The sequence below is a fragment of the Heteronotia binoei genome, chromosome 11 (genome assembly GCF_032191835.1).
Source record: "Heteronotia binoei isolate CCM8104 ecotype False Entrance Well chromosome 11, APGP_CSIRO_Hbin_v1, whole genome shotgun sequence".
Classification (NCBI taxonomy): domain Eukaryota; kingdom Metazoa; phylum Chordata; class Lepidosauria; order Squamata; family Gekkonidae; genus Heteronotia; species Heteronotia binoei.
In genome coordinates, this window is record NC_083233.1 from 56905789 (window position 1) to 56976919 (window position 71131).

The window sequence follows — 71131 nt, forward strand, 5'->3', positions numbered from 1 at the left end:
ATGCACGCGCGCGCGCGCACACACACACACAAAGCACATATACATATGAAAGAAGAGAGCTCTTCCTTGATGAAAGAAATTCAGACCATCAAAGCTGTGAGAGAAACCAGCGGTGGCAATCCTGCCCTCACCTCCTTTGGGACTACTTCAAGACCTGTGACCCCCCCCGCCCCCAAGCATCTTGAAGTAGCCCCAACAAAGAGCAAGAGACATACTTGAGCCAGATATGGTGTTGACAACTCCAGGTTGGGAAATTCCTGGACATTTGGGGGTGGGGCTTGGGGAAGGTAGGACCTCAGTGGGGCCATGGAATCCTACCCCAGTGAGGCTATAGAATCCTATAATGCCATAGAGTGCACCATCCAGAGCAGCCATTTTCTCCAGGGGAACTGATCTTTGTAGTCTGGACATCAATTATTATTCCTGGAGAGCATCAGGTCCCACCTGGAGGCTGGTGACCCTAGCAGAGAGTTTATGCCATCACCTCCCAAGAAGACAACCTTTTGCCATATACATTGCCTTATACATTGTTTATTGCTGTGGCTTCTCAGATCTTGCATGGCAAACCACCTTGGATGCTGTAACAGAAGGGCAATAAATAAAGACATCAAATAAACAAGACACACAGAGTTCAGCTCATTGCTTTTCAAAGTTGTGTGTGGAATTTGCCTCTGGGGGTCTTATGGGAATCTCATGAAGCTTGGGATGATGAGCAGCCCCGCTCCGCCATACCATGACCTGATATTTCTGGGCTTTTAAAGAAGTCCTCAGTAGATGTGTGCTGTCGAGAGACATAAGAATATCAGAGGAAAAGCCAAAGAAAAACAAGGCATGTAGACCAACTGGAATTCACAGTGTCCAAAAAGAGCAAGCTGCAAATGTTTGAGGGCTGCCAACCTCCAGGTGGCAACAACACTAGGAGAGTTGTCATAACAAAGCTAATAGAAAGAAAATAACACTGTGACAGTATTATTCTCTTTCTACAAACCTCCAGGTGGCACCTGGAAATCTCCCACTATTACAATTGATCTCCAGATGACCCAGATCAGTTCCCCTGGGTGGAAATGGCTGCTTTGTAGGGTAAACTCTATGGCCTTACACCCTGCTGTGGTCCCTCTCCTCTTCCAACCCTGCCCTCTTCGGGCTCCACCCCCCCAAATATCCAGGTATTTCCCAACCCAGAGCTGGCAACCCTAGCTAAAGCATCATGTGTACAAGCAGGGCTAACTTTAGACTGTCTGGCATCCTAGGCATAAGAACATAAGAGAAGCCATGTTAGATCAGGTCAATGGCCCATCCAGTCCAACACTCTGTGTCACACAGTGGCAAAATTTAAATGTTAATCACCCTTTGGGTGAAGAAGTACTTCCTTTTATCAGTTTTAACCTGTCTGCTCAGCAATTTCATCAGATGCCCACGAGTTCTTGTATTGTGAGAAAGGGAGAAAAGTACTTCTTTCTCTACTTTCTCCATCCCATGCATTATCTTGTAAACCTCTATCATGTCACCCCGCAGTCGACATTTCTCCAAGCTAAAGAGTCCCAAGCGTTTTAACCTTTCTTCATAGGGAAAGTGTTCCAGCCCTTTAATCATTCTAGTTGCCCTTTTCTGGACTTTCTCCAATGCTATAATATCCTTTTTGAGGTGCGGCGACCAGAACTGCACACAGTACTCCAAATGAGACCGCACCATCGATTTATACAGGGGCATCATGATACTGCCTATCTACGGGACCGCCTATCTACGGGACCGCCTTTCCCCATATATTCCCCAGAGAGCACTGCGATCAGGGACAAAAAATCTTCTGTCTGCCCCTGGCCCAAAAGAAGCCAAGCTATGCATAACAAGATCTAGGGCTTTCTCGGTGGCAGTACCAGAACTCTGGAACACCCTCCCAGAAGCTATAAGGGCCCTGCGGGATTTGTCGGCGTTCCGCAGGGCCTGTAAGACCGAACTGTTTAAACAGGCTTTTGTGGTTGATTGAAAATGGGCTGCCACCGGACATCCCACAGAATGCTGGTGAACATAGGCAGAAGTCAATACCGCCTAGATTGGACTGAGACAGCGCTAATAGTTTTAAATTGATAAGTAAATTATGGTTTTATATGTTTTATTGAATTGATTGTTTTTATGATGTTGTGAGCCGCCCTGAGTCCGCTTGCGGAGAGGGCGGGATATAAATGTAAAGTAATAAATAAATAAATAAATAAATAAATAAATACTGGCTGATTTGTTTTCAATTCCCTTCCTAATAATTCCCAGCATGGCGTTGGCCTTTTTTATTGCAATCGCACACTGTCTTGACATTTTCAGTGAGTTATCTACCACAACCCCAAGATCTCTCTCTTGGTCAGTCTCTGCCAGTTCACACCCCATCAACTTGTATTTGTAGCTGGGATTCTTGGCCCCAATGTGCATTACTTCGCACTTGGCCACACTGAACTGCATCTGCCACGTTGACGCCCACTCACCCAGCCTCAACAGATCCCTTTGGAGTTCCTCACAATCCTCTCTGGTTCTCACCACCCTGAACAATTCAGTGTCATCTGCAAATTTGGCCACTTCACTGCTCACTTCCAACTCTAAATCATTTATGAACAAGTTAAAGAGCATGGGACCCAGTACCGAGCCCTGCGGCACCCCACTGCTTACCGTCATCCACTGCGAAGACTGCCCATTTATACTCACTCTCTGCTTCCTATTACTCAGCCAGTTTTTGATCCACAAGAGGACCTGTCCTTTTACTCCATGACTCTCAAGCTTTCTAAGGAGCCTTAGATGAGGAACTTTATCAAAAGCTTTCTGGAAGTCAAGGTAAACAACATCTATCGGGTCTCCTTTGTCCACATGTTTGTTCACCCCCTCAAAGAAATGTAACAGGTTAGTGAGGCAAGATCTTCCCTTACAGAACCCATGCTGAGTCTTCCTCAATAACCCGTGTTCATCAATGTGCCTACTCATTCTGTCCTTGATAATGCTTTCTACCAATTTTCCCGGTATTGAAGTCAGACTGACTGGCCTGTAATTTCCTGGATCTCCTCTGGAACCCTTTTTAAAGATGGGGGTGACATTTGCTACCTTCCAGTCCTCAGGAACGGAGGCAGATTTCAATGAAAGATTACAGATTTTTGTTAGAAGATCCGCAAGTTCAACTTTGAGTTCTTTCAGAACTCTCGGATGTATGCCATCCGGACCCGGTGACTTATTAGTTTTTAATTCGTCCATCAGTTGTAGGACCTCCTCTTTTGTCACCTTAATCTGACTCAGGTCTTTCAACACCCCTTCCAAAATTAGTGGTTCTGGGGCGGGCAAAAAGTTCTCATCTTCCACAGTGAAGACGGAGGCAAAAAATTCATTCAGCTTCTCAGCCATTTCCCTATCCTCCTTCAGTAATCCCTTTACCCCATGGTCATCCAAGGGCCCCACTGCCTCCCTGGCTGGTTTCCTACTTCAAGGCAAGGCTTACTTCTGGAACCCCACCCCCTGAGAATGTCACTGAGTCACATGGGAAGAAGCCAATTTGGTGCCGCCAGAAGGAAAGCGCCTTAGGCAATTGCCTAGTGGCAGAGCCAGCCCTGTGTACAAGCACAGGCAGGTGATGTTGTCCTGGGCCAGATCTTTAGTCTGCTTAACCTATGTTTTGCTTTGACTGGAAACTGTTTTCTAAGGCCTTGGACAAAAGGTCTCCCCCCAGGCCTGTTACCTGCAGAAACTGTTAACTGCTGGGGACTAGAAAAGACCTTTGTCTGCAAAGCATGTGCTCTCCTTTTGAGCAATGGCCTCTCTTCTAAATTGCTATTTGCAGGGTGCTCCTGCCCTGTCCTACTGTTCTGCAGGGGACTGTGTTTTGGGATGAGTTTAAATGTTTTGTCCTCGCTGATCTAAAACCCTCCCCCCCACCACCAAAAAAACCCCCTCTCAGTTTCAATTTTGCGTCTCCCTTGTGTGAGTTAACACGTGATTCTTTGGGGTGTGACATTATCTGTTTTCTTGCACTGAATTTTTCTTGCAAAATGTATGCCTTTTAATGTTATTTGTGAACCAATAAATCAGCATTGTAGTAGCTGTACACACCCATAAGGTATGTATATTGTACATATAATTTACATATTAAAACCATGCAACTTGCAAAGATAGTGGGTTGGATCCTTGTGGATCTGTGCCCCTCAGTTTCCTGTCTGATTTGAGAATTTATTCATCTCCAGAAGTGGTTTTTACATCTCTAATTCTCCCCCCCCCCCCTTTGTGGCATTAGATGATAATATGGCATACTTGATGGGTGGTAATCACTTTCTGAGCCCATTATCTTCAAGTGATGGATCCCCATCCACAATCACATTGCAGCCTCACCATAAATACACCAGCAACACTACAACCTTGGAGATAGTAAGAGAGATGAGTGGAGAATAGCTGACACACAGCAAAAGAGATCTAGTTAGCTACAGTAAGAGTTTTTAAAAAGCTAACGATTCAGAGGAAGGAGTTAAAATGTAGGAATGGATACTGAAAGGGATGAAGACCACTGGACAGGCAGTGCTGGATCTACAGCGCAATTCAAACTGCTCATTTAAAAAATATAAAACAAGTTTCTAGTCCATATACAGGGCTGGATCTTGGGGGGGGGGGCAGAGGGGGGTGCTTGCCCTGGGCGCCGACAGAGGGTGGGCGACAAATTGGGTATGGAGTCCATTGTATTTTATGGGACCATAAGACAGAATGGCCCAAAAAGGGGGATCATTTTTTAATTTTGCCACCCCCCCTCAAAAAACATGTAGATCCGGTCCTGTCCATATAGTTGTAAAGAAATATAGTGTGTAAGAAATACCTGCAACAATCTCAGAAACCTGACAGGTGGCTGAATAAGATTTCCGGTGATGGGGTTGGGGGGCTTCAGTGCTGTGCTCAGCTCTTACCCCATGCTTAGCAAAACCAAAACCAAATGGTGCAAATTCATTCAACTTGCAAAACATATACTGGGCTTAGAATTTAGCTTTCCATAGCACAGAGTTTCAATTGCCTGGGTGCAAGGTTTAATTTTTTTTTAACTGTGCAGAGGGCATACAACCTTGCAAGGTAGTATACTTGAACTGCTATGCTTGCTGCTAGTGATTTGCTTTATGTGTTCCTTGCAGTGATACCTCAGTCTTTCCCTTTAGCTATGTGCGCCTCTAACAGCAAAATACCCCTTCCATGACCATGGGGTAAAGGGATTACTGAAGGAGGATAGGGAAATGGCTGAGAAGCTGAATACATTTTTTGCCTCCATCTTCACTGTGGAAGATGAGAACTTTTTGCCCGCCCCAGAACCACTTTCTCCTCACAGGAACTTGCTTTTTATGCCCTCTTTACACTGGCACCCCAATCCTTTATTCCCACTGTCTGCGTCTCCATCTTAACCCTTCTTTCTTTGACCCCAGGCTTTTCATGCAAATGCAGCATCTTACAATGAGATGAGGGTTCCTGCCAAACTCATTAGCCTACATTTTGGCTGGGCAGCTGGGACAAAAGGCTGCACTGGTTTCAAGGGGCTCATAAAAACCATTGATGTGCACAATTTTTCCCTTCTCATCAGAATTCCCCATCTGCTAATGAGACTGGGAGTGAAATGGACAACAGGCGGAAAGGTGGATGGATAGATGGAGGCAGCTAAGCCTGAGACGCCGTGGAGCTCATGGGAAAACACTCTTGGAGAAAGGCCGTATCACCTGTATGGTTAACATTGCCAAGCTGCAGCTGTTTACCCTACTTAGGTTGTGGACACCCAGAGCCCCGCACACTACAGTTGGTGGGGAGGGACAAGCAGCCAAAGCAGTGGTTGCCAAATCTCCCAGTGGGCTTCCCAAATTCAGGTGGGTTCCTAGATTCATCAAGGGCATTAGTGTTCAACTTAGTGGACCTGAGATTCATTTTCAACCCCAACCTAGAACTCACCAGAGCAGCCCACTCATATGCATGTTCATTTAGAAGTAAGTTCAACAGCGTTCACTGGGATTTCCTCCCATTTAAGTAGGCTCAGGATGGTAGCCTTAATTTTGCTATGCTATTATACCCAGTGCTTCTCTTCCATTGGCTTACTTCTCCTTTTATCTTTGTCTGCCTCTGTTGTCCAAACAAATAACAGGCCTTTGAAAGGAAAATGGTGGTGGGTAGTACCATAGTTGAATGTATAAAGTTGCCAACTGCCTGGAGAAAAATGTTCTTCACCTCTAATAGAGGTTTATCAGGCTGTTTCATGCCATGAAAAATTTCAGCTGCCTATCTCTACACATTAACCCTTTGTTAAAAGTGCAGGACATTTTTCTCCAAGCCTGTTGGCAACCCTAGGCTTCCAAGTCCTACTTGAAGGTCTGGACCCATTGGCTGAAGGCCAGTGAGCCATGGATTACTACAGGCATGCAAAATCAGCCGTCTGTTCAGAGACCCCCCTTGCTGCAGGCACATGTAAAAGAGTGTTGTGCACACAATCCCCATTGCTGATCGAATAGCTGGAGCTTTACACATGCAAGGCATAGCCCATTAAACAAAGCTAAAATCCTGCCTCTCAGCTGTTTGGGGAGAGGGAACAGAGAGCTAGATTCCCACCAGCCTAATCAAACAGCTGATTGGTGGGGTTTCAGGGTTTTTTTCCTAAAACCAGAGAGAGACAGAGAGAGAGATTTGAGTCCAATAGTACTTAAGAGACCAACTCGATTTTTGGAGTATAAACTTTTGAGAGTCCAAGCTCCTTTCACTGGAACTCATATCTGACAAAAGGAGCTTAAAGTTTATCGTATTGGTCTCTAAGATGTTCTAGGGTTGCCAATCCCCAGTTAAGGGGCAGGGGATCCCTTGGTTTGGAGGCCCTCCCCCCACTTCAGGGTTATTGGAAGGCTGGGGGGGGGTGCTGAATGTCTGCTGGGCACTCCATTATACCCTATGAAGACTGGTCCCCATAGAGTATAATGGAAAATCGATCTACGGGTGCCTGGGGCTCTGGATGGGGGCTGTTTTTTGAGGCAGAAGCACCAGATTTTCAGCATAGCATCTGGTGGTGCCTCTCCTCGAATCCCTCCCCACAAGTTTCAAAAAGATTGGACCAGGGAGTCTAATTCTATGAACCCCAAAAGAAGGTGCCCCCATTATTTCCAACGAAAGGAAGGCATTTAAAAGGAGTGTGGTCCATTTAAATGCGATGGTCACAACTCCCTTCAGAGTTCAATTGTGCTTGTCACAACCTTGCTCCTGGCTCCACCCTCAAAGTCCCCAGATATTTCCTGAGCTGGACACGGCAACCCTGTAATGGACTCAATTCTAGCTTTCTACTTCAGATCAACACAGCTGCCCTATGAAATAAGAGAAAGGCAGTGCACTCTAACTGCTCTGTGTATGCTTTTTTTGCAGTCAGAGTCAGCATTAATTTCTGGGTTCCAATTCAATACAGTGGGAGACTGCCAGCAAAGACTATGCATGCCAGTAGTAGAAGAAATTTGGATTTATATCCCACCCTATACTCTGAATCTCAGAGTGGTCACAATCTGCTTTACCTTTCCCCCTCCCCCTGCCCCACAACAGACACCCTGTGAGGTGGGTGGGGCTGAGAGAGCTCTTGCAGCAGCTGCCCTTTCAAGGACAACTCCCATGAGAGCTTCTATGGCTGACTCAAGGCCATTCCAGCAGGTGTAAGTGGACGAGTGGGGAATCAAACCCGGATCTCCCAGATGAGAGTCCGTGCACTTAACCACTACACTACTGGTTCTTACTGAATTGTTCCCTCACTACCCCCGCCGTAAGGACGAGATGTCCCTAGCTCACAGACCTGTGCAGGTCTGACTTTTCTTATTATCGCTATTCTCTTCCAAATGCTATTCTTGAATGACAAGTCTATCGGTGTCTGCTATTGTAACTAAAGCAGAACTTCCATATTTTTTTCCTTGTGGCTAAGGGACGAGCAACAGGGGGCAGCTGTCTCCTTGGAAGCTTCCTACAGGTGGCCACTGCTGGAAGACAGCATCCTTAATTAGATCCTTGCACAGATCCAGAAATGTCAGTTTCATTATCAGTCTGGAAGACTAGGCAGAGCTATTCCTGTAGAATTCCTGGCAACATCCACCACATATCCAGAGGGAGTCTGTGCTGGAATTTGACATCAGACCTGGGAATTCCTGGTCGGTGTCTCCAGCAGTTTTAAAAGGATCTTGCATAGCAAGTATCAGAAAGACATCTGCCTGGAACTTTGAACAGCCAATGCTAGTCTGTTTAGGCAGAACTGGGCAGGATGGACCACTGGGGATTTGACACAGTAGATAGCAGTTGTACATATCACATCCAGAGTCTTCTCAAACAAAAGTATTCCTGCTGGTTAATAATTCAGAGGCAGTCAAACCCCCTTTATCTGAACCTTGGTTATCTGAATTTCCTGATTATCTGAGTTTACCTGTAATTCTGCTGATAGAAAACAGGGAAGATGTACTGTATGATGCTAACAGGATAGCTTTCCACAAGATACTGAAAAATGCACACTTACCTTTGAAAGTTGGAACGCAGACTGTAGAAGCTGGCTAGCCAAGTGGGCTGTGCGGTTCTCTGGTGCTATAGAACTTAACTTGGGGGGTGGGGGGAAGGCAAGCTAATCTTTGGGATCACTGTCTCCTTGGTAGATGCTGTCCTCTGGGACCAGGCTTTATAGGCCACTGGTCTTGGCTTCGTGGCCAGTTGGGGGTAGGGAGCAGGACACGCCCTGCCATGACCCCCCTAGCTCTGATGTCATCCTCCTTTTCTGGCTCCTACGAAAGATTCCAGCTCAAGGGAAAGCGGCAGCATCAATACCAAAAGGGAAGGGGGTCTACAAGAGGGAGGGGGGAGAAAAAGCACTGCAAAAGGAAAAGGACCTATTTCAGTCCCTGTGATACCAAAAGGAGAGATGGGCAGGCAGGCTGGAGGGAGGCAGGGGCAACAGCCTCAGACAAAGGGCCTTTCACTCCAACGCTCCAGAACTGGCTCAAACCAGGTTGGAGAGCTGAGTCTGGAATGATGATGAGGCAAGGAAGCAAGGGAGGGTTGGATGGGAAAGCACATACCCACCCCAGCTAGATAAAGAGATTAGCAGGTGGGGGTTGCCTCTTCCCTTCCCCCAGGCCTGTCTCTTTCAGTTTTTTTTATTTTAATATTTCTTCCACTATCCAAATTTCTTTTTAAGAATCATGCAGCAACTTCAGTGGGAAAGGAGTTTTCACACAAAAAAACATACTGTCTAGGTTTTGAAAATGGCCTACTCCTTTCTGTTTTATTTTTTAACCATCAAGTCACCTGTATGGTTTTCAAGGCAAGAGACATTAAGAGGTGGCTTGCCATTGCCTGCCACTATGACATAACACTGATCTTCCTTGGTGGTCTCCCATCCAAATACTAACCAAGGCTGACCCTGCTTAGTTTCTGAGATCAGATGAGATCGCGTTATCCTGGTCAGGGTGGTGCATTCCTAAGTCAGCATTCTTGCCTCCATAAGTGGCACCCAGATGCTTTTGGGGTGCTCAGAGATGACAACCCCTCTTGTTTGCCCCCAAAATTGGGTTTATTAACCCTGAAGATGGAGGTTCTGCATTTTATTAATCACAGCTAATAGCCATCAATAGAACTAACATCTATGAATAACACGTGGAGGGGAAATGGTGCAAAGTAAGTCTCTGATGCCCTGTTATTAGCCACTGGTGCCTAGAAAACAGGTATGCTGCCCTTGAACTTGAAGGTTCAGCTTAGGTATCATGGATGATATTAACTTATCTTTGGCACTTATATTTATCTAGACATGGCTCTACAAAATATTCTGCGTTACGTTCTGGGCTGCCAACATCATAATTTAAAAGCCACTGTAAGCAATACACTACCACACTGGCATGCTCCAGTGCAATGGGTGCCATACCAGTTCAACAGAGTGCCAACTTAGCATTTATTCCAAACATCAGTGAGCATGCACATGAAAGCTTATACCCACAATAAAACTTTGTTGGTCTTAAAGGTGCCGTAGGACTCATGTTTCTGAGCATGTACTTGCTTCCAGAATAGAATAAAATGGTGCTTCTGAATGAATGCACTGCAGAATGGCATTCTTTTAGAACCTACATTTTGTTAGGTACTTTCTATATGTTTTGCTCTTTCTCTCCAAAGCAGGCTTGCAAGGTAGGCTCAGACTACGTTTGCACCCCTGGTTTGGAGAAGCAATTCCAACCACAGTTTGCTGTTTCAGATTATGAGCCACTGAATTGGGAATCACTAACTCTGGGTGAGTACAAGGTTTGTTCATGTTACGTCTGAGCTGACCAGAAGACATCTGATGCTGGAGTTCCATGACTGCAACCCCCAGTGTGCAGTTTGACCCTAAAAACAGCTCTCTACGTGTATGTGGGTGTGTTTGTCCAGTATGGGTCAAATCCAGGGCTTTTTTTGAGCAGGAATGCACAGGAACGCAGTTCCAGTTGGCTTGGTGTCAGGGGTGTGTGGCCTAATATGCAAAAGAGTCCCTGCTGGTTTTTTTCCTACAAAAAAACCATGTGTGAAACAGTGGTGAGATCAAGGGGTGTGGCCTAATATGCAAATAAGTTCCTGCTGGACTTTTTCTCCAAAGAAAGCCCTGGTCAAGTCCATGATGTTGCATAAATGGGGTTAACTTTCTCTCATCTGCTGCTTCCTTGATTGAAAAGCCCCCTTTCTCCCCAAGTTTTAAAGCTGGTTGGGAAAGAAGACTAACACAAACAGGTTTCTGCCATTTTGCCTTACCAGAGCTTAAATAAATCTCATTTATTTAAACAAACATTTTCAGTTAGGGAGACAGTTCAAGAGGAAAGTAATCCCTTCTTCTCCAGCACAGTTACCCCAATCTATATCAGCTCACTCCCCCCACCCCCCGCTTGCAGGTCTTTCCTTAAGCCCCATCCCCCAGTATAGAACTTTAGTATTCTGTATTGTTTGGCTCTAAGGAGGACATTCTTCTACAATACCTGTGCAACATCCTTATACCTCCATGGCTGTTGTTTTACCTATGTGCCAATGTATGCAGATTTCACTAATTAATAAATTGATGAGTTTTACCCAACTAAAACTTGTACGGTTTTGAATGCGGGTGACAGTGTTGATATGGGCATCGAGCTCCCGGCTTTGGACGGTGCCACATTGGTGCCAGCCCAAAAGGTGAGGAGCTTGGGAGTGACCTTGGATGCCTCCCTCTCCATGGAGGCCAGATCATGATGGTTGCCAGGTCTGCCTTCTGTTATCTCCAGCAGATCAGGCAGCTAACACTCCAGGACCTGGCTAAGTGACCCATGCAATGATCACTTCCAGACTAGACTACTGTAACTCGCTCTATGCTGGCTTACTCTTGAAACTGATCCGGAAACTGCAGCGGGTGCAGAATGCAGCAGCCCGCCTGCTGACTGCACCACCTTTACGGGTGAGCATTCAGCCAGCACTCTGCGGTCTGCACTGGCTGCCCATCGAGTACCGGATTGGCTTCAAGGTTCTAGTGCTTACCTTTAAAGCCTTATGTGGCCTGGGACCAACATACCTGCGGGACCGTCTCTTTCTATATATGCCCAGGAGGTCGTTACGTTCAGCCTCCCAACAGCTGTTGGCTGTCCCCGGCCCAGGAGACGCCCGCCTCACCTAAACTAGGGCCAGGGCTTTTTCAGTCCTGGCCCCAACCTGGTGGAATCAGTTCCATATTGAGATCCGGGCCCTACCTGGCTTTTTAGCCTTCTGTAGGGCCTGTAAAATGGAGCTGTTCCGCCAGGCTTTTAGCTGAGGCTGAGGGCATCAATTCTTGATCTGGTTGGCCTCCCCGGCCAGCACTGTCATCTGTGCTAGGAATTGGAATAAAAACTGCCATCCCTATGAGATATCATGATATGAGATGGCTAGGCTGGGCAATATGTGATGTCATGGTAATCTGAGTGCTGTCTGTTTTAAAATGTTTTTATTGTTTTATTATATGTTGTACTCTGCCCTGAGCCCTATGGGGAACGGGCAGAATAGAAATTTACTGTAAAGTACTGGGGTCGACGCAGTAAGAGACCAGAGTCGGAGAGTGATTTCAGCAAGCTTTACTTCAGGAACACAAACACAGACTGAGCTCTATTCAAACCTCCCGCTCCTTTATACAATTCTTGCCCCCTTCTGATTGGTCCTTAACTATGTACATGGATTGGCTATTTACAGGGGCCTAAGGGCCTATCAGGGTACAGTATGAGCCTAGATGTTGATTGGCTACTTATGTTTCAATCCTTCCCCTGATTGGGCACGCTTAGGCCTTCTCTGGAACCCTGGTGTGGAGTACAAGCTTTGGCTTGTTCAGCTTCCCTCCAAAAGTAACAGTTCCCTCCAAAAGTAACAGTTCTCCCATTTGAGCCTAGGACACAACACCCCTCCCCCCATAGTTCCAGCTATCAGGTGACATAGTTCTGGAGATATGCCGGAGGGCGGCGGTCTCGTGTCGAGCGTTGGAGCTCTGAGGGGACTGGGCGTTCCGACTCGGTTGGTGGTTCCGCGGCTGCAGAGCTGGAGACATCTGGGATGGCGGCCCCGAGAGACCTGGGTTCAGCTGCGCTGTCGGGAGTCTCCTCCTGCTGGGCCGAAGCGGGCTCCACGGAACCCTGTTCTGTGTCAGGCTCACGGGGACTTACGTTGTCCGGATCTGGAGCCTCTGACCTTGGCTCCCCGGCAGGCAGGCGACCACGGAGTTGGTCGATGTGTCGCCTCAGGAGATGTCCACCCTCCAAGGTCACTGCATAGGAGACCGGTCCGGTGACGTGGTCCACCTTTCCAGGGAGCCAGGCGGGGCCAGTGGTGGCATAGTTCCGTGCCCACACTGTCTCACCTGGGTAGAACCCTCTGGAGGCTTTAAGGTGTTCCGGCGCCGGTTGCCTGTCTGGGGCTCGGTCAGGGTGCAGCTTGTCCAGCAGGGTGGTGATGCGGCAGCCCATGAGGAGTTCGGCTGGACTGCGACCTGTGGAGGCGGTGGGTGTGGTCCGGTAGGCCATTAGGAAACACGCCATGTCTTTTGGCCAGTCTGAGGGGCCCAGACGGTTCAAGGCCTCCTTTGCCGTGCGCACCATCCGCTCTGCCTGGCCGTTGGTGGCTGGATGAAATGGGGCAGAACGAATGTGCCTGATGAGGTTCCTGGCTAAGAAGTCCTGGAACACTGCGGACGTGAATGCTGTGCCGTTGTCGGTGACGATGGTCTCCGGCAACCCGTGGGTTGCAAAGATGGCCCTCAGAGCCGTGATGGTCGCCTGCGATGATGGCGAGGGCACCTGGACCACCTCCAACCACTTGGAGTATGAATCCACTAGTATGAGTAGAGTCCGCCCATGGAAGGGGCCAGCAAAGTCCATATGCAGTCTTGACCAGGGGTTTTTGGTGGATTCCCATGGTTGCATTGGGCCACGTGGGGGGTCAGGCCTTGACACCTGGCATGTCGGGCACCTTTTAACCCAAGCCTCAATTTCTGCATCGAGGCCGGGCCACCAGACATAGCTCCGTGCGAGAGCCTTCATGCGGACTATGCCCGGGTGTGCCTCGTGCAGGGCTCTAAGCACTTGGTCTTGCAAGGGTTTGGGGATGACGACTCTGTTGCCCCATAGTAGGCAGCCTTTGTGGGTGGATAGTTCATCTTTCCGGGCTGCAAACGGAGTAAATTCCGGCCCAGTCGAGCCCTTGGGCCACCCTTTCCCCACCCAGTCCAAGACACGGGAGAGGACTGGATCACGAGCGGAGCGGGTAGCAACGTTGCGGGCGAGCAATGGCCTGTCCGGAAGCATGTCCATCAGTAGGATCTGATGAGCCGGGGCTGGATCGGGATCCACGTCAGGCAAGGGCAAGCGGCTCAGGGCGTCAGCATGGCCCATTGCCTTGCCTGGGCGATGCACTAGGGTGTAAGTGTAGCCGGCTAGAAAAATGGACCAACGGAGGACCCGTGGGGACAACACCTGAGGGGTCTGCCGGTCCGATGCAAAGAGGCCCAAGAGGGGTTTGTGGTCCGTATAGAGGGTAAAGGGCCGGCCGTAGATGTAATCATGAAATTTTTTGACGCCGGCCACAACTGCCAACCCTTCTTTGTCGATTTGGGCGTAGTTCCGCTCCGCTGACGAGAGGGTCCGCGAGTAGTACGCGATAGGGACTTCGGTCCCATCGGGGAGTCGGTGGCCCAGAACTGCCCCCACGCCATAAGGGGATGCGTCGCATGCAAGGACCAAGGGCAGGGTCTCATCGAAATGGGCAAGGACGGAGTTGGACATCAGGAGGCCCTTGATATCCTGGAAGGCTTTAGCGTGCTGGTGGCCCCATGCCCAGGGTTGGTTCTTGTCTAGAAGCCAGTGCAGGGGTTCGGCCACTGCTGCCTTGTGGGGGAGAAAAGCATGATAAAAGTTTAGGAGGCCGAGGAAGGCCTGGAGTTCTTGCTTGTTGGTGGGCGCTGGAGCATCTCTGATGGCACGCAGCTTGGCGTCGGAGGGGTGGACCCCCTGGGCATCGATGGAGAACCCCAGGAATTCCACCCGATCCACGCCCAGGAGGCACTTCTCCCGTTTGTCCTTGAGGCCGGCTGTTTCAAAACGTTGTAGGACTCCTCTAAGGCGGGCGGCGAATTCTTAAGGCGAGGCTGCAGCGATCAGCACATCATTGAAGAATGGAGTGACTCCGGGAAGTCCTTTTAAAAGAGAGTCCATGAGTTCCTGGAACAACCCCGGAGCCACACTCACGCCAAATTGCAACCGCTTTACTCTAAAGGCCCCCCGGTGGGTCACAATTGTTTGGGCGTTGGCCGTGGCCTCATCCACCGGCAGCTGTTGGTAAGCTTGGGCCAAGTCCAACTTGCCAAAAATTTTTACGCCAGCTAGGGTGGCTAAAACGTGGCTGACGATGGGCACAGGGTATGCGTGGGCCTGAAGAGCCTTGTTGAGGGTGCACTTATAGTCTGCACAAATCCGCACTTCCCCACTGGGCTTGACTGGAGTCACGATGGGAGTTTCCCAGGTTGCGCGGGTGACAGGCTCTAGTATTCCCTGTGCAGTTTATCCAGTTCCTCCTCAATTTTAGGCTGAGACGTCCCTGAGACGAGGGTCCCTGAGACGAGGCCTCAGCCTGGTGGGGATTTTAAAAAATGTCTCTGCCGCTATAATAGATGATGCTGGCCCAGAGTCCACCTCCATTTGGCAGGGCACCCCCCCGATCCCTACATTGACCCGGATTTTGGAGGGCCTGACTGGCGAGGGTAGGTACTGTACCGGGTATGGGTGGGCGTGGAGAGCGTCGGTCTCGAAGTGTGGCTGGCCTTCGGAGTGCGCAGATCTTTGCGGGACGCGTGCTTGGGATGTGGATCTGCAGGCACAGGCGATGTGGCCTTCCTTGTTGCAGAGTCGACAGGTGGCATTCCGGAATCGGCAGGTCTTCCGCTCGTGCTGGCCCCCGCAACTTGCACATGCAGGTGGTGTCTTGTGTCTCATGCCCTGTGGGACATGGGTGGTCTTCCTTCCTGCTGAACGATAGCCGGTTTGTAGAGCTTTGTCCTCGTCTGAGTCCTCTGTAGATGGTTCAGGGTTGATCTGGTGTGTCGCAGCCTGTCTTGTCAGTCGTGGCTCTGCTGATCTGCCCTTCTCCCAGCTGGTGGCCACGTCGATTGCCTTTGTTAGGTTGCACTCGGAGAGGGACAGGAGTTTCTGTACTAGTTTTTCATCCCTCAAGCCCCATACAAACTGGTCGAGCAGGGCTTCATTGAGGTCTGCGAAACTGCATCGGCTTGCCACCCGGCGCAGGCTTGTCAAGAACGCCATGGTGGTTTCGCCTGCCTTCTGTGTCCTTTGTCGGAAGTCCCAGTGCCGGGTGAGCTTGGTTGGCTGGGGCTGGAAATACTTCTCCAGAGCGCTGATGATGTCGTCCACCAGCGTCTCTGAGAGCTTCCTGGGTTGGAGAAGAGCCCTGGCTAAGTCCACGGTCTCCGTGCCACACGTACTGATAAGCAGAGCTCTCTGCATGGTAGTCTCTGTAATCTTCCGGAAGGTCAGGTATGACTGGAAGCCTTCGACCCACGAGTCCCACAGCTCGGGGCGATCGATGCTAAAGGGCTGTAGGAGGTTGGCTGGAGCCTCCATTCTTGGCAGCGTGTCTGGGCGGCTTGCGAGCTGGGGTGTGTGCAGAGCGGAGGTGCGGACCCAGATGGCTTGGATTTAGCCACCTTTTCGTGTTCCTGGTTCTGTTGCTGGTTCTTACTGGCATCCCATCCTCGTCACCAGTGTAAAGTACTGGGGTCGACGCAGTAAGAGACCAGAGTCGGAGAGTGATTTCAGCAAGCTTTACTTCAGGAACACAAACACAGACTGAGCTCTATTCAAACCTCCCGCTCCTTTATACAATTCTTGCCCCCTTCTGATTGGTCCTTAACTATGTACATGGATTGGCTATTTACAGGGGCCTAAGGGCCTATCAGGGTACAGTATGAGCCTAGATGTTGATTGGCTACTTATGTTTCAATCCTTCCCCTGATTGGGCACGCTTAGGCCTTCTCTGGAACCCTGGTGTGGAGTACAAGCTTTGGCTTGTTCAGCTTCCCTCCAAAAGTAACAGTTCCCTCCAAAAGTAACAGTTCTCCCATTTGAGCCTAGGACACAACATTTACTAAAATAAATAACTAAAAAAATAATATAATGCCGGATGTGGTTACCTGAAACTTTGATTGCGTCAAAGTGGAAAGCATTGGGGCCCCTCTCTCTTGGCCAGGATAACCTTTGAAGGGCTGCTGTGCTGTGGAGATGGGAAGGTGGGGTGGGGGAGAAGCAGCAGGGGTTTCCATCCATGGGCACAGAGCAAATACTACTTCTGCTTGCCTGCCCAGGGAGAATTACCTCTTTGTTTCCCAAGTGCTGGAAACGGCTTTGCCTTCCAAGCCTCTCCTTCAGCTCATGCCCCTTTTACTGATTTGCAGACTGGTCCAGCCTGTTGGCAGGCTTTACCTCTCTTTTGGCACCACTGGCTTTCTTTACCCAGCTATTTCTAAATTTGCAAAATGTTTTTGCCACAAAAACATAGAGGAGGCTGGTATGAGGCTGACAGAGTACCTTGAGGGCACAAGAGAGTTAACCATTGCTTTCTACAAAAGAACTGCTTGTGTGCTTTGCGAACGAAATCAGTTACATAATAATTCAAAGTTCCATCGGCCCACAGAGGAGACTGCCTGCTGCATCTCTGCTTGAGTCATTGTTCCAGGGCAGCCTCCTTTCAAACAGTCTGTGCTAAGGGCAGGTAACTTTGTCCTTCCTCTGCATCAAACACTTCTGAGGCAGAGATGCAGCAGGATCATTCAGTCACATATTCCAGCTCGCCTCCTGCCAAGCAGCCACTCCTCACCCTCCTGTAGCTGTTTTGCCACCTGATAAGGCACGGAGTGGAGGGAGAGGACAAGAGCACCTCATCCCAGCACGCTGTTGGTCTGATCAGGACCAGGGCCTGCCCTAGACTGTCTGGCACCCCAGGAAAGGCTAACTTCTGGAGCCCCCCCCCCACTAATAACATCCCCAAGTCACATGGGGGCACCCAATTCAGCGCACCAAGAAGGCTGGCGTCCTAGGCAATTGCCTAGTTTGCTTAGCAGCAGGGCCAGCCCTGATCAGGATCGGGCCCTTGTGGTATTTTTCAATCACTTTAAAATGGCAGTGACATCTACCGGTTGAACCCATGGATACTATCACATCTAGTATGGCCCTTAGTCACAGTGCTGAGTAAGATATAATTGTCCTTCAAACGATCAGCCCTTTTAACAGGTCTGGAGCTCTCTGATCAAGCGCATCCAAAGTTTATTTATTTCAGGTGCAGAATGAAAACCTTGTATCCCCAGCCAAAAATCACTCAGTGGTTTAATTAAAACTTTATTTAAAATCAATCTAATTTTTATGATTATGGAAGCAAGAATCACTAGCGTACAGAAAACACTAGCATAGGTCAGTGAAATTAAAAGTAAATAAGCATACATGCCATTTGCTGTTCTACCTAAACTGAATTCAAAATGAATGGTAATTTCTATGATTTACCAGGTTCATTGTAGAAAAGACAAGATAGTCTCCCTAAATTCCAAATATGAGAAATCCAGGAGTTATAAAATGTAGCTAACACCAGACACAATTACATGGGTCAACACATAACTTTATCGAATCTCCTAATTCATACCCTCCAAAATTGTTATGTGATGTACTTCTGGATCTATAATGATACTCTCCCAACTGAATGCAGGTAGCAAACTTTGCCCTGACCATCCTGAGATTTTTTTTCTGGGCATAAATCCAGCTGTTAATTCAATGTAACCAATGTTCCCTCTAAGTTGTGGAGCAAAAATTCTACTTCATGTATGTGACATGAAACAATCATCTCTAACAAAGAACAGCAGATTCAGTTCTCGATGATCTGTGAGCTGCCTGTCATTAGGCTAAGACTCTGAATCTGCAGAACAGTGAGAAAAATACAAGCTTGTTATTTGGCACAAAAAATGAAAAGCATATTCTCTGGCCTACCTATGATAAGCATTTTAAATAACATACCTGACTAACTTCAAAGTCCATGGCTACACTTTCTCAGCCTAATTTACCTCACAGGGTTGTGATAAAGAAACAGTGGAGAACAGAACTGTGTATTGCTGCCCTGGTCTTAGCCAAGTTTGTCATATTGTTTTAATGTTGAATTAATTAGGATGGAAAGGCACTACATGCAAAACTGCTTTCCAGATTCACTGGTTGCTACTAGAATTGAGAACCAGACAAAGTAGCCATTCTCTTTTTAACATTAATTGTGTTTGCAAACTCTTATCTCTGAGTAGACCTGCAGCATAGAAAGTAACTTTAAACAATTGTACACAACTGATTTTGGGCATATACGAATCCGATTAAAAAAGACTAAATGAGAGTCAGCATACATACTAGCAGCCTTGCAGTGCACAGAAGGATAAGATAGTGAAAGGAAGAAGCCAGTTAAAGGAGAGAAACATTGGAAGAAGACAGCTATATTAGGGCAAGAGCTCCTCTGCACACAGACAACTAACCAATCAGGGACACATATACTCTAGCATTCTCCTTGATATATTTTCATGTGTGGTGACTTTTCATGAAGGAGCATTCCTAATGCCACCCCTCAACTAGGTACAGTCTGACCTAAAGCAGTGCACTCTAGGAAAAAAGCTTTGTAATGTACTGAGTTGCGAGACGGTTTGAAGGCAACATGCTTTATTCAGTGGTACATTACAAGAGAGAGAACACGGGGGCCAGGTCCCACTTATATACATTACCCAGAACTGCCCCCCAGTCTGACCAGTCAGACTTTCCGCCACAGATCTTGATGGGCGGAGCGTCTGGTGAGCTACATCCGGGGACCCGTGGGGTCGCCTCTATAGCAATCGCCATGCGGTACATCAGCTTATGTTTCAAGACATAACAAGCTTTCTGTTTTTTCTTTTCTGAATCTGGATTGAAACCTGTGTCCTGATTTACTCCCTGCTAAAAGCATACACTAGTATGCCAGAGAAGAGACACATGCTGGGCATCAACCATGACGGGTACCGTCGCTTCCGCATAGCAAAACCAGAGCGAAGTCTTCCGTGGCCTCAGATGCTGGGTTAAATCCTTTGTGTTGTCTCAGAAGATATGCCAGGAACAAACTGAAGGGAAAAAAAGATGAACGCCTTCTCTGCTTTGCCAATTTAATTTGGAGGCTGCTTGGATTCGCTTGGGAGTTTGAGGATATTCTTTGGACATTTTTCAGGGTACCTCTAGGGAGAGTGTTCCAGGGCTCTGTGCCATACAGCCTTGGAAATAACTTGTAAAATGGTGAGACCCTGTAATCAAGTTGCAACCCTAAGAAGTCGGGGACAGCATGCCAATGAACACAGCAGGTCTTTGGAAATCCTCCCTCTTCAGGGCCTAATGAGATGGCAACACTTACAAATGAAAAGCCCGCTTAATTGCTTTTTGATGGATTGCATAAACAAGCACATCATGTGGGCAACTGGGCTGGAACAGGATGTTGCACAACAGACCATCCTTTTGCTGACCCTGGGATAGGGGGATCCATGTCAAATGTTTCCTGAATGGCTGAGTAGCTAGGCTTGCCAACTTCCAGGTGAAACCTCGAGATCTCCTGAAATTACAACTGGTCTCCAGATGACAGAAATCAGCTTCCCTGAAGAAAATGGTCGGACATAATGGCATCCTACCCCTGCTGAATATTGCATGTGTTTGTGAGAAAGGGGGGGGGGGATTGCCTTTGTGATATTTTTAGAGTACTTTGTTTAGGTCCCCAAAATCCAGACCAGAACCGGTCCGTGGCCTGTTAGCCAATGGGCCGTGAGCTGTATAATTATTTCATTATATAGTACAATGTAATAATAGAAATAAAGTGCACAATTATATCATCCCAAAACCATCTTCCCCCTCCCCCTGTGCATGGAAAAATTGTCTTTCATGAAACTGGTCCCTGGTGCAAAAAAGGTTGGAGACCGCTGGTTTAGAAGAGTGGGGTTTTTTTTTTGTAACCTTGCTTATTTAGTGCTTAAAGCAGCTCACAACAAATAAAGCATTTCTCATTCAGTTGAAACACTGAAACTCTTTGTAGGCCTTTGCTGATCTTTGTGTACTCTGAAAACCTATATTAGTTTAATACCACTTGGACAATGATGTTCTCCTCTAAATGATCACGGGAGTTGTGGTTTGATGCAGTTTGCCTTTGTGACATTTTTAGAGTACTTTATTTGTTTAGAACAGGGGTTCCCAACTCCCAAACCGGTACCGGTCCGTGGTCTGTTAGCAACCATTTTGTCTCATGGGGGATTCCCTACCCTGGCCCTATAATTCCTAGGAATCCTTGAGAAGAGGAATTTGACCTTACACCATCTTAGTGTAAACAAAAGCCCTCAACAACAAACTAGGGATGCCACTGCCAGCTTCCAGGTGGGACCTGGGTATCCTCTGGGATTACAACTCATCTCCAGACTACAGAGATTGGTTCTCCTGGAGAAAACGGGTGCTTTGGAGGGTGAAATCTATAGCACTGTAACCCACTGAGGTCTCTGTCCTCCCCTGACTTCATCCCCAAATCTCCAGGAGTTTCTCCACCTGGAACTGGCAACCCTACCCCCCATCCCCCACCAGTGGCCTGGGGGGACCTGGCAACCCTAAAACAACCATACCTATGTTGGTGACACCCAGTTCTAAGTCTCTGAACTTTCTGTCTTCATCCAGTCCTGAATCTCTAATTGCCTGCCTGAAATTTCTACCTGGATAGCTCATGGAGATTTCAGTGTGCCCCAGTTTGAATCCAACTAGGATTTGAGAGATACAAATTCAAATCCCCATTCTGCAATGGAAGCTTGTTGGCTGACTTTGGGCCTGTCAGAATAACCTACCTTAAAAGGCTGTTGTTTTGACACCTCTGATTAGAGAAAGATGCGGCAAAAATATATAGATAGATAAAATCGTGCCATCTACAAACCCATGTTGCTTCTGCTACCATGTGGAAGAAGGATATGGTTATTATCTAGTTTGAGGCAAACTTGTTATTAAAATTTAAGACATTCTTTATTATTGCAGGAAAAATACTGTAAAAGTGTACAGATTTATCTAGTCTCAAAATTGCTTTTCCCTTTCATGTTTAGGAATGATTCACTAATTCCAGCAGAATTATGTGACTTCAGCAGAGACTAATTAGAAAGAGCAAAGGCAGAAAAAGCAAACTGCACAGAGGTCCATCCAGAGCACTGAATGCATTTCTTGTGGTACACAACCTGTACTTTTGTGGCACCCAGCTTGTGGGGGAGTAGCTGTTCATTTTAAAAACAAGTCCTGAATGGCTGCCATTTGGCACCATCTAGTGTCTCAAATGAATCCAACAGAATAGCTTTGAATCTACACAAAGGAATCAAAGGTTCTTTGGATCTCCATCCACCTGCATCAGCCAGCGTTAATCAAACCTTGAAGGGCATATCAATACTTCAATTGGTTTGGGTTGTTCAGTGTCAACAAATGTCACCAAGTTCAGCCTGACAAACTTTGCTGCCAGATGAACCACTGGCAATCATGGTTCTCTTTTTGCATTATAAATGTCAGGTATTTTCACTAGCTAAGCAGTCCTGGTTTGAAATTAATACTGCTAATGATTCCTGTGTTTTGCATCTGGTACCTATTGCGGTACATGCTTGATGCAGAAAATGAAATCTGAAATGCATCGTATTAGCTTCCAATCTCCTCAGCCAGAAAAGCTCTAAGCACCTTCAGCAATTACTGGCATTCAGGTTCTTTGAAGCCCCACACAGGTTAAAAACAGTGTTGTATGTACACAGACAGATCATGTGAAACCGATTGTGGTGCTGCGGCTTCAATAAGTCTGCTTCCAACCAAATGTCTGTAGTAAGCCCTACACCCAATTTCAGTGAAGATACCCCTACAGTCTCTTCAGTTAGACCAGGCCTCAGATTCAGCAGGAGTTCACAGGAACACAGCTCCTGAACCTTTCTGAGAGTTCCACCTCCTCCTTTCCACCTTGTCCATTGAATAGTAGATGCAGCTTCATAACAATCCCTGGATGAGCTCCAGCACCTATTTTTCTACAAAATGACCCCTGTTGTTGACTAATGTGCAGGTGATAATGAGCCCCTTTTGTGTGCATTTGGCATTTTCTCTGTTACAATAAATACACTTGTTTTTGTAACCTAGTTACTTGGCCAGCTCCAAGTATCTGAAGAAGTGAGCAGTGACTCATGAAACCTCATATATATATATATATATATATATATATATATATATATATATATATAGAGTTTAATTTCTGTCAAAACTCTAAAACCCTTACCTCTGACACCTGGCTCTCTAAGATCTGGGATCACCTGATCATGGACAAAATCACCTTGAATCTAGAACAAACAGACCCATATGAATCTTATCTACAATTCGTGGCCAAATGGTCCCCAATCCTAGAAAAAATTGATACAGAACCTTGGTATGTTAACTCCTTCAATAGGAATACAGTATACAAGGAAATTCTTGAACTGTAATCTCCCCCTCTTCCCGTAGCTTAGTAGTTATAAAGTGTGTCTTCATATACACGGAAACCAATGTACTTTTGTCAACTGTTTATTATTAATTAGTGTATTGTTTTATTGTTTAACTTTTTGTTGTTAGAATTAAGTTTGTACATTGAATTGATAACATCTCCATGACTATGTACTATTGCAAACTACAATAAAAGTTTGTTTATTAATAAAAAAAAGTCATATAGTAGATAAATAAGAAAAGCTAGCTTAATTTATCTAACACATTTCCAAGAACTGTGTTAGATGGCACACACCTTAAGTCCAAAAGTCAAAGGCTGAAGCTGATGCGTTCTCTATGTTGCTATCTATTGCAATACAAGCATATCATAGTCTGTATATCAGAATCCAAGCTAGCCTCATTTTCTAGGCACTTAGTCCAATTATAATTTTTTTTGTCTGAGCAGCATCAGGTGGTAACACCCAATCAGGAGACATTCTTGCTGGAACGCTCTAAAAAATAAACGTCACCATTCCTGATGGTGCTCCCATCCTGCTGGCTACAGTTTCTTATGTGAAGTTAATTACCACTTTTCCAGCTCTGGCCTTGAGGATGAGAAGGGCTATGTAGGCCAGGACACCAATTAGTAACACCTGCAAGTCTCTTACCATTCACATTAACCCTTGAGGGAGGGGGCCAGGGGTGCTTTGCCTCAAACCCTGCCACAAATGTTGTTAGTCTATAAGGGCAGGATTGCCAGCTTCCAGGTGGGGTCTGGAGATCTCCCACTTTTACAACTGATCTCCAGTTAGCAGAGATCAGCTCCCCAGGAGAAAACAACTCCTTTGAAGGGTGGACTCTATAGCATTGTAGCATGCTGAGGCTCCTCCCTTCCACAAACCCCACCCTCTCCCAGATCCACCCCCAAAGTCTCCAGGTATTTTCCAACACAGACCTGGCAACCCTACTCCAGGCCCCACTTGGAGGCTAGCAATCCTACCAGTTGCAGGATGTAAGGGCCAGTGCACAGTCTCCATTCTTAACCCTCCCCCTGTACTTTTCTTCCTTGGTCAAAGCAAAATGATAGGAATTGTAACAGAGGAACATACAACTTGCACAATCAGATAGGATGCTCCTCATCCCCCAAACACCTCTCCTTCTCCAAATGAAAAGTCTAGAAACTTGTGGAACATGCAGACATCTGAGACATGTATCTATTTTCTTCACTATGGCTTTTGTTTCTCTGTGACCTGTAGATTATCTACGTATCTGTCTGCAGCAAAACTAATGCTATTTTGATTCTAAAGTTGCTGCAACTAACATTAGTTGCTGACATGTAAGAAGGCTAGGAGACATGTGTTGCAGATGGAAACATACTGGGAAGACTGAAGCTATTGTTCTGTAGTAACCATCCTGAAGGAAACTGTAGACTACAATAACTTCTGCTTGCAAAAACAGAATGGTAGATAAGAGAACAATAAAAGCTTGTGAACGGAACAGCGTTAAACAAAACTGCATACGTGATGCTCTCGTCACTATGGAGTCAGAGTTGTAATATGCATGCTTGAAAGGAATTGTTTGTTTGCATACTATAAAAGCAAATCCATGATTATTTGGATGAACTGCTTGGCTGCTTTTGCTAAGTGCTCCCTTTATTTTGAACAAAGCTGGCTCCTGCTGTTTTAAACATTGCCTGTGTGCTTCTATGGGGCACACAAGTACCCGTATTTGGATTACAGTCTGAAGATGAATGATGCTGGGGTTGTCAGCTCCAGGTTAAGAAATACCTTAAGATTTGGGGTTACAACCTGAAGAGGGTGGGGTTTGGAGAGATATTGCATAACACCATACAGTCCAACTTCCAAAGTAGCCATTTTTTCCTAGTGAACTAATCTCTGTCACTTCAAGATCAGATGTAATAGTGGGAGATCTCCAGCCATCACCTGGAAGTTCAACTAGAAAGAGAATCATGAAAAAAAGGATATGGGCTAGAGCAGGGGTAGCCACACTTGTTTAACATAAGAGCCACATAGAATAAATATCAGGTGTTTGAGAGCCACAAGACATGAACATCAGATGTTTGAGGGCAGGCAGGAAGGAAGAAAGGCGAGAGGAGGGAAGGAGAGGTAGAAAGAAAGCAACTTCTTTAAATTCATTATCTAAGCCATCAGCTGGCTTGGCTTGGAGAAGTGATTTAAAGAGACAAATGCCTTCTTCAAGTCAGCTAACTGGGCAGCAGGAGCTTTGAGAGCCACAATACGTGTAAAAGAGCCATATGTGGCTCCTCAGCCACAGTTTGGCCACCCCTGGACTAGGCAGACACCATGATTAAAACGACCAGTAGCCTATTTATATCCAAAGCATTTATAACAAATTTCATCAATAATTTCATAAATAGAATTGTCACACAGCAGGGGACCAGGAAGGGTCTTCTACTGGCTGCCACCACTATGGTAAGGGTCTGTCTGGGAATACCCAGAGCACCCACCCAACCCCTGTGTCTTCCTTCTTAACAAAGCCTTTTCTTTCTGTGACCGAAGAGGCGTGCAGACCCAGGCTGTTTAACAATAAGAAGTTTATTATAAGTGCTCAAAAACAAACACATGTGTAATAAACCATTTAGCGCACAGTGAATATAGAAAAACAGTAAAGGTTGATACAAAGAAATAAAAGCCCTGACGCAACTAGCTAAACGTTCCCCTTTTCTAACCTCAATAGAGTCACTCACCCTCCTTGGATGAGGATTCGCTCCTGCTGCTTTCTGTCCTGCAGCCTCTTCCAGAGGAAACACACCTTGTCTGTGGCTTGGCCTTTTATGCTGTCCTCCCAGGTCCCACCTTTCGCTGGGCCAGTTTTCCCTCCAAAACTGCTTTCACCCAATAAGAGGGACAGAATGGATCCTGCGAGATGTAGCCCCACTAGCCACTCCTACATAGTCTTCTCTGGAGCCTGTAGGCCTCACTAGCCCTAGGATCATTACAGAATTAACAAAAAAACTAATAAAGAATACTTGATTATCACTTTGTGTACAATTTGCTCATTCGTTATTTGGTTCAAAGTTCCATTTGTTTGGTACTAATTTCAATGTGCAAAGTCACAAAAATCCAGGGCTTTTTTGTAGAACTCATTTATGCAGGAACTCATTTGCATATTAGGCCACCCCCCTGACATCACCATTGTTTTATAGAGGGTAGAAAAAACCCAGCAGGAACTGATTTGAATATTAGGTCACACCCCTGACCTCACCATTGTTTCACACAGTGCTTTTTGTAGGAATAGCCCAGCAGGAGTCTATTTGCATATTAGGCCACACCCCCTGATGCCAAGCCAGCTGGAACTGCGTTCCTGCTAAAAAAAAAAAAAGGCCCTGGGCCACACCCCCTGGTGCCAAGCCAGCCAGAACTGCATTCCTGTGCATTCCTGTCAAAAAAAGCCCTGCAAAAATCAATTCCAAGTAACCGGAATAGAGATTTTAGAGCAGAAATCTTCTTAGTTCAAAGCAGAGGGGTATGAAAGGCTAGTGAAGCTTCCACTTTGTGGCTTGAGTTTCAAAGGCTACAGAGTTCAAATCAAACACCACCTTGATCTCTGATCAATTCTACAGCTCTATTCTGAGATGAAATTCATCTGTGCCAATCCTTAATCAGCTCCGGCGCTATGGGTTCTGGCACTCCAGGCAGAACCCCGTGCCCCCACCCCCCCTCCAAGGACCAGAAGTGACATCATCGGGGCATGCGCAAAGCGCGAACGCTCAGCCCACCCTGTGCATGGCCCTCTCCCACTTCTTTCTTGCGAAGAATGAATGTGAAATTAAATTGTGAGAGTGAAGGTTCAGGAGATGAAGTGATCTGAGGAAAGGAAGGCTGAGACTAGAAGAAATTGTGATAGAAAAATTAAGAAGTCATAAAGAAGGCTGTGAATGAAAACTAAAGATTTTTATAGTTCCTACTGCTTCTCCAGCTGAAGTCTTTTAACTGTAAACCTCTGAAATCACTCCACTTTCCAATATATAGGACAGATGGGCTCACATTCTAGCTGTATCTAAAGGAGTGAGCAGCGACTCACAAAAGCTCATAAAAAGGGAATAGTAGTCCCCTGTGCAAGCACCAAGTTGTTACCAATCCATGGGATGATGTCACATCACATTTTCTTGGCAGATTTTTTGTTATGGGGAGGTTTACCATTGCCTTCCCCAGTCATTACGCTTTACCCCTAGCAAGCCGGGTACTCATATCCTGCCACAAATTTTGTTAGTCTAAGGTGCTACTGGATTCTCGCTCTTTTCTATTGGAACAAGTACAAGCATTTCTATAAACTCTTCCAATTCAGGAATGACATGGTCCACAGAACTCATCAAGATTACAATGACCAAACTGACTACATGTTCCTGCTAACATGTAGTTCAGGTGGGCAGCTGCGTTGGTCTGAAGCAGTAGAACAGAGGAGGAGTCAGAAGTAGCACCTTTAAGACCAACAAACTTGTATTCAGAATGTAAGCTTTTGTGTGCATGCACACTTCTTCAGGCGAGGAATGAGGTACAGTAAACAGAGTCACACATAGCTGGTGGGGTTTGGAATCCAAAGTGGTACAAAGTTAAAATCCAATAGCAGAATAGTAAAATTAACAAATTCAGAAAACCTTTGATCTGGGTTGCATTGGCTTGGGAAACCAATAAAACAGTAACATGTCAGAATGTGAGAATGTCTGTTAATTATTCTATTGTTAATAAGCTTGGGTCAAAATGAGGGCATTTCTTTTCCACAAGTATTTCCTGTCCAACTAATTTGCCTTTTAACATATAAATATATACAACATTCTAGTTTGCCATTAGAAAAAAATACATTAAAATATAGAAGATGGGTTTAGTACATGTAATGAGATAAACAGCCAATATCCCTTGTTTGAGTATTTCAGCATAAAAACATTATTATGATACACTATCCTAAAAGAGAAATACATTGGAATACTGTGGATATATAGCCATACTTGGTGAAAATGGGGTTAGCATATGTAATGAGATAAAAAACCAATATCCCTGTTCTGTCCTGGGGAGGTGTTTGATCCAAGTTTCATAATAATTATCTGAATAAAAGTTTGTTGGTCTTAAAGGTAATACTTGACTCCTGCTTTGTTCATGTAGTTGCTTTGTTCCTCTCATAGTCTCAAAACTCCGCTCTCACTATCCCACTATCCCAGTTCTCTAAAATCTAAAGAGGCTGTGTGGGTCTCCTTGGGTGATTTATAGCAGCCTGTTTTGTGCACCCGTCTGTTGTGCTCTGGGTTTGTAGTTATGTTCACATTCAACCTTACTTCCTTACTCCACTGGAAGAACGGGACTACCACTGATTATCCTTTTCCCCTTGGCTTTCATTTACAGTCTTCTGGAGGCCAACTTGAAATAGTGGCTGAGTTTTCGAGCACATTCAGATCTAAGAATGATTTCCTAAGTGGCAGCTCTTCCCTTCGTTTAACGTCATTCTTGGCAGCTTCCCTGCTCCCTCCTCCACTACGTCCGAACTTTGCTCAGCTGAGAACTACAGATGGCTTTGGAGGAGAGACGGATTGCGCGTCAGGCTGAAGGAGAGAAGGTAACCAGCTCTTGATGAGTTTGGAAACAGAAACTTAGAAGAGGTGCTTATGTGTGTCATTGACTTGATGGACGATGCTTCTGGGACCCTGCCAAGAGAGAGCTCTACTAGTAGGCTGGCTGTGTATTGCTCCAGAAGGGGCTTTGGTATTGTTCTTCGTTATATACAATGGCATGGCCTGATTTTTTTTTTAAGGCTGTCTCAGGAAAAGATGTTTTCCATTACAGGGCAAACATAAGGCAGACCAAACAGCCAGGAAGGCACTCTGATCTTCCAGTCTAGTGCAGATAATTTTGTATTTTGATTTTGTTTCAGTGTTGCTGTTGTTTTCTTCCCCAATAAGGCTTTGCATTGATTTTACATGGTGGTAGAAAGTGCTATCAAGTTGCAGCTGACTTATGGTGACTCTAGAGTTTCTAAGGCAAAAGACTAACAGAGGTGGCTTGCCATTACTTTCCTTTGCATAGCGACCCTGGACTTCCTTGGTGGTCTCCCATCCAAATACTAACAAGGGCCAACCCTACTTAGCTTCTGAGATCTGATAAGATCGGGCATGCCTGGGCCATCTGGATCAGGTTGATTTTGTATAGCAGAACTCAACATTTTGCTCATTCATGGGTAACTGAGGTAATCTTGTCACCTTTGGGAAAGCTCCAGCTATCTCCAGAGGTTGTACTTTTATATTGTCTCCTCATGGACACCCAAAGGGAAACATGGTTGGATGGAGTGTCTTAGGAAGTGAAAGGCAAACAGGAAAAAGGTCTTGAGAGGAGCTTCAGTAATGGAATTTCAAATCACAAGGCCTCTAGGTCAGATGGCCATAGCTTTGAAGATCACCTTTTAAAAGGTTTAGCTATATTGATAGACAATAGAGGAAGCAATGCAGACATAAAAAGAGCCACATTGGATCAGACCAAATGTCCATTCAGTGGCTTGTTTCCCTCAGTAGCTTCCAAGATGCCTCCAAGCAGCCCACTAGTAGGGCACAAAGGTAATAACTTTCCCCTGTGAATGCTCCTAACAATTGGTATTACTTTAGCAGCATACTGTCTGTGAAGATCCATAACAGCTAATGTCAAATCCTTTTTAAAGTCACATAAGCTACTGGCCATCAACACATCCTGTGGCAATCATCTCAAATGGATGTGTATGGGTGTGTGTGGAGGCATTATTACCCTCATGTTGTTTGTGAATAAAAGCAGGACTTTTTTTTTTTTTTAGCAGGAACACGCAGGAACACAGTTCTGGCTGGTTTAGTGTCAGGGGGTGTGGCCTAACATGCAAATGAGTTCCTGCTGAGCTTTTTCTGCAAAAGAGCCCTATGTGAAACAATGGTGACATTGGGGTGTGTGGCCTAATATGCAAATGAGTTCCTGCCGGACATTTTTTACAACAAAAGCCCTGCCTAAAAGCATTTGCCTAGCTGCTGCTGGATACATTTGAATGGACCACTGATCTATTCTTAGCTTCTGAATTTTGCTGCTTTTCAGGCAATCGCTGAAGTATCAATGGAGACAATATTTGCTAGCAATAAAAGACCCCTCTACGTTGTTACTCCTGTGTTGGAGAGCATCGCTTTGTCCCAGGCTGCTGGCAGTAAGGTCTACATGAAAATGGAAAATGTGCAACCCACAGGCTCTTTCAAGATCCGAGGCATTAGCTATTTCTGTCAGGAGGTGAGTGATTAAAGGTACACTGGTATCCACTGGATTGCCATAATGTTTATCTTGTGTTTACTAAGAAAGGGAAGCAATTAATTCTGTGGGCAGCCATACATGCAGAAATAATCATCTTGTTCATAAAATCCTAAAAGAAAGCTGACAATTCAGGAAAAGGACCTGGATTATCCTGGGGGACTTATTCGGCTCTAGATTTTGTGTGATTAATGGATCTCTAATTGATTAATGGATTAATGGATCTCTAATTGATGGATCTAATCCAGAGGCAAGGTGGAATTGGCAGCAGAAGCTGTTTGCAACATCAGAGCAGCATATCTCAGAGACACAGCAGGAAGACTCTCTGGCTTCGCAAAATCCAGCAAATCTTACAGAGATACAGCAGGAAGACTCTTTTGTAGTTGTGTTCTCTGGGCTCACAGAATCCATGAATATTATCTAATGGATTTGTTTCTTGCTTTAAGCTAACACTTCTCTTTTCAGGTTGCCAAGAGGGGCTGTCGGCACCTTGTTTGCTCATCAGGTAAATGCTCACCTTCTTTATGTCTCCATTGTTAACATCTGTGCAAATATATGTGATAAATATCCAGCAGTTCACAATCCCTTCCTGGACTAATGCCATTTGTGATGGGGTATGAGCTTTCGTGAGTCACTGCTCACTTCTTCAGATACAGCTAGAATGTGAGTCCTTGGAGAATGGAGTGATTGCAGATGCTGAATGGCAATAGCAGGCATGACTGGATTAGGTGTGATATGCAGAGGGCATGAGTAAGTATGTATTGGTAATAATAGCTACCCATCTTGATCCAATACAAGACACTGGGTGTTTTCGCACTTACCTTTTACTGGCGCGACCATCCTCCTGACGCCGGCGAATCTGCATGGATTTCGCACCAGAAGCGCCGGCGCACCCAGAAGCGCCGGCTACTTCCGTCGCTAAGCCAGCGCAAACGGAAATCGCAAAGATGCAGGAAAACGTTTGCGCTGGCTTAGCGACGGAAGTAGCCGGCGCTTCTGGGTGCGCCGGCGCTTCTGGTGCGAAATCCATGCAGATCCGCCGGCGTGAGGAGGGTCGTGGCGCCAGTAAAACGTGAGTGCGAAAACACCCACTGTAATTTTTTTTAATCAGCACTCAGGCTAAAACAGTTGCCAGGCCCTGGAGCAGAGCCCTCAGTAATGTGTAACAGAGGAGGGGGACAGAGCTTGGTCAGTATTTCTTGGTATGGAAACAGGAGACATTACAAACTGGACTCTATCTTCATGTGTGAAATGATAGAGAGTGGGAAATGCAGGGAACAGCACAGAGGCTAGATGGCCATCTGACAGCAATGCTGATTACGTGGGTTTAAGCAGATCATGAGAAGGAGGGCAGGAAGGGCTGCATCAGTGCTTAGTTCTTGTGGCCTTTTCTAACATGCCCAGGGAAATGCTGTTTGCCACTTTGGGGTCAGGCAGCAATTTTTTGCCAGGCCAATTTTACCAGGGATCCTGGAGGTTCCTTTCCAACTTCTGGGCATGGAATGGGGGTAACATGGGGGGAGGTATTTGTGAATTTCCTGCATTGCGCAGGGGTTGGACCCCGGAGTTTCCTTCCCACTCTATGATTCTATTCAAAATTCTCTCTCTCTCTCCACCCCCTACAGGTGGTAATGCTGGCCTTGCTGCGGCTTATTCTGCCCAAAAACTCGGTATCCCGGCTACCATTGTTGTGCCGGAATTTATTGCACCATCCACAGTGAAGATGCTGGAGAACTTGGGAGCAGAGGTGGAAATCTTTGGGAAGGTAAAAGGAAACTGAAGGAGAACAAAATCCTTCCCTTCCTCTCCTCACAGCAGTAGGTGGGGCTGAGATAGCCCTTGAGAGAACAGTTCTGAGAGAGCTGTGACATACCCAAGGTCACCCGGCTGGTTGCATGTGAAGGAGCGGGGAATTCTCCCAGATTAGAGTCTGCTGCTCTTAACAGCTACACCAAAATGGCTTAGCCAGGGCTAATCTGATTCCCTGTCCCAGAACCTGTTTCCGATGTAAACAGTACTGTCCCACCAATGTAGGATGTATCATGTATATTAAAAATATATCTCAGTTTTGTACAACTCTAACAGTCCAAGCATCTTCAAAAGAATCATGTATACTGTAGTTTGGCAAGGATACTGATTCTGTGGAGGCTCCTGTACAGAATGGTAGTTCCAAGGATTCCACTGCCCCTGAAACCAGCTCCCCCACCCCACCTCACCCCAGTGCCAGGAGGCCCAAGTGAGAACAGCTCTCAAGCTGAATTAACCTCCTCTGTAGTGAAGCAGAATGTCCGGCTGACCAAGGGAGTCCCCAGGAGTTTCTGTCTATCGACTAGGAAAAGCAAAGATCCACAGATGTTTTATGGTGTGACCCCATGATGAGAGATGATTTCATGTTTCTCATCACCCCCAGTTTGATTTTGTTTTCTGCCTCCTGTGAATCAGGTGGTGATTCCTTTTGCACCATTTCCTGTTTCCCTGATCCAAATTTCCCCATAAAACATATGCCTTGTCTTTTAAGTCAGTATTATACATTATACGTATCGCTGATGTACGCTGTGCATATAAATGCAAGCTACATTGCATATAAAAGCTGTGAATTTACAAAACTCAAGAAACAGAGAACTGTAACCATTAAATGGAAATGAATTTTTAAAAAGCAGTGAAATGGGAAGCATCTACACATCTTCAAGGCGTGACTGCCAGTGTGCCAGGTTCGCAGTGTACCAGCTGCCCTCCACTCCTTGAAAATATCACTGCTTCTTCTTTTGGCAGGTTTGGGATGATGCCAGTGACAGAGCCACACTGCTGGCCAAGGAAGATGGCTGGGTCAATGTCCACCCTTTCGATCATCCATCAATCTGGTGAGAGCCAGGGTTACATTTCCTTACATTTGTGCAAATATTTGTATAATGCATATTTCGAGTTGTTTTGCCCGCTTGGTGCTATTTGGCTTTGACGCTCCTGTGAGAAACTGCAGAATGACAAGGAATGCTGGGAAGTTAAAACAGTTCCTCTCCATTGAAACAAAGTTGGAAGGCAAACCTGGAGTGGATTTTCCATTCCAGTCTGCTCTGCCCATAGGCCTGAATGGGAAATCCATTCCACATTTTATTTGCAGTTTTGCCTCTGCTTCAGCTTCTGCAAAGAGAAGGCAAATGGAGCTGGGAAGGTCGGCAGCATGGGAGCTTTGCAGTGTGAGGACAGGAGGGGGGGGGAAGAGCCCCATGTGTCACGGGCTGGGGCCAGGCCAGGCGAAGTCCAGGGGCAGTCCAAGGTCTGAAGCTGGGTAGCAAGGAGGGTCCAAAGCGCCAAAACCGAATCACAGTCCAGGTATCATAGGTCAGAGGTTCAGAAGCCGAAGTCAGGGGGTCCAGAAGTCAATGCCAGAGTCAGGGGGTCCAGAAGCCGAAGTCAGAAGCCGAAGTGGATGCTAGAACGTCAGGTAAGTGACTAGTTGCTTCCACAAAGCCTCCTCCCAAAGCCCACAGCTATATAGCCCTCTGCTGGCTGTTGCCCATTTGGGCTAATTGCTGGCTCAGAGAGGCAGCCAGGATCCTGCTGAGACTCAAGCATCCTCACTCCTAGAAGGGCCAGAATCCTTTCAAAACTCAGGGCTCAGGGAGCATCTTGCTCGTGAGCGTGCCGCCCTCCTCCGATCCCTGAGGTCCTGACGAAGGCGGTCACGCACACGAGCCACCCGAGAGGGCGAGGCAGGGGGGCTTGGATCTTCTCCAGCAGGAGGCAGGGGCACTGGTGCAGGTGGCAGGGGCACAGTTTCTTCTGCAGGCTCGGCTTCTTCTGCAGGGCCCCCAGCACCCATGACACCATGGGCCTGATTGAAGCCCTTGAGGGACCGGTTTGGCCTGCAGGCTACACGTTTGACACCCCTGGCTTAAAGGGAACATTGATTGTGATTCTTTTCCTCCCTGTGACCAATGGGTTTCTTTACTATTTCAGTGTTTGTATTTTGTATACCACACCTGGAGTCCCTAGGAAAATACAGGCATTCAGGTGCATGACCTTCAGGGCTGAGCAAACCGGAAGCTTGAACAGCTGGAGGCTGGGTGTGGGCCCAGTGGACAGATCCTGCTCACTCCTCCCCCTGCCTAAATGTACCCAAATGAGGGCCAAGGGGTGGCTTTTGAAAAATTCAAGTTGCTTTCCACTCTCACAGGAAAGGTCACAGCAGCCTGGTCAAGGAGCTGAAGGACTCCCTGGACACCATGCCAGGAGCCATTGTCTTGTCAGTGGGAGGAGGCGGGCTGCTGGCCGGCGTGGTCGCAGGTCTGCAAGAGGTGGGATGGCTGGACGTGCCCATTGTGGCGGTGGAGACCAGAGGGGCGGACAGCTTCAACGCAGCCCTCCAGGCGGGCCAACTTGTCACTCTGCCTGATATAACCAGGTGGGTTGGTTGGGATGGAGCAGGCAGCTCGCTTGCATTGAGCCAGAGATCTTGGACATTGAGGAAGATCTTTCACAGACTTGCAAACCTGTTTGTCCCTGACGGTGTCTAGAACGCACTCAATGACAGGCCATGCCCAAAATACCCTTCCAAATGCAAAATAAGTGACAAAAGCAATGAAAGCCTGGAGGAAGAGAGAGAGAGAGTATCTGGAGATTAAAGCCACAGCAGTAGTCATAGGCTGACTGAGGCCTTTCCCTTGTGTTGGCATTACTCCTTCCTTTCTTGGAAGTCAGTCCACAAGCACTGGAATCAGTTTGGGCAGGGTTCTTCTGCACATCTGCATTCTCTGTGCATTTTTACATTTGTGGACTCGGTTTATTTTCTTCCACGCATGGCTTAAATAATGAGGATTTTCAAAGGAAGGTGCTGGCATAATTGGTGTGGTTATCATACCATACCATACCATACCATACCATACCATACCATACCATACCATACCATACCATACCATACCATACCAAACCTTTAATGGCATATTAGATTCAGATAAAAATACACAGAATATAAAAATTTAAACATTGGAGATAAAATCAAAATGAAACCGAGCTTACAGATGCATTCAAACATGGTCAGAATTAAATTTAAGGATGTCAGCCAGAAATTTTGTGGTTATCCAAACGGCTGCTTTGGAGGGTGGACTCTATGACAATATACACTCCTGAGCAGAGCTTTTTTTGTAGAAAAAGCCCAGCATGAACTCATTCGCATATTAGGCCACACCCTCTGATGCCAAGCCAGCCGGAATTGTGTTCCTGTGCATTCCTGCTTTTTGTTCAAAAAGCCCTGCTCCCTAAGGTCCCTCGTCTCCCCAAACCCCACCATCCCTAAATCTCCAGAGATTTCCCAACTCAAAGTTGGCAGCCCTGCCCTGAAACTAGAGAGTGTTTTAAAATATCCATTTAAAAATCACGATAGCAGTCAGACAGCCCTCCACTGCAAGACATACACTTCAAGTTTCTCTATTTATCAGAGACAGTCGGTATTTTCTAATATGTCCCTGGTAGGGATAACTCCAAAACTCATCCCTTTTGTTTTGGACGAGAAACTCCAGTCTGAATTTCACCAGATGGTAGTGGTAGAAAAGTGCCATCAAGTTGAAGCTAACTGATGGCAACCCCATGGGGTTTTCAAGGCAAGAGGCGTTCAGAGGTGGTTTGCCATTGCCAGCCTCTGTGTTGTGACCCTGGACTTCCTTACAGGTCTCCCATCCAAGTACTGGCCATAGCTTAGCTTCTGAGATATGACAAGATCTGGGCTATCTGGGTCAGGGCAAATTACACCTATGATTCTTTGTTTCAGGCCTCTCCTGCACCAGATGTTCCCCATAAAATGCATAGATTGCTTTATCAGGCATGCTTCATCAGATCCAAAACCTTTGCAAATCAGCTCATGCCTTTCCAAAGTTAATTCAAACAAGCCTAGCAGAGTCTGACTCTGACCCAGCTAGCCTACCAAGGAAGTCCATGGTTGCTTTGCAGAGGCAAGCAACGCCTAACCTCGGTCAGTCTCTTGCCTTAAGAACCCCATGGGGCTACCAGAAGTTGGCTGTGACTTGGACTGCAATCACACATGCTAAATAAGGCACTTCCAATCCACTTTCTGTGCACTTTCCAATTGGATTTTTGCCAGATCATACAGTAATATCTAGTTAAATGCATGGAAAGTGGATTGAAAGTGCATTTAGTGTGTGTGATTGCAGCCTTAATGGACTTTTTCCTACCACAACTAGCATCTGAGCTGCTAGATCGAATTGGAGCTCTTTGCAAGCTCATTGGCAAATGAATCAAGATAAACTTTGCTAAAACTGAGCTGATAGGTGGGCCTCAAAAGTAGTCTTTGCAGAACCTTAACCCCTTGGACAGCAAGTTATGCAAGATATGTTCACAGGCAGCCAATTAATAATATTCAGTAAACTATGCATCCTTAGAGGATAACAAGATTTTCCCTTCAGCATGGATTTGGGAATAGAAGATGAACAAGGTGTGTACATGCAGTTCACAAACTCACTCCATATCTGCCCAGCTTTTCAAGACCCTTAAGCTTACTTCTGAATTGATTCACACGTGCATCTATATCACGGGATGCCTCTGCTTATGCCTTTGAAGCACACTGGATTGAGCTGCTAAAAAAGTTCTCTGTGGTTCAAGATTTGTGACAGTTTATTCATGCATGCAAGTCATTACTCAGGTGCTTCAGTTGCCAGGTAATAAACAATGTCTGCATGACCCAAACCTACAGCACATGGTCCATCCATACCAGATTTTTCATTTCATCATGACTGAAGTGATGCCCGCTGCCTTCCTCTCAAGGCGAGGGTGCAAACATGCTTGTTCTTTGCTATCTGTGCAGTGTGGCCAAGTGCCTGGGGGCCAAGACAGTGGCACAACGAGCGTTGGATTGCGCTAGCGAGTGGCCAATCATCTCGCATGTGCTGGAGGATATTGAAGCTGTGAAAGCTGTGGAGCAGTTCCTGGGTAAGTTTTTTCCATCTCATAGCACTGTGGCCAATAGCTGTATGGGTGCTGACCATAGATACCATAGAATAATCTGGTGTGTTCTTTCTTTGGGCAAAAGAATTCTGTCCCAGTTCCAAAATACATCTACACTGCCAAAGGACCAGTTTTACGCTAATGTTACCATTATGGTTTTCCTCCCCACTCCCTAACCCTGGGAACTAGAGCTTCGTTAAGATGCCCGATACTTGTGAAATGACCCAGAATATGGGTGCGTCATCCTCAAAGGATCACACTTTTTATCACAGGTTGATCTGAATGTGTCCTCTGATTAGAAGATGGTCCAGAATTGTGTCCCAAGCAGAGATGCGAGGGTGAATGAGGCCCCTGCATCTTTGCTTTTGAGGTGACCTTGTCACATCTCTGCAGCCCTCTAGCCAGAGATTTTTAAGTCGGGGGTATTTAAATTCCTTAGGAGGCACTGGCTAGTTAAATTAAAGTTAATTTAAGTTCCTACAAAATGAGAACAGATTCTTCTTTTTTTATGCCTCTGCCATTTTTTTAAATTTAGAGGGTTTCCCTATCATTTCCTCAGGAAAAGGAATCTCCTTTCCCCTTTAAGTTACCAGCTCTGCCAATGATCATTGTCCTTGAAGGGGAAGCTTTCTTTGGAATCTGACTGAAGTAGGAAATGCACCTTAGGGAAAAAATGGGATTTCTTATCTCTTTTATGATCTCTGGATCCTCAAGTTCCCAAGGCTTGCAAGACAACACTTTTTTGGCTAGCCTTTAACAAAATTGCCGGCTACTCGGCTAGCCTCTAATTAAACTGCTGATATAGTAATGCAAAAGGATACCTAAGAGCATGAAATGCCATCGAAATTTGATACTAGCATCAAACTGTTTTATTGTTTTAATTGTTGTAATTGTTGAATTGATGTTTTATTGTAATTTACTGTTTTCATTGTTGTGAGCCTCCCTGAGCCTGCTTTGGCGGGGAGGGTGGGATATAAATCTAATCTAATCTAATCTAATCTAATCTAATCTAATCTAATCTAATCTAATCTAATCTAATCTAATCTAATCATCTCATAAAATAACAGAAGTATCTTACCTGTTGGCTGGGTGCAGGATTGCATTAGTATTTCCTGAGGTCTCAAAGGGAGTAAGGGAAAAGTACCACAAATATTGGGTGGAAGATTAGTATCTGCTTTGTCCCTGCTATTTAGGGTGCAATAGCACAGACTGATCCCCTTCCAGCCTCAAGTGTATTCAGTACAATTTATTAATTTGTTTCATTTATTGATTTGTTTATTAATTAATTTATTTGGGGCATTTCTATGCTGTCTCTTTAGAGTCTTGCTCAAGGTGGCCTACTTTTTAAAGGGCCTTTGTTTTGTGTTAGACTCGGGCATGGAGACTTTTTTCAGGGCTTTTGATTTAGTTCTAATGAGTTAGAGAATTGCAGTGCAGAACAGCAATGAATGGAAGGCAAAATTGAAGTGAAGTTTACACCTGTGGGATGACAGCTCCCTCTACTGGTCAAAAGTGTTTTTTGATTTTTCTTTCCTCAGTATATCGATTTCACATTAATTTCTCTTTAAAAGCCGGCTTCATACATGGTGTTATGTATTTAGGAGTTGCAAACTTTGCATCCGAAGATCTACAGCTTTTTGGCAGGATGAGGGGAGTCTGGATTTATTTCCTATTCATCTGGAGATAAACAATAGTATCATCTGGGGTTGTGAGTTTATGTGGGTAGAAGTCACTGTTCCCTTGATCAAAAACTGGCTGTGTAATAGGAAGCAGAGAGTGAGTATAAATGGGCAGTGTTCACAGTGGAGGACGGTAAGCAGTGGGGTGCCGCAGGGCTCGGTACTGGGTCCCATGCTCTTTAACTTGTTCATAAATGATTTAGAGTTGGGAGTGAGCAGTGAAGTGGCCAAGTTTGCGGATGACACTAAATTGTTCAGGGTGGTGAGAACCAGAGAGGATTGTGAGGAACTCCAAAGGGATCTGTTGAGGCTGGGTGAGTGGGCGTCAACGTGGCAGATGCGGTTCAATGTGGCCAAGTGCAAAGTAATGCACATTGGGGCTAAGAATCCCAGCTGCAAATACAAGTTGATGGGGTGTGAACCTGCAGAGACTGACAAAGAGAGAGATCTTGGGGTCGTGGTAGATAACTCACTGAAAATGTCAAGACAGTGTGCGTTTGCACTAAAAAAGACCAACGCCATGCTGGGAATTATTAGGAAGGGAATTGAAAACAAATCAGCCAGTATCATAATGCCCCTGTATAAATCGATGGTGCGGTCTCATTTGGAGTACTGTGTGCAGTTCTGGTCGCCGCACCTCAAAAAGGATATTATAGAATTGGCGAAAGTCCAGAAAAGGGCAACTAGAATGATTAAAGGGCTGGAACACTTTCCTTATGAAGAAATGTTGAAACGCTCGGGGCTCTTTAGCTTGGAGAAACGTCGACTGTGGGGTAACATGATAGAGGTTTACAAGATAATGCATGGGATGGAGAAAGTAGAGAAAGAAGTACTTTTCTCCCTTTCTCACAATACAAGAACTCGTGGGCATTCGATGAAATTGCCGAACAGACAGGTTAAAATGGATAAAAGGAAGTACTTCTTCACCCAAAGGGTGATTAACATGTGGACTTCACTGCCACAGGAGGTGGTGGTGGCCACAAGCATAGCCACCTTCAGGAGGGGGTTAGAAAAAAATATGGAGCAGAGGTCCATCAGTGGCTATTAGCCACAGTGTGTATATGTGTGCGTGTGTGTGTGTGTGTGTGTGTATATATATATAATTTTTTTGGGCCACTGTGTGACACAGAGTGTTGGACTGGATGGGCCATTGGCCTGATCTAACATGGCTTCTCTTATGTTCTTATGTTCTTAACATGACTTATGAATAATGACAAGATGACCTTGCCCACATAGACAGGGCAAGCTCACCACTTCACAATGGCAGCTTCTGGCTTGAGAATGAATTGTAAGAATATCAGACATTTTACAACTATTTCAGAGTATTAAACCGGATGCTGCTCTGAATGGCAGCAGCTCTCCATGGTCTCAGGCAGAGAAATAACTTTTCAGCTAGAAAGAAATTGCTTAACTGGAGGAGATATCAGCATTAATGTCTGGATCCTTCTGCATGCAAGCTTGAGCTCTAGAGTTGCCAACTGTCTGGAGAAAAAAATGTCCCTTCCCTTTAATAGAGGTTTAATGGGATGTTATTTGACAGGTGATGTTGTTTCCCTCCATGCCAAGAAAAATGTCATCCAATATGGCAATGGTGTGCACAGACCCCATTTCATGCACAGTTCCCAGATTCTTCAGTATTAATCATCCGTGTTGTGACAATATATGGTGGTTTACGGAGCCGGGTCTCTCAATTTCCAAATTCCCAGCTCAGGGTCACCCAGTAAGCTTCCATGGCAGAGGGGGAATTTGAACCTGGTTCTTCCTGTTCCTAGTCTGATACTCTAAGCACTAGGGATGGGCATGAACTGGCTCATGAGGGAAAATTTGAGCTGAACTTCAGGTGGTTCAGAGCTTGGAAACCAATGTTTGGGGAAGGCACATTCTCTGAACGTTTTCAGGACATTTGGCTGCTTCGGGTTGTCTGTTCAGGGCCAGCCAGACCTTTTTTGTAGCAGGAACTCATTTGCATTTTAGGCCACGCACCCCTGATGTAGCCAATCCTCCAAGAGCTTATAGGGCTCTTAGTGCAGGGCCTATTGTAAGCTCCAGGAGGATTGGCTACATCAGGGGGGTGCAGCCTAATATGCAAAGGAGTTCCTGCTACAAAGAAAGCCCTGGGGCCAGCCATTTAAATTTAACAGCTGAGTGGTGTAGGACATTCCTGGAGATTTAGGGATGGGACCTAGGGAGGACAGGAACCTCAGTGGGTTGCAATGCCATAGAGTACATCCTCCAAACCAGCCATTTTCTCCTGGGAAGTGGATGTCTACTGTCTGGACAGCAGCTGTGATTCTGGAAGATCTCCAGGCCCCACCTGGAGGTTGGAAACCCTATCCTATGTCATGATGCTCCTTTCTCATTTCCTTGTCCTTTCCAGATGATGAGCGGATGCTAGTGGAGCCTGCCTGTGGAGCTTCTCTGGCCCTGCTCTACTCTGGCCACATCCAGCGACTGCAGGAAGAGGGACGCTTGAGCCGGACCGTGGACTCAATCGTCATCATCGTGTGTGGAGGAAGCAGCATCCGGATGGACACGCTGCAGAACATGAAGAACCAGCTGGGGATGAAGTGACGGACAGAAGCCCTGAAGTGGCCACCGGATGCCCTTGGACGAGTAGCTGCCCAGCAAGGCAACTTCAGTCTCCTTGGGAATCAGCTGGTGGATAATCAGAAAGCCCGGTGGTTTGATTGCCTCAGGTGAGGCTGGGAAGGAACCCTCTCCCTGCACCCCACAATTCACGAATAATCCCTTTTCATGTGTAATCAAGCCATCACGCTCCAGTATGATGTAGTTCTTAATCTTTAACTCACCACTGACCAAGCATACATATTGACATATGAAGCTGCCTTATACTGAATCAGACCCTCGGTCCATCAAAGTCAGTATTGTCTTCTCAGACTGGCAGCGGCTTTCCAGGGTCTCAAGCTGAGGTTTTTCACATCTATTTGCCTGGACCCTTTTTTGGAGATGCCAGGGATTGAACCCGGGACCCTCTGCTTCCCAAGCAGATGCTCTACCACTGAGCCACCGTCCCTCCCCTGATGCAACCTGATCATCAAATGCAGTTGGAACACCTGCCATTTCTACAGTGTGACTTGAGCACATATTTATTCAGTCAATGTGAGACTAGTTGAATTCACTCAGTGCCACAACAGTATCTTGTCTGCTTTATTTGCCTCTCTTAGTCTCTTTTTCTTGAGATCAGTCTCAAAGGTTTAATCAGGTGGGCAGTCATACTGTAAGACCTCATAGCTGAGTTTTTGCCACATCCCCTTTCTTGTAGATAACTTCTGAAAGCTTGCCCTGGCCCAGTGGCATGAGCTGAAGGACTGTGGCCAAAGGGCTCTTGGTTTTGAGCCTTGTAGCCTGGAGGGAAGAGCTGCTGGCAGAGAGAGAGAGAGAGAGAGTAGCCCTATATTTGGAGTCCTTTTTTCACCTTCTCCTGTCTATTTTGTTTCCACTGTATTTTTATATTGTAAGCTGCTTTGGGTGCCCGCTGGGGAGAAAAGCAGCACATAATTACTCAAACAAATGTTGCCTCCAAGCAAAAAACAAGGGCCTGTAATCTTATGTGCACACAACGCATAGATCCTCAAGCATATATTCAAATAGCTCTTGGAAGCTAAGCAGTGTTGGCCCTGGTCAGTATTCAGAAGGTTGACCACCAAGGAATATCAGGGTCAGGATGCAGAGGCAGGTACTGGAAAACCAGAACGCCTCTTGCATTGAGAGCCCCATGGGGTTGCCATACTGGACAGCAATCCCCCCTAAAAAAACTTGATGACCCACAGCCAGCTCTGTAATCTTAGCTTGGATTTTTATTTACTGTGTGCCACTTTTTGAAGGGCCCGTCCTCCAAGAGCATACAGGGCTCTTCATACAGGGCCTATGGTAAGCACCACAAGCATTGGCTACATCAGGGGTATGTGGCCTAATATGCAAAGGAGTTCCTGCTACAACAAAAAGCCCTCCTCACAACAACTCTGTGAGGTAGGTTAAGCTGGGACTGCTGGGCTTTGTGGCAGAGTATACATCTGCACCTGGAATTCTACAGTGTGACTCTCTAAACCACCACAACAGTAATTCTTAACAGTGGACACAGAGCCTTCCCAGAAGGTGATCTACAAGTGAGGGGGGGTGGGAATGGGAAGCTTTCAGTATTTGAGGCAGCCCCTTCTCCTAACTCACTATGGTTTCTGACAGCCATTAGATGACATGTTTTTAACTGCTGAGCTCACCCAGATAGAATCCCAGATTCCTACCCCCGGGCCCTTCAAAAAGTGGCACACAGTAAATAAAAATCCAACAAAAAGCCCTGGTGGTGAGGATAAAATGGAGGAAGGGAGAACCACGTGTGCTATCCTGAACTCCTCAGAAGAGCAGCTGGAAAAAAAATATTGATAGATCAAACTATTTACCCTGTTGGCTCCTTTCTGCATTTCTTCATTGCTTGCAATGAGTGAAGAAGCAAACCTCACCCTGATTCGGATAGGCCAGGCAAGTCCAATCTCATCAGATCTCGGAAGCTAAGCAGGGCCAATTCTGGCAAGTACTTGGATGGGAGACCTCCTTGGAATACCAGGAGCTAGGAGAGAGAGGCAGGTAATATCAAGTCAATTCTCTGAACATGCCCCGGTTGGAGTTACTAGAGGTTGCTATGACTTCCAGGCATGGGCATGCACACACAAAATGAAAAAGAAGAAGACCTTTAAAAAGGCAGTAAACAAAGCCATTCTGTTTATTAACTGAAGAATTCCCCCTTGTCTTTCCTTTCCCATGTTCCATGCTCTTCTTCAGAGGCAACCTGTTACTTACTTAGAGGAGAAGTTCCTTTTCCTTTTGAAAGAGCACAGCTCTCAGTTTCCCCAGCTTTAAAATGGGCACAAAAATCATCATTGATCTCACAGGGGTTGTGGTAAGGACAAGAGAGATTGAAGAGGTGTGATGAAGAAGATTTGAAAGGTGTTGTAGAAATGGTCGTGACTAATAACATTTTATGGTATCTAATTTCTCTGACTCATGATTTGGGTAATAAAGCTACCGTATCAAGCAGCAAAGCTCCACTCTCTTCTACATAGGTGATAAAGTGAGCTATCAGAATCTTGTGCCACTTTATATGCTCCCAGTCGATGTCACGACGTCCTACAAATTAAAAAAAAATGCATCCAAGGTTCTATTCCATCCATTCTCTGCAGTACTAGGACTGATTTCACACTCACCTTACGCCGCTCTCACATTCGTCTTCTCAGCGGGGCTTCCTGGGGCTGCAACAAGTGCTGGCGTTTTCACGCAGCAAACAGAAACTGGTTTTTAGCAGTTTCTGTTTGTTGCACGAAAATGCCAAACACTTGCAGCAGCCCCAGGGTAGATAGTGTGAAATCAGAAACCGGAAGCCCTGCTGAGAAGATGGCCATGAGAGCGGTGTAAGGTGAGTGGGAAATCAGTCCAGGTTTTTACTTGCAGGGAGTTGATTACTTAAGAGAACATTTTAAAAAAACCAACTATCCTATAATCTGAAGTGGTAAAGTCCATTCCGACACTTTAGGGCTCTGCCATCTCATTACCACTTCCTTGTGCTGCACGCATAGACTAGACAAGCTAGTTTTCTATATGCAGGGAAGTTTTAAAATATACAGTGAAGGACAGAACTGTGAGGGTCTTTCCTTCTGCAGCCTGAAATGGTTCACTATTGCCCCAGGGAAGTTTAGATTTTGCTGATTACATGGTGTGTCTCTTTGAAGGCTCTTCACATGTCCAAAGCAACTCTCCGCCTCAAGTACCAAACAGCAGGATTTAGTCCCTATTGATCTATAAACCTCACTCCTTTTGGAAGTTATTATTTTTGTTCCTTTGCAGATCCTTTGTCTCCCCGAGATGAGTCACTCCTTGTTTCCCTCACCTATTTGTGATGCTGCTATTGTTTGCTGTGTGAAACCACAGGCTCGCAGCAGCTGTTATCTATCGCCTCTGGTTTGTGGAGCATGCTGGTGCCAAGGCTTGTGGGGCGGGGAGCATCGGTCCTCTAGCGCATCACGTTTCTGCCAAGAAGGCAGCTGCCCCTTTCCCAGGGAAGCGGATGAAAAGCACATTCTCTGTGTACTTAAAGCACAGGCTGTAGGTGTTGGATACTGTAACTCTGCATGCAAGAGGATCAAGGAGGGAAAGGGTTAAGAGAATGCCCTCTCACTTGGGTTCATTGGCTTCTGTTTTCATTGTATATAGAACCTCTCTTCTCTCTCTTACCTGGGCCTGGAGCTGGAGCAAGTTGACCTTTGTGAAGTCAGTCTGTTCACAATAAGTTGCTCGCATTATAAATGCATAAATACATGAATATGTCGTATAAAATGCACTTCTGTTTTTGTCAGTAAAATGTCTTTCTCTTGTTACCGCTGGAGTCAGATCATCTTTGTAAGTTGTTTGTACAGCATTTTCCCCTTAATGGGGAAATGTGGAGGTTCGGGAGGATACTGTGAAAAGCTTTTGTTGCTCCCAAGGCAAATGTTTTTTTTTTTTAATGTTTAACCCAATAGGTTATGTAACACTGTATTGCATTTCTTATGATTTAATACTAGTGAACCCCAAAGACGTCTGGTTTCTTAAGCATTTTTTTTTACTGTTTGGGAATTTTGAAACCTGAAAGTGATCCCATAATAATGCTCTTGGAAATCCCATTTTTGATTCTCCAAGGGTCCAGTGCCTTGCCTTTCTCTGTTGGTTTTTCTTCCTCTAGGATTCCAGCATTTCTTCCTCTCGGATTCCAGCACCTCCTTTTGCTCCAAGGAGTATAGGAAGTCTTTTAAATCAGCTTCTATAATTCTCAGCAGTAAGTTATTTTTAAAAAAACATTTGATCAGGGCTTTTTTTTAAAGCAGGAACTCACAGGAACACAGTTCTGGTTGGCTTGGTGTCAGGGGGTGTGGCTAATATGCAAATAAGTTCCTGCTGGGCTTTTTCTTCAAAAAAAGCCCTGCATTTAATCCAATAGTAGGATTAGGGTAAACTAAACAGGGTGGGTCCTCATCATGGGGTGTGGGACATAGGCTGCTTCTGGAGTGTGGAGGCCAGAGGCCAGCAATCTTTGATAACCAAAGAGTCCAGCAGTGTCATCATTCAGAGCAAGAGATCAGCAAAGAGCCAATATAACGAGCAGAAAATACATAACCTTACTGATAATTGGTGTGTTGATTAATAATCCATAACTCTGCAGCCCCCTGCCCTGGATCTGCCAGATTTCGGAAGCTAAGCAGGGCAGGCCCTGGCAAGTACTTGGATGGGAGACCTCCTTGGAATACTAGAGCTGGGAGGCATGGGCAGACTTTATTTCAGCCAACTCCTTGAAAAGCATCCTAACCCCACTAGGAGTCACCAGAAGTCTTCCAGGCATGCAAGCACACACACATACACACACTTTTAAAAAGATTCTGCAGCCTAGCTGTTGCGAGTCCTTTATTAGGAAGTGGCACACACAAGTGTTGACAGCCCCCCTCCCTCTGCACACCTCTCCCTCCCAGCCTGCGCTGCTTGTTTAACAATGTGAGCAAGTCCTACAAGGCACACAGACAACATGGGGAGCAGCTGCCATGTTTTGTGTCTCCCAGAGAACCATGCAGCGGTGGATACAGCAGAGGATCTTAGGACAATGACCACAGCAAATGCTTCCAAGGAAGCCTTGTTGGGAGAAATGAGGGAGTGCCCACAGGATCACAGCAATTACACCACACTCGGCTAGAAGACAAAGATGCCTCTTCTGGTATTGCAGGGGTGGCCAATTGGCCATGCTGGCTGGGGCTGATGGGAGTTGTAGGCAAAAAACATCTGGAGAGCTACCGATGGCCACCCCTGTGTATTGTCTTTCACATGATATGCAGTCACTGACCATGAACGCAAGTTGGATGTTAACTGCCCCGTGACAGTCTGGAACCTTCAGTTCAGGGGTGGAATTCTAGCAGGAGCTTCTTTGGCTATTAGACCACACACCCCTGATGTAGCCAATCCTCCATGAGCTTGCAAAGCTCTTTTTTGTAAGGATTGGAGGATTGGCTACATCAGGGGAGTGTGGTCTAATATGCACAGGAGCTTCTGCTAGAATTCCACCCCTGTTTCAATTCAAGTCTTCCTGTTGGCCCCCAAGCTCCTACTGGATACAGGACTCAGCTTTATATCCCCAGTTTTGTAATCCTGGTTTATAATTCAACCAAGAATTTCCCTTCCTGTTGCTTTCCCCTTGTGCCATTTAATCAGTTCTACAGTTTTTTTCCCTGAGAAGTTGCCCTAGTATTCCTTTATCCTTTGTCATAGTCTTTCATTTCTTGAAAAGTACCAATTTTATGCCACAAACACTATAAGTGACCTGGCTTTAGAGCCAGAAATTGCAGTCTGATCATGGCCACCAGCTCAATTGCGACAGGCTCCCAGCACACGCTGGATGCCTCCTTCTTTCATCTGTTTTCCTCACAGAATAGGAGAGGTAATCTTTGCTTTCCCTAGATCTATTCCCCCACCTCCTTATTTTCCAAACCACACCTGCATCCAAAGCTTTTTTGGTAGAAAAATCCCAGCAGGAACTCATTTGCATATTAGGCCACACCCTCAGATGGCATCGTTTCACACAGGGTTTTTGTGGGGAAAGCCCAGGACTCATTTGCATATTAGACCACACCCCCTGACACCAAGTCAGCCGGAACTGTGTTCCTGTGAGTTCCTGTTAAAAAAACAAAACGGGGCCTACACCACACAGAGAGCTGGCACTTTGCTTCTCAGACTCTGCTCTTTAGGACCTCACATCTGGAAGACTCTGTCCTGACTGATTTCACTTCTCCTCTGTCCTTCTCCCCATTTCCCCACATTTTCGCTTTAAGAGTAACTTCTGCTTCAAATTGGAGTTGCTCTGCTGAATATTTGGTTGTTTATTAGGACAACAAATGTGTCTGTGCTTTGATTTAGCTCTGCTAGTATTTGCTTAGGATACTCCCCTCCCAAAAGCTATTGTACCAAATCCTTCAACAAACTCTATACTTCTTTTAAATCAGGTCTCTGTCACCCTTTTCCTGCTGAAGACTTGCTTCTCACAGCCACCATTTTAGGTTAAAGATCCCAGTTTTCTGCACCCTGCAGAAACACACAAGCTAACCCCCCAGGTTGACCTGAACACATGTTTGTATGTTTGTGGGGGTACGGTAACACAGGGGTTCACAATAACTAATAAATGTATGCAGGTGTATCCTGCACCATGGTTTTAGTGCTCAGGCATGAATCTGCTTTGGTTTGCACTTGAATACTAGGAACTCTTCACCTTCTACCTGAATTCCCGTCAAAATCTTCGCCTGCCATTCCCTTCTCATTTGGCTCATTCTAGCACTCTAGCTACCTCCTCCACTAAACCTGAAAGATTTCATTTTCTGTATTAAAGAGCAACATTTGGTTCCATACTAAGCCCCACACGTGTCAAGGGCCAGTTTGCAGAACCTTGGTGCAGAATGTAGACTTTTCCAGACAACAGTTTGCTATTAGATGTAATAGGTAACAAGCAAGTTGTCTGCATCTGAAGGCCATTTGGGTGGTTTCTTTTTATTTTCATGTATTTCCCTCTGAGCCTTTTTCATTTCAGCCCCCGCACCCGATTCATTTGTTTTGCTTACAGCACTGAGACACTGTATGCACAATTGCCTCAAAAATAACATTAAAGATTGCATCAATTTAGCGGGGGGAAATTCAGCGTAAGGAAACATGAAAATTAAGACTCAATTCGATTCACAGAAGGGAGAAGCAAAAATGAAATTGGGATTTTAAAATCAAAATGGGTTGTGCAATCCAACTCGTAGCACCTCTATTCCCTCCTTTCTTACATTCACAATGTGTATGTGTGTGTGTGTGTGTGTATGTGTATGTGTATAAAGTGCCATCAGATCATCATCACAACCAACTTATGGAGACCCCATAGGGTTTTCAAGGCAAGTGAGAAGCAGAGGTGGTTTGCCACTGTCTTCCTCTGCAGAATCTTCCTTAGTGGTCTCCCGTCCAGGTACCAAACCTGCTTAGCTTCTGACATTTGATGAGGCTCAGTTATTCCACGACCCAAGGTAAGCCTACAGAAAGTTGAATAATGAATGCAATAGCCATTAAAAACAAGGCAGTCCGATCGCTGAAGTCACACGAATAACACATTTACTGTAGCATCTACAAGAATAACAACATTGTCAGTAAAATACAACAATTCAAAATGCCCCTGTCCTGATTATAGATGGAAAACCTGCTCAAATGGAAGGTTTTAACTTGCATAGTGAGTAAAGCGCTCACCTTCCTTACTTCTACAAGAAGCTGGTAGGAAGGATGGTCAGGCTAGGAGACATGGGTTCAGATCTTTGCCTATTCAAAAATCTCATGGACTTTGAGCAAAGAACTCTGTCTCAGAACCTACCTCAAAGGTTGTTGTGAGGACAGAAGAAATAGGAGGAAGACTACTCTGAGCTCCTTGGAGAAACAATGGGAAAAGAATCAGATGGATAGACAGACAGAGGAGGTAGGTACAGTTATTGCAAGCACTCGCACTTCTTGCCAATCCAGATTTAATTTGATCACGAGAAGGAACCATCAACAGGGACCACTAATACCTCAGTAGGCAAGTGAGCCCACAGAAAGAGAAAAAAAGAGAGCGGCTTTCATTTATGGGGGTCCTACAGCTGAGTAAGGCTTTCAAGGTTAACATCACCACCTTGAAGCAAACTGGTAGCTGTTGCAACAAGCTCAGTATGATCTCAGTTCCCAAACAAAAGGCAAACAACTGGATTCTGCGCTAACAGAAATGTCTGTTCCCTTAAGGCAAGCCCACATACAATCTGGGTTTTAAGAATGAAGACCCATGTCTCAGTGTTTATGAGCCTCACAGTCCAGATAGGTCCATCCCCTTTTAGCCCAGTGAACTAAGGGCTTGCTAATGCATCCAAAGAAAGGTTCTCTAACTAGGGTTGCCAATCCCCAGGTGGGGGCAGGGGAGCCCCCAGTTTGGAGGCCCTCACCCCACTTCAGGGTCATCAGAAAGCGTGGGGAGGAGGGAGGGAAATCTGCTGGGCACTCTTATTATTCCCTATGGAGACAGATTCCCATAGGGTATAATGGAGAATTGATCCATGAGTATCTGGAGCTCCGGGGGCCCCTTGTTTTTTGAGGTAGAGGCATAGCATCCAGTGCCTCTCCTCAAATCATCCCCCAAGTTTCAAAAAGATTGGACCAGGGGGTCCAATTCTATGAGCCCCAAAAGAAGGTGCCCTTATCCTTCATTATTTCCAAATGGAGGGGAGGCATTTCAGTCAGTCAGTCACATTTTATTTGTATCCCGCCCTCCCCGACCAAGCGGCTCAGGGCGGCTAACAGCAAAACTCAGTGTATACATTATACAGTAAATAGCATTTAACTATAATTAATTAAAATCCATTAAAATTCTAAAAACATTAATACATTTAGTGCTATTCCGCTGGCAAATTTATTTGGCAGTTTAAAAGGTGTGCGGTTCCTTTAAATGTGAAGGCCAGAACTCCCTTTGGAGTTCAATTATGCTTGTCACAATCTTTCTTCTGACTCCACTCCCAATGTCTCCTGGCTCCACCTCCCCCCCAAATCCCCAGATATTTCTTGAATTGGACCTGGCAACCTATCTCTAACCCACACCAGTGTGCACGCGTGTATGTGTAAAGTGCTGTCAAGCAGTGGCTGGCTTATGGTGACCTCAGAAAGAGGTTTTCAAGGCAAGTGAGACACAGAGGTGGTCTGCCATTGCCTTCTTCTTCAGAGCCTTCCTGGGAGGTCTCCCTTCCAAGCACTAACCAGGCCTGACCCTCCTTAGCTTAGCTTCCAAGATCTGACAAGATTGGCCTATACATGCTGCCTCTCCTCCTGCGCCTGCTTATACCGTAGTAGTAGCAGTAAAAACAACAACAAGCTAGTCTTTCAGGTGCCAAGCAACCAAAAGAGAGCCAGTTTGGTGTGGTGGGTTAAGTGTGTGGACTCTTGATCTGGGAAAACCGGGTTTGATTCCCCCACTCCTCCACCTGCACCTGCTGGGATGGCCTTGGGTCAGCCATTACCCTGGCAGAGGTTGTCCTTGAAAGGGCAGCTGCTGTGAGAGCCCTCTTAGCCCCACCCACCTCACAGGGTGTCTGTTGTGGGGGAGGAAGGTAAAGGAGATTGTGAGCCGCTCTGAGACTCTTTGGAGTGGAGGGCGGGATATAAATCTAATGTCTTCTTCTTCTTCAGTGCCTATTTTTGACTGCAATAGACTAACACCTTTAGAATTAAAACTGCCCAAATCTCTCCAATAGGCCAAAAGTAGGGAACAGAGCTTTAGCACAAACAGCTCTTTTAGAAAATCAGGTAAAAAATTAGGGGCTGCTGGAGCACAGGAGCTGAAGTGCAGGAAGAAGGACAGATCCTGGAGAAGCTGAGAAAGTCACAAGGTCTGATATTAGCGGAGATGTTTCAAGGTAAAATTTGCAGCAGGCAGGGGTGGGGAGGAAGTGAAGATAATTCCTGGGATGCAAATGCAGAGACAGAGCGTGCACTGCTTCCTAAACAAGAAGGCCGTTCTATTTGCTTATTTAAATTTCTATTTACACTTATGTCTATTTATTGAAATTGATGTGCTGTCCCAGCGGTTTTGCCCATGCTGGCTCATGCACCAGGGCGAATATTATTATTGTTTATCCCCATCAATATTTATCCTCAGTCAGATGGTTTTGACTGCAACTCGGGTGCTTTAATTAGCAAGTGCGCCTTCTCAGACTAATTTCTTTGCTACTGTCTTCATGCATTATTGTCATAATTATTTTTAATTATTACCGTCCTCTCCCATTGCTGTGGCGCTTTCTGCTGGGGGTCATAAGAAAACAATCTAAACAGAGCAGCTCGACGCGGCAATTGTTGCTGGGTGGAAGAGCAGAAAATCCTTGTTTTGTCACACTGGGACCTGCCAGAGTTGCTAAATCCCCAGAAAGGGACTCATTTTCAACAGAGGACACTTGTTACAAAGATATTGGGAACACTTGTATGTCGCTTCTGCTACGCAAAAGGCGGCCTGCAAGGACTGAAAGGCAGGGTGATGTTGTGGGATTGAAGAAATCTGGGTTCAAATTTTCCCTTAGCCACAAAGCTCACTGGTTGGTTTGGGGACAGTTACTTTCTCTCACACCAACTTACCTTACAGGGCTATTGTGAGGTTACAACAGAGGAGGGGTGAGATATCTATACTCCCTCTGAGCTTCCTGGAGGAAGAGGAAGAAGACCACAGATTTATACTCCTCCCGTCTCTCTGAATCAGAGTCTCAGAGCAGCTTACAGTCTCCTTTATTTCCTTCCTCCTCAACAGACACCCTGTGAGGTGGGTGGAGCTGAGAGAGTTCTTACAGCAGCTGCCCTTTCAAGGACAACTCCTATGAGAGCTATGGCTAACCCAAGGCCATTCCAGCAGCTGCAAGTGGAGGAGTGAGGAATCAAACCTAGTTCTCCCAGATAAGAATTTGTGCACTTAATCACTACACCAAACAGGATTAAAATGTGATAGTTGATAAGCCAATAATATAGCTCACAAAACCCCAGAAAGAAGAACTACAAATTGTGTAATCACAGGGACAGCAATTTCCAAGATTCAATTTTGGACCCTCTGAACCTCAGTTTTCTTTCTTACAAAGATCAATCTTTCAGTTCCTTCTTAAGACCATGGTCTGTGTGCTCCAGTCAATATGCTTTAGGATAGGGTTAGATCCAGGGGTACTTTTGGAGGTGGTGTGCTGCGCAAAATGCCCTCCAGTGAAGCTGCTAACAAGGGCAGCCCTATATAAAGTACATTGCAATAGTCAATCAGAGAGGTTGCAAAGATGTGGATGACAGTGTCAGGTAGGTTCCTTCCTCTTTAAAAAGGACGGCAGCCTCCATATTACTACATAACTGATAAGAAGGTATTTCTTTGCCACCATCACCACCAAAAGTAACACTCAGTCCAGGAACACCCACAGTCTGTGCATGGGCACAAACCACCTCTGTGCATCTTCCATATTTCCAACTGAGCAAAGATGAAAGGGGCTAGCTGAATCCACTCCCTGAGTCACTTCCATGCAAGCTGGAAGTGGCAATTGGACCCCTGTGCCCAGAGGGTCCTTGGCTTGTGTCCTCTTGGGGGTGGGGAGATTGCAAAGTCCATCCAGGGACATTTTCTGCTTGCCTCTCCTTTTCTCGGTCCTTGATAAATTGCGCTGACCAGGCTACCCCAGGAGATGTTCGCAGGAGGATGGAATGCCATAAATCAAAACTCTGGGCATCTCCCCCCTCCCAAGTTCTTAAAAAAATGCTTTGAAGGAGTGTTGGGGGCTGGCGAACCCTATTATAGGGTGTTCCATTAATTACAAGGTAGTCAGTCCAACCTACTCCAAACCATTTTTTATCAAGTCTCAAAACTGATTACTTTCCACCTTCCGCCACCTTTCCCCCTTCTAAAGCATAAAATAACACTAGGCCTTAAAATAGAATAAAAGACAGGGCGGTTGGGAAAAGAAACATTCAAACTGAGCTCCAATCTACATGATCAGCAAAATCAAGGCTTTTTTTTTGTAGTAGGAACTCCTTTGCATATTAGGCCACACACCCCGATGTAGCCAATCCTCCTGGAGCTTACAGTAGGCCCTGTACTAAGCTCTTTGAGGGCTGGCTACATCAGGGGTGTGTGGCCTAATAGGCAAAGGAGTTCCTGCTACAAAAAAAGCCCTGAGCAAAATCATTTGTATTAGCCTTTGGGAACTGGACCACTTCACCTTGTGGGGCAGGGGCAGATTCAAATGTGAATTCTCTTGTTAAATTATTTTAAAACTTCCCAGCACACAAAACCTCATCCTGGGATAGCCCAGGCTAGCCTGATGTGGTCAGAGCTCAGAAGCTAAGCAGGGTCGGCCCAGGTTAGTATTGAATGGGAGACCACCAAGGAATACCAGGGTTGCTATGCAGGGGCAGGCAATGGCTAACCACCTCTGAATATCTTGTGCCAGGGGTTGCCATAAGTCAACTGTGAGTGGACTGCGCTTTCCACCACCACTGACAAAACCTCTCCTCCTGCCAAGATAACTTTGGAATAGCAGTCAGTCTCTGAGGCAGCCTTCTGTGGCTGGATCAAAAGGAAGGTTATAAACTTTGTTATTTCTCTGAACATGGACCTAAAAGATCATTAACACCATCATTTGCCCCCAAGGGCATTACCTGATCAGAAGCGCCATTGCGCTGAGTTGAAAACCCCTATATTTTTTTCTTGTTCCTCATGGAAACTGAACTGGTGGGTTTTTATTTTTGAGATGTTTTTTTTTCCTTGTGTGGAATTTTTCCCATTTAGTGGACAACGTTATTTTTTTGCGTCTTTGCCCTACAAATGGATACATGAAGCTGCCATATACTGAATCAGACTCATGATTCATCAAGGTCAGTATTGTCTACTCAGACTGCCAGCAGCTCTCCAAGGTCTCAGGCTGAGGTCTTTCACATTACCTACTGCTTAGTCCTTTTTAACTGGAGATGCTGGGGACTGAACCTGCTTGCCAAGCAGAAGTGCTACCACTGAGCCACAGCCCCATCTATTCCACAAGCCAACCCTTCAAGATTTTTAATAGGGAGCATAGGGGGAGGAAGAGAGAAAAGGAGCCGCCACCAGTCAATTAACTCTCCAGAGAGAATTTAAGATTTTCTCAAAGCGCTGTTCTATTGGAATTGTCATTCGTTGCTGGTTTTAACTCGTGCCAGATTCATAGCTGTATGCTCTTTTGTGCTGATTTCGTGGTCTCTGCTATATCTATAACCTGATGCAAGCCAGTTCACTTCAACTGGTGGTCAAGTGTTCCACAAGCCATCTACCAGTCAGATAGCTACCAGCCACCCATCTCCAGTCAGGCTGGTTCTAGGCCAGCATCCTGTTTCCAACAAGGGATGGTCAGAGAAGCCAACAAACAGTTCTCCTTTGCTGACTGTTCTCCAGCATCTGCCAACCAAACAGCACAATACTGGACTGGGGGACAAATGGCATGACCTGGTACAAGGCAGACTTCTGTGACTAGGGCCCACTGCAGGAGAAAGTGCAAATGTTTCCTGGTGGCACAGGGAGGATTTTAATATTCCATCCAAGGGGCTGGTAATGCATAATTTGCTCTGTCTGTCTTTTTACTGCATGATGAGAAGGGTTAGGGGCAGGATCGGCTCTAGACTGGCACCCTAGGCAAGGCTAATTTCTGGTGTGTCCCCCCCCCCCAACTCCGCAATGATAACATCACCAAGTCAAACAGGGAACACCCAATTCGGCACTCTCAGAAGGTTGGCGCCATAGGCAATCGCCTAGTTTGCCTAGTGGCAAGGACGGCCCTGGTTATGAGACTCCAGAACAATTTTGCATTTTAAAGAGCAGCTCAGAGTGATAGTTTCACTTATCTCCAGGAAAAAGCGACACTTCTGGGTTTGGGGCCAGTTCACACTTCTCAGAAGCCTCCACCCACTGCCAATCCTGAGGAATGCAGCTTCTGCATATGGCTGCTGATCTATTCGTTGAAAACAGGGTACGTTCGGACTGCTAGCAGGAACAGGCCACTTAGATGCATGGGATCAGTTCTTCAATTCAGCCTCACTTACCTCTTGCTGATTTCCAGCTTTGGCCTTGCTTGCCCTGAAAAGGTAAATCTGTGTCTTGGAGCTGTGTGGCTTACTAGGTTGTTGTTTTAATGTATGGGGTAAAAATGTTCTAACTAAAGAACAGATATTCTCTAATAGGGTATTTTGTGCTGGATACAACACATAGCTGGCCTGCAAGAGTTTATTTTGGCTTTTACTTGGATGGGGATGCCAACGAGGAGGTCCACCAATGAGCCAGAACTCCAGAAGCCCTTCCTCTGTTGCCCTCCAAGCACCAAGAATTCAGAGCATCACTGCCCCAGACATATGACCAACTGGGAACAGTAGTAGGAACACCAAAGCAGAGACTATCATACTGGAACTGGGTCTGCCAGCTCCAGGTTGGGAAATTCCTGGATATTTGGGGGCGGAGCCTGGGGAGGGCAGGGCTTGGGAAAGAGAGGGCGTAAAGCCTCCACCTTCCAAAGCAGCTGTTTTCTCCAGGGGAACTGATCTTCCAACCACAGTGCTTAGTGGTAATTCCGGGAGGTCTCCTGCCACTCCCTGTAGGTATGTAAATAAAAAAAACCGCTAAGAGACACCGTAAATTTTAAACAAGAAGACAGTGTAATGTAGAGGTCAATGGTGTTCTGACAAAGCTTGCACGTAGAACTTCAAATAGAAAAGAGCATGTAGCAAAAAGGCATTCACAGAAGACAGTTCAAAAGCAGTCTTTCCAATCACAAAGGAGTGACAATATTCCAGTATTTAGTTCATGGAACTAAAAGAAGCCCTTCCAAAGACGTCTGTTCTAAATATCAAGATTTTTCATCCGTCTTTCTTCAGTTTGGAGGCTTATTTATCACTGGAACCCAATCTTTACAATACATTCACAGGAGACCAACAAGGTTCAGAACATGTCTGCAAGATTTCCAGTTAGGATTGCCCTGTAGGTAGGCAATCCTAACTGGAGTAAACATTGTTAGTTTTGGTGCTGCAGGGCTATTTTTTTAGCAGGAACTTATTTGCATATTAGGCCACACACCCCTGATCTAGCCAGTCCTCCTGGAGCTTACAGTAGGTCCTGTACTCAGAGCCCTGTATGCAGGGCTTTTTTTTTTTTTGAGCAGGAATGCACAGGAATGCAGTTCCAGCTGGCTTGGCATCAGGGGGTGTGGCCTAATATGCAAATAAGTCCCTGCTGGGCCTTTTCTACTCAAAAGCCCTGTGTGAAACAATGGTGTCATCAGGGGGTGTGGCCTAATATGCAAATGAGTTCCTGCTGGGCTTCTTCTACAAAAAAGCCCTGCTAATATGCAAAGGAGTTCCTGCTACTAAAAAAAGCCGTGGGTGCTGGAGAACTTCTCTTTTGTTTGAGAGGCACTGGAGCCTTGTTAGGCTCAAAAAAGTGGCCCCACTCTGGAGAAATGCCTGACAGTTGTGATTCCTGGCACGTTCCTCTTCTCCCCCCACCCCCAACATATGGCCTTGAGGGCCTTCTTTCCTCTCCCTGCCTCTTTGGAAGGTCATGTTTGCAGGAGGCACTCAGTTTCCTTGGAGCTGACTTCTCCTTTCACGTGAAGAGGCACAGTGCCCACCTCTCCAAGCACAATTAAAAGTGCCTGGCTCTGTTTTCTCTTCTGGGTCGCTGTTCCAAGTCCCAGGTTATCCTACTCCATTTCCCCCCTTCCTAGAGAAGAGGAAGTGACAGTCACAACACTTATTATCGCCACTGAGCTGGGAACCTGCCCGTGTCTGCATCAGATGAGAACTGGAAGCTGCCAAGAATCTGATCTCAAATGAGGAGAATAGCCCCCTCCCTCCCCTCCTTTCCATTCTTTCCCAGTATAAACTGACCTTTGAATCTCACTGTCCTGGGGTAACTGTAATGGCTAACGGCATACGCATAGCTCCAAACCTGTAAATGGCACTTAACATTGCGTGCTGCAGGTATGAGCATGTGTTTTTCCACCCACGTTGTGCATCTTTTTATACATCCGTCTTTGTCTCCTTCCCATCATTTATTTTGCCTTTTGAGGAGCTCCAGCCTCCCAGAACACAGGGCATTTTATTTGCCCCCTCTTCCACACTGTGAAATTTCAGCCATTGATTTTTGATAGCCACAAACTTTCCTCCCCAGGCATAGAAGCAGCAGCTTGGGAATGATGCTTTTGACAAGAAAAATGTGAAAGTAGGGCTGGCCTTAGACTGTCTGGCACCCCAGGAAAGGCTAACTTCTGGCACCCCCCCCCCGATAACATCAATGAGTCACATGGGAGTGCCCAATTCTGCACCCCCAGAAGGCCAGTGCCCCAGGCAATTGCCTATTTTGCCTAGTGGCAGGGCCGGCCCTGTGTGAAAGGGAAGGAGTTAAATCGACCTTCTCCCTCCCTGTGTTTCTCTCCTGCCTTAAATAATGAGAGCCAATTTGGTGTAGTGGTTAAGTGTGTGGACTCTTATCTAGGAGAACCGGGTTTGATTCCCCACTCCTCCACTTGCACCTGCTGGAATAGCCTTGGGAATAGTCAAGGGTACTTTATCTACCTGAGCAAGGTACCCCTGTCACCTCCTAGGGCCATGCTGCTGCCCACCAAGTGTGAGCCAAGCCTCTTCAGTGTATTCCTTGGTGCAATTCCTAAGCAATTGCATTCCTGCACCTGTTGGAATAGCCTTGGGTTAGTCACAGCTCAGGCAAAGATTGTCCTTGAAAGGGCAGCTGTTGTGAGAGCCCTCTCAGCCCCACCCACCTCACAGGGTGTCTGTTGTGGGAGGAGAAGATATAGGAGATTGCAAGCCGCTCTGAGTCTCTGATTCATAGAGAAGGGCAGGGTATAAATTTGCAATCTTCTTCTTAAATAACATGCTAAATGGCTGTCCTGAGAATAATAACATGGGTACTTTATCTACCTGAGCAAGGTACCCTTGTCACCTCCTGGGGCCATGCTGCTGCCCACCAAGTGGGAGTCAAGTTTCACAAATGTGTGGACACAGGAAGTGATGCTAGTTACCTCCTATGCCACTGGTGGACTGCCAAGCCTCTTCAGTGCACTCCTTGGTGGGACACCCTAAGCAATCGCTTACATAGTTTGACGGAAGAACTTGCCCTCCTAGCATATTGATCATCAGGTACTCTACAGAGAAATAGAAGGATGGGGAAAGGATGGAGTAGAGAGACAAAAGCCCAGGCTAGCCCGATTTTGTCAGATCTCATAAGATGAGCCCTGCTGGATCAGACCAACGGTCCATCTAGTCCAGCCTCCTTTCTCACACAGTGGCCAACCAGTTTCTCTGGAGGGATGACAACAGGGCAGAGAAGCTGAGGCCTCCCTCTGATGTTGCCTCCTGGTTCTGGGATTCGGAGGCTTGGTGCCTCAGAAGGTGGACATTCCCCTCAGGCCCCCTGGCTAGTAGCTATTGATAGACCTGTCCTCCATGAATCTATCTGATTCCCCTTTTAAAGCTGCTTATTCCTGTGGCCATCACTACATCCTCTGGCAGTGACGTCCACGTCTTGAAAGCTAAGCAGGGTCAGCCTTGGTTTGTATGTGGATGGAAGACCACCAATGAATTCCAGGGTTGCTACTGCAGAGGCAGGCAATGACAAACCACCTCTGAACATATCTTGCTTTGATAACCACATGGGGGTCACCATAAATTGACTGTGATTTGATGGCACAGAGAGAGGGAGAAAGAGAACATCAACATTCATGTGTTTTCATTGGCCTTCTGGGGCAATTGGTTGGCCATTGTGTGAACGAGGCTAGATGAACCAATGGGCTGATCTAGCGGGGCTCCACTTAGATAGGGTGAACAGATCATATTAGAGATGATAGCTAAAAGGAATTTCTGTGGGGAACAGCAGTGTGCCTTGAAACCTCATATGTTGCAACAGCAAGAGAAAAACATAACCTTCACCCGCTGCTTGTGGTTTTCTTAAGGCTTATGGGCTGAAATTACCAATCCTGGATTGGAGGAGGAGTGCAAAGCACTGTAGTCTCCCAAGTTGGAAGTTACTAACAGTGACACCCTTCTACCTCCATTGACGTTAATACAGACAGAAGAGTGTCACTCTCTTTAGGACTGCTGTAATCAGCCCCACCTGATTCTATTTGTCCTAACATGACCAGTTGCTGAAGTTAATCCAAAACTTTTTTGAGTAACATATTGTCAATCTGAAGAATGGGGAGGAGGGTTCCTACTCCCTTTTAGACTACAAGAGTCTTGTTTTATAGATGTTACATAAGAACATAAGAGAAGCCATGTTGGATCAGGCCAATGGTTCACCCAGTCCAACACTCTGTCACACAGTGGCCAAAAAATCAGGTGCTATCAGGAAGTTCAGTGGGCCAGGACACTAGAAGCCCTCCCACTGTTGCCCCGCAAGCACCAAGAATACAGAACATTACTTTTCCAGACAGAGAGTTCTATCTATACCCTATGGCTAATAGCCACTGATGGACCTCTGCTCCACATATTTATCCAATCCCCTCCTGAAGCCATCTATGCTTGTAGCTGCCACCCCCTCCTGCGGCAGTTAATTTCATGTGTAAATCACTCTTTGAGTGAAGTAGTACTTTCTAACCAGACTGCTCAGCAATTTCATTGAGTGTCCACAAGTTCTCGTATTGTGAGAAAGGGAGAAAAGGACTTCTTTCTCTACCTTCTCTATCCCATGCATAATCCTGTGAACCAATATCATGTCACCCCTCAGTCAACGTTTCTCCAAGCTAAAGAGCCCCAAGCACTTTAACCTTTCGTCATGAGGAAAGTGTTCCAACCCTTACAGGAGTGTCGAGCTTATTTGTTATGAGGGCTGGATCTGACTTAAATGATACCTTGTTGGGCCAGGCCGGGCTGTGTTGGGCCAGGCCATACATGTACCTATTTAAGATTGGATAGCAATGACTAAAGATTTTTTCTTTAAAAATTTAAAACAAAACATGCTTAAAAAACATTAGCACATTTTGGTCTTAAATGTGCTTTCTTTGTATTTCTCCCATAGGATCCAGGGAACTGGGCAAAGGAAGCTGTGACTCTTTCCCTTTCTCCCTAGGGGACCAGGAGGGGGAAGAGCCTCAGCCAATTGAAAGAAGAGAGGCTTGGCTCAGTAGCTCTGCTGTATGATTGAGAGAGCCTGGCAAAGCAAGCTGAGATGCAGAAGGAAGCAATAGAGAGGGAGAAGGAAGCAGATTCCCCGGGGGGGCTTGATAGGAACCCTCCGGGGGCCTGATTCGGCCCTGGGGCTGCACGTTTGACACCCCTGTTTTACTATGTTAATTAACTGATACTTGGTTATTTATTATGACCCTTTGACACCATCTTGCTCCTGATTGGTGTATATGTGGCTTAATTTTTTTTGTGGTATTGACACCTATTGTATTGTGAAGGACATACTCTTTTTGTTGAAACTTTGTAATGTGACAATCTGAATTAGGCACACTATGGTTTACTGTCATTGATTTGTCTTTGTATCTGATGTTAAATTTTCAATAAAATATTTTTGAAAAATTGATAATAAGACTCCCAAAGTAGGAGACATAACTTGTGATTGCTACTTTGCAAAACACCATGCCCCGCATATTAAATACCGCAATATATTAATTAATAAACCCAACTAGTAAAATAGTATATTAAACAAATAACTTTTTTGTTCTTCTCATATTATAGTGTTCACTTGGGTTACCTAGGGCGAACACTGTCACTTCAGATGACTAAGGCACAATAAATAATCAATAAACACAAAAACATACTTTATTTGTTTCTTCTTTATACAAAATAAAGAAACTAGGAGCAGAAAAAACTATAATACATCCTTAAACTTGTGTTGCCTCCAAGAAAGGTTTGGATTGGACTGGCATTTTGCTAGCGGCATTCCAAAGTCGGCTCTTTTTTTGTTTTATTGGTAGTTGTGGTTATATTTCCGCCAAATAATATTAATAATAATAATATTAATAATTATAATTAAACAAAAAGAATCCCTCCCCAAATCCCTTCAAACAGAGTTAAATAAGTCCTGCAAGTCGTTCCAGCACTTACCACGAGGGGGCGACGTACCACAGATGAAGCATCCCTTCTTCCAATCCAGACAGTCCCATTCCCTTTCCCGCCACCGTCGAGCACGCACAAAATGAAACTTTCTAATCAAATAAAACTGGTTACCTTTTCTGATTTAGGAGAAAACAAATCATAACCCCAAACCAAACGGGGGAGAAAAAAAACCCCACCCGAAATCAAACCCAAACGCAATCCTGGATTGGGGCAGAGGGAGGGGGGAGCTGCTCTCCCTCCCCCTCGCATCCTTCAGTCTGCGAAAACAGGCGAGTCTAGCTTTGGTCCGAGGAACTGGCGGAGACTCGGCGCGGAGGTTCGTGGAGCAAACGAGGCGGGCGGACCCGGTCTGGGCTGGGTCGGAGGAGAAGCGTCCCCACTGAGCCGGCCCACCCGGGGCGAGGCAGTGGGCCCCCCGGCAGGCGCGGTCCTGGAGCGGCCCCGCGGGCAGAGGTTGTGCGATTTGGCATCACGGTCGGTGGCGCTTTTGGTCCTGGCGTCTGGCGGCCCCGCCGAGGGCTTGGTCCTCCGCCAGGGGGCGCTCTACCACACGGCCGTCTCGTTGAGCTCCTGACTGGGGTGCGAGAGGGGCCCGCTGTAGCCGGCCATGGAGAAGGGGGGGCTGGGCCCGCCGCTGAAGACCTCGCCCGGGATGGGGTGCAGCGAGCCGGGGAGGCCGGGCTCCGGGCTGGGGGTGTCGGGGTGCGAGATCATATCCGTGTACCTTTGGTTCTCGGAAGAGTGGTGCCCGGGGAGGGGGGGTTCCAGGGGGCCCAGCGGGGTGGAGCCCGCCCCCGACGTCGGGATGTAGCTGGAGTCGGCCGGAGACTGCGCCTGCGAGGGCGGCCCGTGCGGGAAGAAGTCGTAGTTGCCCCCGGGCCCGTAGTAGTCGCCCTGGTAATCTAGGGAGGGAGGGAGGGAGGTGGAAGGGCCGGTGAGTGAGGCGGACAGCCAAAGGGAGGCTAGCTGCCCTCTTGGGCACCCCCACCCCAGGCAGAGCAGCCCACACAACCAGCCCTACTACGGAGAGTGACAGCAATCCCAGTAGCAGCACTAGTAGTAACCATTACACCTGCGTTTACTACTAGTAAACAATAACGCACATGCAGTGTGTAATAATCATAGTATTACAATGACTACTACTACATCACACACCGAATATCCGGAACTACCAAGAAGGAAATAATAACTTGCTGGAAATCGTAATTCCTTGTTAGTATGAAAACAACAACAACAACATGCATCGAATATCCGGAGCTACCAAGAAGGAAACAAGAACTTGCTAGCAATGGGAATTCATTGTTAGTATGATTGATGATGGGGATGACGATGACAATTCCAGGTACAGGTGAACCTTTGTCCAGAAGGCTTCCTATTTCTACCAAGGCGGGCCCCCCACCCCCGCTGGTCGCGGGAAATCAGGCTGAGACGCCCCCTTCCGGCGGGCCCTGCGGAGAGAGGCGGCCTTGGGAAGGATTTCCAGAAACAACCCGATCCACGACACCAAAGGCGACCGAGAGATCCCTAGATCTCGCGGCCGTTGTGCTGATGTCGTCGTCAGAAGTCGTGGGGCGGAGGAGGAGGAGGAAGAAGGAAGGAAGGAAGGAAGGAAGGAAGGAAGGAAGGAAGGAAGGAAGGAAGGAAGGAAGGAAGGAAGGAAGGAAGGAAGGAAGGAAGGAAGGAAGGAAGGAAAGGCCCCCCCGCGCTTGCCCTGCCCTCCCTCCCTCCCTCTACGGCCAGATGCTGCAGCAGCCGCGTCTCACGCAACATCCAACGTTGCCACCGCCGCAGGCTGCTGACCCAGGCTTTTGTTTTCGGGGCTCGGTGGGCAGCACAGCCCACGGCCGAAGAACCCTAAAGTGGACCGAGTCCCGGCCGGGCCCTGATCCCGACCGCACTAGGAAAGACCCCTCCCGCAGGCAGGGATGCGCACCGAAGACTCAGGCAGGGCCAGGCCTCCGTCCCTCCCGTCTGGCCTCAGCGGCGGCCAGAGAAGCTGCAGGGGCGTCCTTCCTTCGCCTGTCCCAGGCCCGCTCGAGAGACCCCTGGAGGGGGGGATCGCGCCCTTCCGGGCCTTCTGCCTCTTCCCCAGAGCGGCCTCAGGGTGGCCTGGCCTGGCGTCGGCTGGAAGAGTGGAGGAAGGGCCCCCCTCTCTCCCTCCCCGTCGCTTGGAAAAACTGCCAGAGCCATTCAGGGAAGGGGATTTCCCCCGCAGCCAAAGAGGCGGCGATTCCTCCCCGAGGGCTGCAGCCAACTGGGCAGGCAGCTTCCCAAACGAGATGGCCTCCAGTCCTCTCCGTGACTGCCTGTCTACTCAGAAGGAAACCCTAGTGTGTTCGATTGAGCTCAGGCCGTCACGGGGGGGGGGAGCGGGGGGCGGGGAGAGATTAGGGTTCCCTCCAGTCCAAACTGCAACGCCTCGTTCGAACAGAAGCCTCGGTTGGCAGGAAAGATGGCCAGCGCCAGGGCGCCCGGCGTGGAAGAAAGACGAAGGTCTAGGCGAGGATCTCGACGCCTTGGGATGCAAAGTCTTGAAGCCTTCCCGGCCAAGTGACCCCAGGAGAGGTTAAACTTGGGGGGGAGGGTCAAAAGGTCAGGCAGGTGGGGGGGCTATTCAGTGGGGCCTCCTCGCCCCCCCTCCCCACGGCAAGAAACCTTCAGGCCGCGATCCAGGCCGGACCAAGCGCTCCTGCAACCTTCCGCCCAATTCCTCGGGAGCAAGGCCAACGAAGAGTTCCCTTTGGAGTAAAGGCGCCTAGGCTCAGGAGGACGCCACCCGGGGTTGGTCTCTTTGCCCGCCAGAGGCCTCAGGCCGCCATAAAACAAAACAAGAACAACCACGCCAGAAACCACCCCAGCCGCGGCGAGCGAGCGAGCGAGCGAGAGGCGTTTATCGATGGATCGTGTCCCACAGGAGCAGCCAGGAAAGCGTGTGGTTCCCTTTCTGCTGCAAACGTCCGGCTGGCCACCGAGCGGAAGAAGAGAGGGGACGCGGGTCTGATCCAATGGGGTGGGGAGTCCGTATCTCGGCGATGTCGCTCTTCCTAACCACCCTCGATTTAAACAATACCCCCCACCCCAATCAGAATTCACGCTTAAAAACCAGCCGTCCCTCCGACCCAAGCGCCCCTTAGAGGGCAGACGCGCCGGCCTCGGGGAATCTCATTCAAGGCAACTCCTGCCGCCGCTTTTCTTTTATGCGAGGTTTGCATCTCCTTCTCAAAAGCTCCCCCCTCCCCCAGCCTTCCACCGACCCGGTGCACAAAAGCCACCCAACGCACGGGCGCTGCGCCCAGATGTTCCTCTCCGGGAAAAGACAAGGGGACGCCAATCTGGGCAGAAGCCTCCCCAAGCCCCCTGGGCTGGCCAGAGAGCGAGGAAGTGGGACGAGACGCACTCCCAGAGCCTGCTTTCAGCTGCTGCAGAGATCGCCTTGCACAGGGTGATTCGAGATTTTATGCGCGCCTCGGCTCGCTTCTCCGCAACGGGCGGGTGGCATTTGAACGCGATTCAAGGGACGCGGGGTCTCGCTCTTCTTTTTCCTCCCAGCTTCCCCCCAAGCCCCCCCTCAGAACGAAGCTTGCCGGACCTGCGATTTCCTGAATGCCCCTGACCTTGTTCCTGCAAGAAGACTCCAAACCCAAACCAAACGCATCACGCAAGGCCCTGGCAGCCAGCCTCGGCACCACAGGGGCCTCAGGAAGCCGGCTGGGTTTCCTCCAGAGCTGAAGGGGGGAGGAAAACGCCCCCCCCCCCCGCGTCTGGCAGCCTTTTCTAGCTTCCTCCTGAGCCTGGATGCCAACTTCAGCTGGCAGCGCCCAGGAAACTCCGGCCACCCTCCAACCGGTGCTGAGAAGGAGCGTTTTTCATTTCCATTCGAGGGCCCTTTTAAGACAGAGGCAAAACCCGTGTAGGTGCAAAACCGCCCTCTCCCTCAACACTGAGAGGTGCCAAAGCAGGGACAGAGCCTCTGCAGGTCTACTCGAAAGGAAATCCCCACTGATTTCAACCGGGCTCGACCCCCAGCGAAGCCTAAGACTGCAGTCTGATTGGCAGGGGCCAAAATGCGGGATGGAATTTGCCTTCCGAAGGCGCGATTAAAGGGCTGAGGCGGCGGGCGGATTAGAGAGTTTAGAAGGGGACCCCAAAACCACACCCACTCTTCGCACCCCGAACAGGAGGCTCTGGGGGACAGGAAGCCCCCCTCCCCCGTGCCTCGGAATGCCGGGGGTGTGGCGCAGCCTCCCCTCCCGAATAGTTTTGCCAGCGGAACCTCCAGCGATGCCTGCTTTTACTCTTTCCCCAACTCCGATGCCCGCGGACGCCCCTTCGGGGCTGAGTGTCAGGCTCTCCTTTCTAGGGTCCCTCAAAGCCCCCAGGGCTGTAGTGTGCGCAGCCCGGCCAGGCTGGCAGCAAAGACACCAGAGCGCCCCCCCTCCCGCCCCGCCCGGCTGCTGGGCCCTAATTGGAACAAATGCCGTCTGAAAGGAGGACAAAAAGGAGGGCAGCTGGAGCTTTGTTCCCGGCTGCACAAGAGGAGAGCGCGGGGCGGCGAAGGGGCCGGCCCTTCCCGGCGGGCACAGCCGGACCCTCCCGCACAAAAGCCGCCTTTTCTCGGGGGAGGGGGAGCCGGCGAGGACCCGGTCCGGAGGGAGGGAGGGAGGGGGGATCTCCGGCAATGCTCGGTTGGGCGCCGAGAGGGAAAGAAGCGGGCTGGGGCTGCCTCAGTTGCAGCCCCTAGAGAAGTGACGGGATTGGGAAGGGATGGGGGGGACAGGAAGGAAGGCCGAGAAGGAAATCCCATCCAGCCCTTCACGTCTAAGCAAAAGACATTTTGGCTGCAATCCTATAAACAGCTTCCTAGGGATACAACACAGGGGATTTACTTCTGAGTAGAGCTACTTGGCACCGCTCGCTTAAGGGGCAGCCCTAAACAGAGTGAACAGCCGTCGAAGGACCTCAAAGGCCAGGGCTTCAGAGAGGCTGATGGTGGCGCCAGGGGCTAGAAGCAAGACACATCCCGCCCCCCGCCATTCCCAGCCGTTCTTGGTCCCCCCACAAAGCCTTTTTTACCTCCGTAGTAGGTGTACGGGGTGGAGCCCAGCATTTCGGATTCGTCCAGCCTGCCTCCCAGAGGGCGCATGCGCCGAGGACTCCTGAAAAAAGCGTGGCGCCGGGCGCCCAGCGCGCTCAGCTGCTTCATCCGTCGCTCCTTGGACCGTCGGTTCTGGAACCAGACCTGCGGGAGGACACAAGACGCGCGTTAGCCCCCGCCCTCAGATCCTGGAGGAGGCCTCGGCGACCCTGAAAGCCCCCACAGAGACTGCAGAACACGGGGGTGGAGTGGGGGGTGGAGCAAGACAAAGAGTCGAGGGCCAGGGTCCCCCACAAGTCCTTCCCCCCCTCTGAGAAAGCTCAATGCTCCCCCCCCCCTTTTTTAAACCGCCCACCACCACCAAAGGTAGCTGGAACCTGCGGAGCCAGAGAAGAGGGAAGCTGGCCGGAGCGGAGGGGGGTGAAGGAGGTGTTCTTCCGACGCCGAGGTGGGCCCACAACTCCCAGCCGCCCTCCAGGATCGACCAGTTGGGAGAAAGTCCCCTTCACTTCAACACGGGGAAAGGCCCGCAGGATCGGGCCCCCGCAGCGCCTCCCGTCCTCCTCGGGAGAAAGTAGCCGCAGCAGCAGCGTCCCGACGGGGTCTCCTTCCAGCGTCTCGCAGGGACTATTGTTGCCGTGCCATGATAGTCGTGGAAGGAAGAATTAATCTACTCCCGGTAGCAATATCGACTACTCCTGAGAGTAGACAGGTCTGAATGCAAATGTGCACCGGAACAGGTCCGCGGCACTGCAGAGTAACAACCGAGTAGAGAAATATTTCCCTCTTTCCTTTCACTCTCGGCCTCCTTTATTAAAGCCCCCCCCCCACAGACAAGAGCGCTGGGGACTCCCGGTTTAGCCTCCCCTCGAGGGTGGGGGGAGCAAAGGTGGGTTTCGCTCCCCTCTTCTCAACCGGCAGCCGAATGAGGGGGCTTTTCAAGGACCGCTTCTCGCCTTCGGCTCTCCAAAGCCCCCAACGCTTTCGGCACAACTGGCGGCCTTGGACACCTCCCACCCAAGCTTCCGCCGCCGCCACTGCTTGTTAGATAGAGGCGGATAGAATTTGGAAGACGACACGCTGGGGAGGGGAGGGAGACAGGGGCCAGCAAGAGGGGAGTGGCAGCAGCTTGTCCCGTCTCTTTGGCTTCTCAGAAATCCCGGGCCAGGGGAAGCAAAGGCCCAAGCGGCCCCACGTTCTTCCTCCCCTGTTCCAGCAGCAGGCGCACTGCCCCTGGAGGTGGAGGTTCGCTCTCGCTCTTCAGAGATTTGTCGGAGTGCGCATTTAGCACTAGCAGAAGGGACAAGTCAACCGGTAGCCTCGTTTCCCGTCTCCCCGGAGCGTTGGGGAGCAGAGGCGTTCTTGGGCAGTTCTTGAGAGGAGGAGGCGATGAAGCTGGCCGGGCCCACTTCCCCAGCCCCGGCAACGAGGGAGGGGGGATCCATCCGGAAGGGGCCGGACACTGTGCCTTTGGCAACTGTTCCCCCATCAAACGTTCCAGGTGGCCGGCTGCCAGCAACTCCAGACCGTGGCTGCGCCGCGCGTCTTCTTAGTCAGCCAGTCTCTGGGCCCAGGTACGGCGTTCCCAGTCTTGGCCAAATCTGCAAGATGTTTCTGACTTCGCGGGGGAAGCTGCTGGTTTTCCGTCTGGCTCCCCCACTCATCCCACCCCACTTTTCCTGGAGTTCCTTTGCTAAGACACCTCCCCTTGGGGAATGGCAGGGCGATTTCCTGCAGCCTCGTTCTTACTGGGGCAAAGAGATGATGGGCCTGAATTTTATTCATACGCAGCCAATTTTAGTGGAGCCGGTACACCGCAGGTATCGAAGGCTATAACTCTTCCGCGCACGTTTAGGGGCGATCCTAAGCAGGTCTACTCAGAAGCAAGTGCCATGTAATCCAGTACACAGCTTACTTCCAGGGAAGTGTCCTCCGGGTGCTGTCTTACCAAGCAGCAAGTCTCGCGTAACACAGCGAGATTGACTTCTGAGTAAATATGCATAGCATCGCTGTGCGCTGGAAGAGCCAACTTCGAATACAGAAGGCCCCGGCTCAAATCTCGCCAACTGTGAGTTCTCCGTCATGGGCCTTGGTCTGGCCACCACACCCTGCAAATGGCACCAGAGGAACAGCCCTGATCGGCCTTGGATTGTAAAGGATTTTAAAATATTGGTCTATTTTAAGCAAACCCTGCGTAAAGTCCTTGTTTATCAAGTAGGTAGTATTAACAACAACCGTTATTAGCTGTTACTCTGGTCGGCATTACAGTGGCTGCCAGCACCATTGCCGCAAGGACAACCCTCACTTGTCCCCAAACACTAAATGTCAAAGGGGCAATTATATTTTTAAAATCTCATTGATTTCAATCATGGGCTTGAGGTTTCCTGTAGAGAGGAGGACCTGCTTGGTTGGACAACCCGTGCAAATTAGGGGGTGAGGCTGTGACTGTTGGGTTTCTATTGCAATTTCACTTCCTGTTGTCATGAGTTAATTAAATGAGTGTATATGCATGCTGATGTTTAGCCAGTGAGAGGTATAGCCAATGAGAATGTTTGCACGTACTTCCCGCTCAGGCTGGGTGTCAATATGTATAGTGACCATTGAAGGAGAGCCCTAATAGGCTAATCCATATATTTGGGAGGTGGTCTGGGGGAAACCATTTGGTCAGTTTTTTTGCCCTTTGTGCAAAGCCCTCAGATCTCCCTGCAGTTAGAGTTTGGACTCAAGAGAGTCGAGATGTAGTCTAGAGACTAGATAGGATAGTGAAGCCTTCTTTTGTTTTCTAGTAATCCCAGTCTACCTTTCCTCATAGTAAAAGTAAACTACTTTATTCTTAAACTAAAACGTGTGCCTGGCTTGTTTATTTGTGGTTCTCTCCACACAGCTCTGCTAAGGTATCTGTAACACTAACAGTGACCCCATGGTTATAGGTCCCGGGCAGTAAATCTCACTGAGTCTTGCTTTTAAGGAATGGTTCTCAGGATCGCGGGAGGGGCTCTAGCGCAGTTCTCATCCCTTTCAGCAGAGCGAATGTGATTCGTTTTTGAGCTAGAGTTGTCCGAAACAGATTTGCTGCTCCTAGCCTGTCTGCTGGGAACTGGCGTCCCGCTGATGGCGCTTGTTCCCTCTAGGCATACTTAGGATTGCAGTCTTGCTGCGGTAGGCAGTTTCTCAGGCGACGGGCGAAACGCAAACTGGGGACAGTCGATGCTGCCCCTCGAAAAAAAGCGCCCACCCGTCTGCAGAATGTTCCAGGGTCCTTCCGCTGTTTAGAAACGCCTCCTGATTAAGGCTGCTCGATTCGGATTCTGCCTCCATAAATATAACATCCTACTGATTATGCCGATCCATAACATTAGCGGAGTGACGGGAAATCCTTTCCAAAATGTTTTATGGCAAACCACGAAGACCATCATCATCAATAATACAGATCCTCCAGGTGAGCAGTAGCTTGAAGAGTTCTGTAGTTCGGAAACTTCGCCTTCTACTCCTCAGGGATACTTTTGAGGGGGGGGGGAGAAGGGTTGCATTTTGCACAAAACGTCCTCCACGGTGCGGCTGATGTCAGACAGCAGAAGGGCCTTCCCGGATGTCCGTCGGTGGGCACAAACGGCGATGTCATCCGGCACACGCAGAAAAGCGCCCCCTTTCGGTAGACCAGAAGGCACGGCTGGGAAGGGGAGGGAGCTGGACGCGTTCCAAAAGGGCACCGGGCCCACCAATAAGGAGTCCCTGGGAAGCCCAGGGGATGGCCAGGGAGAAGCCAAACCACCCTGGTTGAGCGCGCTTTGGGGGGGGGCGACAGAAAAGGAGCTCCTCTTACCTGAATGACTCGCATGTTGAGCCCCGTCTCTTGAGCCAGCTGCTCCCGGATATGCCTGGTAGGCTTGGGGGTGGCGGCGAAGGCGGCTTTGAGGGTCTCCAGTTGCTTGGCCTTGATGGTGGTCCGAGGCCCCCTCCGCTTGGTCCCCGAGTTCTGCTCCTCGTTCTCGTTATTGGTGGTCTCTTTGTCCGAGGAGGTGGAATTGTCCGTTTCCTTGGGATCGTCCTGCATGGGGTCCGGGATGTCGGGAGACAAGCTTCGGTCGGTACACGAGGACACTGTCGGGGGAAAGGGGAGAGGGGTCAGCGCTTGGGGGTGGGCGGAGGGTGGGTCCGGGCAGCGGAAGGAACGAGCCTCCCCCATTCAGCTGAGCCCCCGCGAAGGAAAAAAAGCGACTGGGCTGAACGCACAACAGGTGCTACGCTTAGCCGAGCCAAGCTGGGCTTCCATTGAGCTCAGGCCTGGAGAAGAAAGAAACCTCCTTCCTTTTTTTTGGGGGGGGGGGGGGAGGAAATCCTGCCAAGCCCTAATCCCACCAGGAGGGGAAGCGGGGGGGGGCACAGTCCCACTCCCTGCCTCGAAAGAGGCGTTGGCGGTGGGGA

The 71131-nt window shown here is 47.7% G+C and overlaps 2 protein-coding genes across 2 annotated transcripts in view; one reads left to right on the forward strand and one right to left on the reverse strand.

The window, feature by feature from the left end:
* The first annotated feature begins 30065 nt into the window (after nt 1-30065).
* On the forward strand, nt 30066-41541 carry LOC132579231 (serine dehydratase-like). Its single transcript, XM_060249467.1, has 7 exons — nt 30066-30289; nt 30773-30812; nt 31933-32072; nt 33080-33168; nt 34482-34709; nt 37122-37246; nt 41318-41541. The coding sequence occupies exons 1-7, from the start codon at nt 30122-30124 to the stop codon at nt 41509-41511; spliced, it is 984 nt and encodes a 327-aa protein (XP_060105450.1). The 5' UTR covers nt 30066-30121; the 3' UTR covers nt 41512-41541.
* A 20601-nt stretch (nt 41542-62142) lies between these two features.
* Nucleotides 62143-71131, reverse strand: part of LHX5 (LIM homeobox 5) — a 14022-nt gene continuing 5033 nt past the window's right edge. Inside the window, exons 3-5 of the mRNA XM_060249388.1 lie at nt 70530-70807; nt 66685-66850; nt 62143-62513 (exon numbers count right to left, since the gene is read on the reverse strand). Of these exons, the coding sequence (XP_060105371.1) occupies nt 62155-62513; nt 66685-66850; nt 70530-70807 (803 nt within the window). The 3' untranslated portion in view covers nt 62143-62154. The remainder of the gene's footprint in view (nt 62514-66684; nt 66851-70529; nt 70808-71131) is intronic.

Coding starts and splice junctions, on each gene's coding strand:
- LOC132579231 (XM_060249467.1), top strand. CDS start 30,122: ATGGAGACAATATTTGCTAGCAATAAAAGACCCCTCTACGTTGTTACT. Junction 34,710..37,121: donor ACTCTGCCTGATATAACCAG/GTGGGTTGGTTG, acceptor CTATCTGTGCAG/TGTGGCCAAGTGCCTGGGGG. Junction 37,247..41,317: donor AGCTGTGGAGCAGTTCCTGG/GTAAGTTTTTTC, acceptor TGTCCTTTCCAG/ATGATGAGCGGATGCTAGTG.